We start from the raw sequence: 72,089 nt of genomic DNA on the forward strand, positions 1-72,089 counted from the left end.
TCTGTACCGTCTATATTGTATGTTGTGTAGTATACTGTAGTGTGTAGTATAAACACCAAAGCACGCTTTGGGTCTGTGGTCCATCTTGCTGACTATATATGTCAATAAAGACATATGCATTTGTGGTATGGGGTGTGATGCAAAGGGCAGATGAAATTACCCTAGGGGCAGATGGCATTAACCCCTTGTATTCATGACGCCAGGCCGTGGTTTATGCTCAATACCACCCAAAGGTATACCACTGGATCCTGGGCTAGGCACGGGGGCAATAATGACTCCGATGCCAAGTTACGGACAACGGTAGCTTTACTGAGGTTAGACAGGTGGAAAAGCCAACGGATGTGACCAATGACTTCAGAGACCTTAAACCGTTAACGGAATAAATAGCGATCAAAAAGTCCAATCAAAATAAAAGTGGTATGGATTAAAACTTCAGATCATGGCACAAAAAATGAGCCTTCATACCGTCCCGTACATGGAAAAGTAAAAAAGCTATAGTGGTCAGAATAATTTTAAATGTATTAATTTCCCTGCATGTAGTTATGATTTTTTCCAGAAGTACGGCAAAATAAAACCTATATAAGTAGGGTATAATTTTAATCATATGGACCTACAGAATAAAGATAAGGTGTCATTTTTTACCAAAAAATGTACTGCGTAGAAACGAAAGCCCCCAAAAGTTACAAAATGGCGTTTTTTGTCGCACAATGATTTTTGTCGCACAATGATTTTTTTTTCAGTTTCGCCATAGATTTTTGGGTAAAATGACTGATGTCACTGCAAATTAGAATTGGTGGCACAAAACATAAGCCTTCATATGGATTTTCAGGTGCAAAAAAAAGGTGAGGAGGAAAAAACGAAAGTGCAAAAACGGAAAAACACGTGGTCCTTAAGGGGTTAAAGGTGTTGTCCAGTAAAAGACAACTTATCCCCTATCCACAGGATATGAGATAAGTGTCTGATCAGTGGGGTCTGACTGCTGAGGCCCCCCTAGATCGCTGGAACAGGACCCTGACTCTCAGAGGAACTCATGCTGTGGCAGCTCGGGCTGCATTTCTTTTTATAGAGCCCACTCTATAAGCTAGGCTAGAGAACCACTATGCTCAGAATGTACACACATATCCATTTGTTTATGGGTCTGTTAAAATAGGAACAGAAGTCATATGGTCATACTAGGGGAAAAATGGAAGTCAATAGCATGTATAGGATTTACCAGTGTATAGGGGTTTAACTCTTTGCTTGACTATCTGTACTTTTCACTGAACAGGCAGATGGGCTGGAACTGCGGGTACATGTTTAAGCTGTTCTAGCCATGTGGATTCAATCAAAGGCTGAAAATAATGTTTGTAGTACTGTCCCCTTATCATTGCCACCCTAGGAACAGGCCCACAGATGCCTAATAGCAAATACAGCCCTGGTGATTAGGAGTTTCATCATCATAACCCCCTGAACATGATTCAAACCCCCTCACCCTCCCAGTCACAGCCCTGTAGTTTAGTATTCACACCCCTTTTGCAATAAGGTTACCACCCATCTGACTTTTTACTGAAAAGTACAGATAGTCAACCAAACAGGTCCTGTTTATTAAAGCCCCAAGTTACCCTATACTGGAGTTTGGGGGCCGTCTTGCCATACTCCCTTGCCTCCTCAATATTCCCCACTCTGCCCACCCCTGTGATTAATATGCTAATGTATTCAGAGCCTGCCGATGCCTGTGCTCTCCTGCGCTCTGTTCACATCCTAGTGACATGAGAGTGAACACATTAGCATATTCATCATGGGGACATACAGAGTGGGGAATATTGAGGAGGCAGGGGAGTATGGCAAGACGGCTCCTCGCCTCCATTGCACACAGCTGCGCAATAGAAATAGAAGAATAATGGGTCATAACTCTGAATAGTTGACCAATTAAAGTAAGTGACCCTTCACTGTAATGCTGTTCACCCGCACTATAATTAGTTGGGTTTAGTGCGGGTAAGCAGCCCGTCAGTTAGCATTTAAAAGAATAAACACAAAGGAAAAACCTGCATATAGCATTTTCAAAATGATAGAAGATGGTGTCAACTGTATATAGAAAAAATGACGCCAGCACTCACCCGTTCTGCATAGCAAACTTGTGGTTCTTTATTTCCAACACACGGCAGTACATGCATGGAAGCCAGGGAGAGGGAAAGAAGAGCCCAACCGAGCTCATGCAGCGACTGTGCCGTTTTGCCGTGGTCACACCTTACAGGTAAGTGGGCACAGCCATGTAATATAGCTACCATGGTGGCCGTGTCAATTAAACGCCAGGGCAAGCTTATGACGTCACACTCTGGATGCGAGAGGTGCATCTCGCTATGCCCATAAGTGCATGTAAGCCCGTAAGCCTGCATCAGCTTGTGATTGACATGGCCACCATGGTAACCATATTACCTGGCCATGCCCACTTACCTGTAAGGCGTGACAAAGCGGGTAGACCCTGCCTTCCATGTATGTACTGCCTCTCCCTGCCTTCCATGTATGTTCTGCCGTGTGTATGAAATAAAGAACAACAAGTTTTCTACGCAGAACAGACGAATGCTGGCTTCATTTTTTCTATATACAGTTAATGCATCCTACCCTGTCTTTTAGCATATTCACCCCCGTCCAGCAAGAGCAGTACAGCATTTAACTCTTTAACTGACAAGAATTGGGATAATATACTTCCAGTGCCGGGATCAGTTTTTTTCTCTGTACACATTTTTGCAATAGAAGAGGGTATGTTCAATGGTTTATCACAAAATCCAACTGATGTATTATTAAAAGCAATTTTTTTTTAAATGCGCCCTTTTTTTCTCACAGGTTCAGCAACAACTACTACCTACCTGTAAACACATGCCAATTTTTGGTGACAAGGAAAAGTGACTTAGGCCATGTTCACATGGCTGAAAATGTGGAGAATGTCCGCCTGGAAAACATGGTTGGACGTGCTGCACAGTTTAATGTTCTAGCAGGTGCTGGGACCACTTAGAAATGTCATAGACAGCAATATATTTCCGAGCAGAATCTACAGAAAGTATAGACATGTCTATTGTTTCTGCAGATGCCAGAATTAGGATTTTGGCAGCACAAACATCTGCTGCAGAAATTCTGCTGTGCTGCAGCAGAATCCAATTGAAATCAATAGAACTCTGCTGCTGCGGAATTTCCATACGGAATATTCACGCAGAATTTCTCTCGGAATAGGTAAACAAAATACGAAATATCTGTTCACTTCCTAAGCCTATTGTCAGGATCTGGACTGGTATGCAGCGAGGACACTGGTGGTGGATCCTCTGTGTCAGTGGGGTGATGACGTGGGCCGTACCAGGGGAACGGAGTCAGAGGGGTTACTGGTTTTCACCAGAGCCCGCCGCAAAGGGGGATGGACTTGCAGCGGCAGGTAACCCCCAGGTCGTTCCACCCGATAGCGAGTCAACCCCAGCTGACAGCTGAGACAGGCGCGGTACACAGGGACAAGGCAAGAGCAAGGTCGGACGTAGCAGAAGATCAGGGCAGGCAGCAAGAGTCGTAGTCAGGGGCAACAGCAGAAGGTCTGGAAACACTGGCTTGGGAACACACTAAACACTTTCACTGGGCACAAGGCAACAAGATCCGGCGATGACAGGAAGGGGAAGTGGGTTTATATGAGGAAGGCACAGGTGCAGGTACTGATTGGGCCAGGCGCCAATGAATGGCGCACTGGCCCTTTAAATCTCAGAGAGCCGGCGCGCGCGCCCTAGGGAGCGGGGCCGCGCGCCGGGACTGAGCGGACGGAGGATAGGGCAGGTGAGGAGATTGGAATGCGAGCAGCGAGCGGGCGCGTCCCGCTACGCGGATCGCATCCCCGCCGGTGACACTAGTGCAGCGCTCCCGGTCAGCGGGTCTGACCAGGGCGCTGCACGGAGGTGAACGCCGCGAGTGCTCCGGGGACCCGGAGACCCGGAGGGACCCGGAGCGCTCGGCGTAACACCTATTCATACCAAAACTACGAGGTGATGAATGAGACAGATATGGCATACAATGCATCTCAAGTGTTGTTGAAGGAGACCGTGTGTTGACATTCGAATCCCTAAAAACTACATTCGGGCTTCCCAATACATAAAACCAATTGTATGAACTTATTAACCCCTTAAGGACTAAAAATCTTCATTTTTGCACTTTCGTTTTTTCCTCCTCATCTTCTAAAAATCATAACACGTTCAATTTTGCCCCTACAGAGCCATATAAGGGCTTGTTTTTTGCATCACCAATTGTACTTTGTAATGACATCAGTTATTGTATAACATCATCTGCGGCGAAAAAAATGATTTGTGTCGTGAAATGAAAAGAAAAAATGCCATTTTGCACATTTTTAGGGCTTCCATTTCTATGCAGTGCACTTTTTGGTAAAAATTACACCTTATCTTTATTCTGTAGGTCCATACGGTTACAGGGATACCCAATTTATGTAGGTTTTATTTATTTTACTACTTTTTCCACGTATGGGGCTATATGAGGGCTTATTTTTTGTGTTGTAGTCTGTAGTTTTTATTGCTACCATTTTTGTTTTGATTGGACTTTTTGATCGCTTTTTATCAATATTTATATGGTATGTGAAGTGACCAAAAATTAAACATTTTGGACCTTGGTATTTTTTTACATGTACGCCATTGACCGTGCGGTTTAGCTAACCTTATATTTTAATAGTTTGGATGTTTACGCACACAGCAGTGCCACACATGATTATTTTTTTATTACATTATTTTATTTAAAAAAATAGGAAATGGGGGGTGATTTAAATTTTCATTGGGGGGGTGGGGCTTATTCATATTTATTCTCTTATTTTTTTTACCACTTTTTACTTTTTTTTTTTAGCCCCCTTAGGAGGTTATATCATGCAATATTTTGATTGCATACACTGTTCAATGCTATGCCATAGCATAGCATTGATCAGTGTTACCAACACTCTGCTGCTCTAGCCTGCTGAGCAGGCATGGAGCAGTAGATCGCCAATCAGATGACAAGGAGGCAGGTGAGGACCCTCCCGTTGTCCAGTAAGCTGATCGGGACATCGCGATTCTGTCGCAATAGTCCCGATCAGCTCCGCTGAGCTGCCGGGATAGTTTTACTTTCAGTTGTTGGATTCGTTGCTAAGCTAATTTTTCCTGAAATTCGTAATGAATTTGGATTTGTCAGATTCTATTCGCTCATTTCTAATGATGACCATTCGAGTGATGGAGAAGGTGTGGTATGCAGAGATCTTTATCGTACATTTTCTGGAGATGTCCCATGACTGGGAAAATTTTAAGGGGTACTTCAAATTAGTTTCATATCATGAAGTGCCAAAAAGTTAAACAGATTTGTATATTACTTCTATTTAAAAAATCTTAATCCTTCCAGTACTTAACAGCTGCTGTATGCTCCAGAGGAAGTTGTGTCGTTCTTTCCAGTCTGACCTCTCTGCTGACATCTCTTTCAAGAAAAAAGCAAATTCCCATAGCAAACCTCTCCTGCTCTGGACAGTTCCTGACACGGACAGAGGTGGCAGCAGAGAGCACAGCACCTGACATGTTCGCACGCTGGGACGTGTGCATACGTCCTGATGATCTCCTGCTCTGCTACGTGCAGCTCAGGAAATCGGCAATAGGACCCAGCTGTCAATCACAGCCGGGGTCCCGCCGCAGCGCCAGTCCTGGCAGCATTAACCACATAGATGCCGTGATCAATCCTGATCACGGCATCTATGGGGTTGATAGGGGGAGGGTGCTCCCCCTGTTCACCAAGGGCGGGGCCGCAATACGATCACGGGTCACTGTTGGTTACCTCCTGTCTGCCTGCTATGGAAGCCTGTGAGATCCAGTCAGAGGCTGGATTGCTCAGGCTGTAGTGTGTGCAGCTCATCAGGTCATACTGTGCTGCAGTACAAATGTATTGCAGCATAGTATAACCTGTAAAAAGTGAAAAAAATAATAATAAAAGGTTCTTCAATAAAAGTATAAAGTGTAAAAAAAATGCCCTTTTCCCAATAAATGCCCTTTATTATCATTAAAAAAAACACACAAATCATACAGTCATACAATCATACATACTAGGTATTGCCATGTTTGTAATGACGTGTACTATAAAGCTATAATGTAAATTCTCCCACACGGTGAAAAACTATTGGCAATTTTGGTGAAAATAGCACCATAAAATAAAAAAGATCAAAAGGTGGCATGTATTGCAAAAATGATATCAATAAAAATGCAGCTTCTCCCGCAAAAAATAAGCCCTCGCTCAATGGCGTCAGATGAAAAATAAAAAACGTATGGCTGTCAGAAAATTAGGAAAGGGAAAAAAAGATTTTTGCTCAGAAGAGGAAAAATAACATAAAATTCTATATAAAATGGTATCGCAATAATCATACCAACCCACAGAATGAATATAACATCACTTATACTGCATAGGGAACACCATAAAAAAAAAAATATTAATGCCAGAAATTTTCTAGTTAATCACAATATTTTGGAGTTTTTCACAGAAAATGCTGCATTTGTCAACAAAAATGCACCACTTATATAAAGTAAAATATGTCACGAAAAAAAACATTGTCAGAATCAGAAAAAGCGTTCTAAAGTTATTACCATTTAAAGAGACACATGTCAATTATTAAAAAAAAGAGCCTATTAAAGGGTTGCTCCTTCCCTAGACTTCTTATCCCCTATTCAAAGGTGATGTCTTATTGCGGGGGTCCTACCGCTGGGGACCACCACAATCTCGGTTGCGGCAACCCACTGTCATCACTGCACAGAGCAAACTTGCATCATGATGTCACGGCTCCACCCCCTAATGATGTCATGGCCAGCCCCCTTAATGCAAGTCTATAGGAGGGGGCGTGACAGCCACCACGCCCTCTCCCATAGACTTTTATTGAGGGGGGGAGCCGTGGCATCACGAGGGGGTGGAGCCATGACATCACGATGTTCCAGCCCCTGTATCACCCATCATTATGCACAGAGCGAGTTTTCTCTGTGCAGTGATGACAACGGGTTGCTGCAGCCGAGATCGTGGGGGTCCCCAGTGGCGGTACCCCGCAATCAGACATCTTATCCCCTATCCTTTGGATAGGGGATAAGATGTCTAGGGGCAGAGTACCTCTTTAAGGTAAAAAATAGATCTGTCCTTAAGGGGTTAAATACAAGACCACTGAAGACCAGAAATGATCTCAACAATAGTAAACAGTAAATTGAATTAATTATCTTGATTTGATAAATAATAATTGTAAACTAACCTAAACTTAAAATATAATGGACTTATTACTTAAAACCCAATTGGAGTGCAAAGCACCATTTTTTATCGGTGCGTCCCAAATTTCCCATGACATGCCCCAGACTAATAAATCAGGTTGGTAAACCCCCCCCCCCCCCCCCCCCCAAAAAAAAAAAAACACAACACAACAACAATCTGGGCCTCAGTTATGTTTAATTTAGGCCTGAGGACAGTACAGAAGAGCAAAAGGATCTCCTGTGCCATGCTCCGCCCCCGAGGTCCTGCACTAGACATCATCACTCATCCTGATTCACATACTTTCCATAAAAGCCACAACATGTTTCACGATTTCTGTCCTGGAAAGAAAATAAGAGCAACCCTTTGTGATTTTTTTAATAGTTTTTTTTTTGTTTGTTTGTTTGTTTGCAGTTTTATATGAGGAATTTTGATTACATTTAGTGTCACAGATTTTGGTTAGTTTAAGATTCTGTAAAACCTGTTGGAATCAAAGGGCAATAAAGAGATTGCAGAGGGTCCCAGTGGCAGAGTACCCCTTTAAAGTTAATAGCATACAGTGGCTCAAAGCAACACATCCTTCCATCTGCAGCCAATAATAGAGATGAACAGAAGCTGAAGTTTAAGCCTGAAATGTCATGGGCCAAGGTGTTTGGACAACAGCAGCTGCCACTCTGGCCCATAAAAGTGTCCGTACACCTTAGACTAAATTAGATGGGACCCGACCATACATACATTTTTTATCGCCCAACCCTATTGTTCTAGGAGATATAAATACAATAGAGAAAACAGTGATTGTTTGGCCATGCTGAATACATTTTGTGGAGGTCCTGTTGGCCAAATGAATATTCTGCCAATAGTCATTGAAGGTGTATGGTCACCTTTACTCATAGACTAGTCTATTTAGTTTTAGAAGCATAGTGAACACTGTGTTTCTTTGCTGCAAAAGTGTGGAGACTTTTAAAGGGGTAATCCGCCCCTAGACATCTTATCCCCTGGGGACGCCGCTGTGTGTCGGGTGCAGCATCGGAGGCTCGTGATGTCACGGCCACGCCACGCCCCCTCAATGCAAATCTATGGAAGGGGGCGAGATGGACGTCACGAGGGGGTGACGAGGGGGTGATGTCACGAGCCTCCTCCCCACATCGTCATCCGGCCCAGAGCGAAGTTCTTTTGGATAGGGGATAATATGTCAAGTGGTATGTTAAAGAGTACCCCTTTAAGCATATAGCCGACAGCAGTCCCTGGCCTTTCAGACTAGTATTCCCAGACTGGTACATGGCAGCTGTAGGGGCATAGAGACTGCCCTGGTCAAGCTGGGCTGGCAATAAAGACAAATAAATTGTCCACAAATGTGGCTCAAAATTCGGAATGTCAAGCAAGATCAGGAAAGGTGTGAGAAACTAGGGAAGTCATGGTCAAGAATTGTAAATAGTAAATGTGATGATCCACCGGTAAGGTCCAAGAAGTGATTGCTCCAAAGTTTATTTCTGTAAACCTATAGAACTGGATAATAAAATCATTATGGAATCAGGCAAATGTTGAGGTAGGATCAATGAGGGTCTTGTATAAAGACTGGTATATAAGGAAACAGTGTACTGTGCACTGTATTCTCCAATTTAGAATGAGTTTGTTTAGGGAATATAGTGGACCACACAACACCTGACCTCTCCTGCTGTTACCACCATTTTCAAAGGAAGAGAAATCAAAGAGGTATATTTAACCCCTTAAGGACCCAGCCATTTTACACCTTAGGACCCGGCCATTTTTTGCACATCTGACCACTGTCAATTTAAACATTAATAACTCTGGAATGCTTTTAGTTATCATTCTGATTCCGAGATTGTTTTTTCGTGACATATTCTACTTTAACATAGTGGTAAAAATTTTTGGAAACTTGCATCCTTTCTTGGTGAAAAATCCAAAAATTTGATGAAAAATTTGAAAAATTAGCATTTTTCTAACTTTGAAGCTCTCTGCTTGTAAGGAAAATGGATATTCCAAATAAATTTTTTTTATTCACATATACAATATGTCTACTTTATGTTTGCATCATAAAATTGACAAGTTTTTACTTTTGGAAGACACCAGAGGGCTTCAAAGTTCAGCAGCAATTTTCCAATTTTTCACAAAATTTCCAAAATCACAATTTTTCAGGGACCAGTTCAGGTTTGAAGTGGATTTGAAGGGTCTTCATCTTAGAAATACCCCACAAATGACCCTATTATAAAAACTGCACCCCAAAGTACTCAAAATGACATTCAGTCAGCATTTTAACCCTTTAGGTGTTTCACAGGAATAGCAGCAAAGTGAAGGAGAAAATTCACAATCTTAATTTTTTACACTCGCATGTTCTTGTAGACCCAATTTTTTAATTTTTACAAGGGGGGAGAAAAGGAGAAAATGTATACTTATATTTGTAGCCCCATTTCTCTCGAGAAAGCACATACCTCATATGTCTATGTAAAGTGTTCGGCGGGCACAGTAGAGGGCTCAGAAGGGAAGGAGCGACAAGGGGATTTTGGAGAGTACGTTTTTCTGAAATGGTTTTTGGGGGGCATGTTGCATTTAGGAAGCCCCTATAGTGCCAGAACAGGAAAAAAAAACACATGGCATACCATTTTGGAAGCTAGACCCCTTGAGGAACGTAACAAGGAATAAAGTGAGCCTTAATACCCCACAGGTGTTTCACGACTTTTGCATATGTAAAATAATTTCAATAAAATGTGTGTTTCCCCCCAAATTTCACATTTTTGCAAGGGTTAATAGCAGAAAATACCCCCAAAATTTGTAACCCCATCTCTTCTGAGTATGGAGGTACCCCTTAAGTTGACCTGAAGCGCACTACGGGCGAACTACAATGCTCAGAAGAGAAGGAGTCATATTTGGCTTTTTGAGAGCAAATTTTGCTCGGGGGCATGTCGCATTTAGGAAGCCCCTATGGTGCCAGGACAGCAAAAAATACCCACATGCCATACCATTTTGGAAACTAGACCCCTTGAGGAACGTAACAAGGAATAAAGTGAGCCTTAATACCCCACAGGGGTTTCACGACTTTTGCATACGTTAAAAAAAAAAATGGCACTAAAATGTGCGTTTCCCCCCCAAATTTCACATTTTTGCAAGGGTTAATAGCAGAAAATACTCCCCAAAATTTGTAACCCCATCTCTTCTGAGTATGGAGGTACCCCTTAAGTTGATCTGAAGCGCACTACGGGCGAACTACAATGCTCAGAAGAGAAGGAGTCATATTTGTCTTTTTGAGAGCAAATTTTGGTCGGGGGGCATGTCGCATTTAGGAAGCCCCTAGGGTGCCAGAATAGCAAAATAACCCCCACATGGCATACCATTTTGGAAACTAGACCCCTTGAGCAATGTAACAAGGGGTACAGTGAGGATTTACCCCCCCCCCACTGGTGTCTGTCAGATCTTTGGAACAGGGGGCTGTATAAAAAATTTTATTTGCACAGCCCACTGTTCCAAATATCTGTCAGACACCATTGGGGTGTAAATTCTCACTGCACCCCTCATTACATTCCTTAAGGGGTGTAATTTCTGAAATGGGGTCACATGTGGGGTTTTGTTTTTTTTGCGTTTGTCAAAACCGCTGTAACAATCAGCCACCCCTGTGCAAATCACCTCAAATGTATATGGTGCACTCTCCCTTCTGGGCCTTATTGTGCACCCCCAGAGCACTTTGCGCCCACATATGGGGTATCTCCGTAGTCGGGAGAAATTGCATTTCAAATTTTGGGGGGCTTTTTTCCCCTTTACCTCCTGTCAAAATGAAAAGTATAGGGCAACACCAGCATGTCAGTGTAAAAAATTTATTTTTTTACACTAACATGCTGGTGTAGACCCCAACTTCACCTTTTCATAAGGGGTGAAAGGAGAAAAAGCCCCCCAAAATTTGTTAGGCAATTTCTCCCGAGAACAGCGATACCCCATATGTGACCCTAAACTGTTGCCTTCAAATACGACAGGGCTCCAAAGTGAGAGCGCCATATGCATTTGAGGCCTGAATTAGGGATTTGCATAGGGGTGGACATAGGGGTGATTCCCAAACAGGGTGCCTCCAGCTGTTGCAAAACTCCCAGCATGCTTGGACAGTCAACGGCTGTCCGGCAATACTGGGAGTTGTTGTTTTGCAACAGCTGGAGGCTCCATTTTGAAAACAGTGGCGTACCAGACGTTTTTCATTTTTATTGGGGAGGGGAGGGGGGCTGTGTAGGGGTATGTGTATATGTAGTGTTTTTTACTTTTTATTTTATTTTGTGTTAGTGTAGTGTAGTGTTTTTAGGGTACAGTCACATGGGCGAGGGATTACAGCGATACTCACTGTAAGCCCCTGCCCATGTGAATGTGCCCTGTACATTTACAGGGGGGGGGGGACCTCCAGCTGTTGAAAAACTACAACTCCCAGCATGCACAGTCTATCAGTGCATGCTGGTAGTTATAGTTTTGCAACAGCTGGAGGCACACGGGTTGGGAAACACTGAGTTAGGAAACAGAGAATGTTTCCCAACCAGTGTGCCTCCAGTTGTTGCAAAACCACTACTCCCAAACATTCTCAGGCATGCTGGAAGTAGTAGTTCGGCAACATCTTTAGAGCCAGATGTTGCCAAACTACAACTCCCAGCATGCTTGGAGTTGTAGTTTGCAACATCTGGAGGACTACAGTTTGAAGACCACTAATACAGTGGTTCCCAATCTGTGCCCTTCCAGATGTTGCAAAACTACAACTCCCAGTATGCCAAAACTGTCCAGGCATGCTAGGAGTTGTAGTTCTGCAACATCTGAAAGGCCAGATGTTACAGAACTACAACTCCCAGCATGCCTGGACAGTAAGGGCATGCTGAGGATGTGTAGTTTTGCAACATCTGGAAGGGCACAGTGGTCCCAAAACTGCGGACCTCCAGATGTTGCAAAACTGCAACTCCCAGCATGTCCAGATGCCAAGGGCTGTCTGGGCATGCTGGGAGTTGTAGTATACAGGGTCCCAATACAGCAATGCATGTCAATTTACGGCGACGTGCATAGCTGTAAAGGGCCCGACCGCGGCTGAAGGTCCACTCACCTGTCGCCACCGCCGCCGTCTTCATCGCCGGGATCTGGGTCTTCAGGGACGAGGTAAGTACCGGGGCCGGGCCCCAGCACTCCCCCGTCCCCCGCCGCGTCCTCCGGTCTTCCTCCCGTCCTCTCCGGACTTCCAGGGGCCGGGCAGGGCGGGAGGAAGTAACCGCCCCCCCCCCCCCTGCGATTGGTCGGTTAACTAACCAACGGATCGCAGGGCATAGGAGGAGGTGGCAGGCTTGCCACCTCGCTCCTATACTTTAGCATGGTCCTGGCTGTCTGTGACCCCAGAGACCCGATCAGCCCGGTATCGCCGCAGATCGCAAAGGCGATTTTCCCTGCGATTTGCGGCGATCGCTACATGGCCCCCCTCAGCGTTTGCCCTGGATCCCTGATGAAGGATTTCAGCAGGGATCCGCTTCCGATCTCCGCCGGGTGAGCAGCGGAGACCAGGAAAAGACCATGACGTATGCATACGTCATGGGTCCTTAAGACCCAGGGTGTGATGACGTATGCATACGTCATGGGCCCTTAAGGGGTTAATCACTCCAAGTTAAAAGTAGCACTGTCATCTATTAAAAAAAATTGACATGTTGTAGAAACATATGAAAAGTTTTGATCAGTCAGGGCCTGAGCGTTTTGCTAGATAGAGTGGGAAGGAGCTAGAAAAATTAGCACAGACTACAATAAAAAAGCCAAATCCACACTATCCTTCTCCTTCTTTGTGGCAACCATTAGTCAGCTCCCATACATACATGGGAGGGGGGGTCATGGTTTTCACTTTTTTTTTATAGGTGACCTATCACCTACAGGGACAAAGGATCCGGTATGTTGAAACCAAACACTCCCAATCCCTCTTTGCTATCACAAGTTCCTCCTGCACATTACATCATTGGTTGATTTACCAAAATCAGGAAGTATGGACACATTTTATCAAAGCTTAAGGGTATGTTCACACGTACGCAGTGTGAGAAGGTGAAAGGTATCGTGGTGGATGGGCGATATGTATCACCAAGGCTCCTGGCTTTGGTGAAGTAAGACCCGGTATTCATTCAGTGTCTGTGCTGCGATGCAGTCTGAAACTATGGCCGTAGTATGGCTGGAAGGCCAATCCGGGACGACTCTTACTGGGAATGACCAAGTACAGGGTGGGGGTCATTCCCCACAATCCAGGCCGCCTTTTTGTTTGCCTTAAAGGCAACCTGTTACACCAGCTGAGGGGGATTTGCTAGTTGCAGCTCACACTGCCAGAGAGAGCTGTATGTGGAGTTCTTCCCTACGTTTGCTCCAAGGTTGGAAGCTGGTGAACAGTCTGCCTGGAGGCCTGAAAAAGACTTGCTTGATGTCGCATGGCATGGACTCAGGTGAGAACAAACACCTAAGGAATACAGGTGGAATTTTGTTACGTTTTTCTTTGTTCTGCATTTAAAGACTGTTTGCTGTGTGACAAGTGTGAATAAAACACTGAATTTTGATTTGGAAAATACTGCTTCCTTGCCTCTATACCGCAACCGCACCTATTTGCAAGAGCGAGTCATCACATTTGGTGGAGGATGCGGGCAATTCAGTGAGAGCCGCAGTTGAATTGCAGTACGCGGTTGCAAAGAAACAAGCCAGGGAGAACCCGCTGGAGTTGTTGCTAGGGGCAACGAACCACTGATAAGTGACTGTCCAGCATCTGCAGTGATCCAGTGTTTACAGTGTTTACAAGATGGAGGCCGTGGTGAAAGCACTCATGGAGGCCAACTTGTAACAGCGGGAGACCAACAGGCACCAGCAGGACGCCAACAAGCACCAGCAGGAGACCAACCAGCTACTATTATAGCAGGTGATGGCGCTTCAAGCCGCAGCGACGACCCGGACAACCCCTGATGCCCGGAAGGCTGTTCAAGATGGCGATGGCAAAGATGACCCCCGCGGATGATGTCGAGACCTACCTGGCGGTCTTTGAAAAGTGGCCATGAGGGAGAGGTTACCCCGGGACCATTGGGCTGAGGTCATCCCTCCTTTCCTGACATCCGGATCCCAGCAGGCATATTTTGACTTACTCGATGATCAGGCTGCGGATTATGACATTGTCAAGGGTGAGATCTTGACAAGACTGGGGGTAAATGTGTGGGTCTGTGCCCAGAGATTAAGGCAGTGGGAATATAAGCCGGCTGAGCCTGCCCAGACGCAATATTATGACTTGTTGCAGCGGCTGCAGAAGTGGCTACAGCCAGAGGTCCTGAGTCCCACTGCCATGCTGGACCGTCTCCTGGCCGATATGTTCTGGAGGGCTCTGCCTTACACCCTCAGGAGCTGGATTGGCCAGGCATCCCCTAGCAACGCACTGGGTATGGTTGACCGAGTAGAGAGGTTCGAGGCCACCGTAAAACTGCGGGAGGGGGCGGTTAAACCCAGGAGGTCCCATCCTTTGCCCAGGTGCCTGGAAAGCCCTAAAAGCCCCGCCCCATTGCTATGTTGGGACTGTCATGAACCGGGACATGTTAGGGCTAATTGTCCCCAGCAGCAAGAACCAATGGACACAAACTATGCACTCCGGCCGTCCCTGTATGCCCAGAGACTGTGTGCCACCAGTATTCCAAGGGCAAGACACTCGGGTCACCTCTGCCAGATGAAGGTGGGAGGTTGTGGAGGCGTTGTTGGAATTGGGGAGTATGGTGACCCTAGTGAGGTCCAACCTGTTGCCGCACACGGACTACAGGGGACGACAGGCTGGGTTATGGTGTATCCACAGTGACCTAATAGACTATCCCACCTCCCTAGTGACCGTGTCAACCCCAAACGGCTGATGAACTCATGAGGTGGCCGTGGCTACAAAGTTAACTGATTATTGGGAGAGACTTTCCAGGTTTTGTGTCTTTGTGGCCCCAGATAAGTGCTCCCCAGACCTGTAAGGCAGGGGTGTCCCCAATAGACTGGCCCTACTCAGGGGTGACCCCGGAACCCTGGGAACCTGAGTTGGAAGCAACCACAGTTGGGGTGACCATTCTATGGAGACGTCTCCACTGCATGTAATGGTAGGAGATGTGAACGAGCTGGAAGGCCAATCCGGGATGGCTCATACTGGGAATGACCAAGTGCAGAGTGGGGATCATTCCCCACAATCCAGGCCGCCTTTTTGTTGGCCTTAAAGGCAACCTGTTTCACCAGCTGAGGGGGATTTGCTAGTTGCAGCTCACACTGCTGTATGTGGAGTTCTTCCCTGCGTTTGCTCCAAAGTTGGAAGCTGGAGAGCAGCCTGCCTGGAGGCCTGGAAAAGACTTGCTTGATGCCGCACGGCATGGTCTTAGGTAGGTCTTAAAGACTGTTTGCTGTGTGACAAGTGTGAATAAAACACTGAATTTTGATTTGGAAAATACTAATTTCTTGCCTCTATACTGCAACCGCACCTATTTGCAAGAGCGAGTCATCACAGCAGATTTGATGCACAGGATTTTCTGCTGCAGATTTCAATGTAAACTAAGTGACTGAGCACAGCTTCTAATCTGCAGTTACAAATCCTGCGCATTAAATCTTCGCAGGATCCTGTATGTGTGAATGTACCCTAAAGGGGCCATCCCACCTTTACCACTTATAGATATGGTTATAGTGTATGTTTATGGGAGGTCTGATAGCTGAGATCCTTCATGATGTTCAGAACAAGAGCCATGAGCCAGTAAAAATGGATCAGGGGGTCACGTGTGCAATGCCACTCCATTTCCAATCTACAGGACTGCCAAAGAGAAGAGAATACAGAACATGGCTATTCGGTACTCCCCAGGAAAATGAATGAAGTGGTGGGGCACAAAAGTGACGGTCCATCAATTCTTCTAGAAAAGTAACAACCCCCTACTCAAGATTGTGGGAGATCCCAGCAGTCAGACCTCCTGTGATCATACACATATCCCATATGCTGTGGAAAAGGCGTAAGTCTTAAAGTGCATTTGTCGTTAACAAAAAACTTTTTATATAATGTAGATAATACCATTATATGTATATTTGTAATATACATTGGTGAAAAATTGTGTATATTTTTGGGTGAAAAAATGCTGTCCCTGCAGCTATTGTCTGTGTGTCTCTGTGAGGAGTCCAAATACAGGAAGTGAGGGTAGGACAAGGAGGGCTCTGTGCAGACTCCTGGCTTGTCAATCATCCTGATGTATGAGCCCGGAGCATCTTATAGAGCCTTAGTGCACACTGTCCTAATTTATCTGAGTGTACAGAGCCCTGCTTGTCCACCCTCTCTTCCTGTATTTGGACTCCTCATAGAGACACACATGCAGTAGCTGCAGGGACAAAAATATACACATTTTTTTGTAACAAATCTCCTCATGTAATCACCTTACTACTGGGATGACACACTGTAACAACCCTCCTTCTCATGTAATCTCCTTACTACTGGGGTGACACACTGTAACAAAACCCCTCCTCATGTAATCACCTTACTACTGAGGTGACACACTGTAACAAACTTCCTCCTCATGTAATCTCCTTCCTACTGGGGTGACACACTGTAACAAACATCCTCCTTATGCAATCACCTTACTACTGGGGTGACAGACTGTATCAAACCTCCTCCTCATGTAATCTCCTTACTACTGGGGTGACACACTGTAACAACCCTCCTCCTCATGTAATTACCTTACTACTGGGGTGATACACTGTAACAACCCCCCTCCTCATGTAATCACCTTACTACTGGGGAGACAGACTGTATCAAACCTCCTCCTCATGTAATCTCCTTACTACTGGGGTGACACACTGTAACAAACCTCCTCCTCATGTAATCTCCTCACTACTTGGGTAACACAATGTAACAAACCATCTCCTTATGTAGTCTCCTTACTACTGGGGTGACACACTGTAACAAACCCCCTCATTATGTAATTACCTTAACACTGGAGTGACACACTGTAACAAACCTCCTCCTCATGTAATCTCCTTACTACTGGGGTGACACACTGTAACAACCCTCCTCCTCATGTAATTACCTTACTACTGGGGTGATACACTGTAACAACCCCCCTCCTCATGTAATTACCTTACTACTGGGGAGACACACTGTAACAAACCTCCTCATGGAATCACCTTACTACTGGGGTGACACACTGTAACAACCCTCCTTCTCATGTAATCTCCTTACTACTGGGGTGACAGACTGTAACAAACCTCCTCCTCCTGTAATCTCCTTACTACTGGGGTGACACACTGTAACAAACTTCCTCCTGATGTAATCTCCTTACTACTGGGGTGACATACTGTAACAAACCCCCTCCTCATGTAATCTCCTTACTACTGGGGTGACACACTGTAACAAACCCCCTCCTCATGTAATCTCCTTACTACTGGGGTGACACACTGTGACAAACTTCCTCCTCATGTAATCTCCTTACTACTGGGGTGACACACTGTAACAAACCTCCTCCTCATGTAATCACATTACTACTGAGGTTATGTATATAGAAAGCAGGCGGGCTCAGCATCATACACAAAGGGGTGCTATTGAGCGTACCAAATAACAATAACTACACAAAAAGAAAGAGAGATACGCAATATAATGCACACCCACAATAACTGTAATCCAAAAAGTATATCTTTATTACATATAAATAGTACAAAAAGCAGACAATACAGTTAAAACCAATTAAAAAAGGCCCAATTGGGCCTTTTTTAATTGGTTGTAACTGTATTGTCTGCTTTTTGTACTATTTATATGTAATAAAGATATACTTTTTGGATTACAGTTATTGTGGGTGTGCATTATATTGCGTATCTCTCTTTCTTTTTGTGTAATTACTACTGAGGTGACACACTGTAACAAACTTCCTCCTCATGTAATCTCCTTCCTACTGAGGTGATACACTGTAACAAACATCCTCCTCATGTAATTACCTTACTACTGGGGTGACACACTGTAACAACCCTCCTCCTCATGTAATCCTCTTACTACTAGGGTGACACACTGTAACAACCCTCCTCCTCATGTAATCCTCTTACTACTGGGGTGACAGACTGTATCAAACCTCCTCCTCATGTAATCTCCTTACTACTGGGGTGACACACTGTAACAAACCTCCTCCTCATGTAATCTCCTTACTACTGGGGTTACACACTGTAACAAACCTCCTCCTCATGTAATCTCCTCACTACTGGGGTGACACAATGTAACAAACCCTCTCCTTATGTAATCTCCTTACTACTGGGGTGACACACTGTAACAAACTTCCTCCTCATTTAATCTCCTCACTACTTGGGTGACACAATGTAACAAACCTCCTCCTTATGTAATCTCCTTACTACTGGGGTGACACACTGTAACAAACCCCCCCTTGTGTAATTACCTTAACACTGGATTGACACACTGTAATAAACCTCCTCCTCATGTAATCTCCTTAATACTGGGGTGACACACTGTAACAACCCTCCTCCTCATGTAATTACCTTACTACTGGGGTGATACACTGTAACAACCCCCTCCTCATGTAATCACCTTACTACTGGGGTGACACACTGTAACAAACCTCCTCCTGATGTAATCTCCTTCCTACTGGGGTGACACACTGTAACAAACCTCCTCCTCATGTAATTACCTTACTACTGGGGTGACACACATCAAAGGGGGGAATTATGGTGGTGCTGCTGGCTGAGCTGGTTGTATGAGGATGCTGGCTGAATAACTTTCTTGTGGAGAGCAGAGCAGCGCCCCCTTCAAGAGGGCGCTCTAGGCAGCTGCCTATTTTGCCTATAGGCAGAGCTGGTCCTGGGTATATTACGACCATACACCATCACTTTATTACCCATGGGGGCCCAACTTCTAGGACCCCTTCCAACTATAAGATTTAAAGGGACACAGCCCTAGTATGGCACTTGGTTTTCTGGACCTTCTGTGCAAGTGAATGGGCCAGTTGGGCAGGAAAGAAGTGGTCAAAGCCCCTTCATCTTATAATTGGTGGGGGGTAACAGAGGACCCTCATCCATCTTAATGCGATGGTGCGTCTCTGTGATATGCCATTATTTAATTAAATGAAAATACCCCTTTGGATACATTGCCTTTAAATGCAATTTTTTTTTTTTGCTACAATGTATCAGTGCAGGAATAACGTATCAATTCACATAGGGCATTTTAGACTGGATACAATTCAGCTGCGAAAGTGTTAGATGTTTGTTTTTTGTTTTTGCTTTTTTTAAGCCTTTACATCAGTCTTTCCCATCCAGTGTGCCTTCAGCTGTTGCAAAACTACAACTCCCAGCATGCCCGGACAGCCGAAGGCTGTCCGGGCATGCTGAGAGTTGTAGTTTTGCAACAGCTGGAGGCACACTGGTTGGGAAACACTGCACCAGATATAAAATATTATAGACAAGTTTCAATTCACTGACAGCAAGCAAACACAGATGGTGACATGAGTCATACAAAGCTTTATAATATCAGATAGAATTGGTAACATGTAAATATCATGTAGACATGCAGAGCACCCTGTCCCTCAGTTAATCTTCCTGTCAGGATGCTCTTCCCCGACCACCTTGACTTGGGCAGTGGCCGCCGACCTCCCCAGCAGTGCCGGTCACCAGAGCACAGGGCGTGCACTAGGGGGCGTGCCCGCGCCGGTCTGAGGGGCTCCTCGCCCTCCCTGCTCCAGAGCCCGGGTGAGATGAGTGAAGAAGCGGAGGAGGCTCAGTCACTCACCGGAGCCCCGAGCACTCTCTGCCATGGATACCTACCGGAGCTCCCTGCCTGCCGCCCTCCTGCTCTGCTGCTTCCTCTGGGATATACCGTGCACCCAGCAGGCATCCATCCCTGCCAACCAGCAAGAGAGGGCGCTGAGGAGCCCGCACAGGGCGGTCACCCGGGAGCAGCCGCGGGCAGTGCCAGTGGTGCCCCACGAATACATGCTGTCCATTTACAAAACTTTCTCTACGGCTGAAAAACTTGGGATCAATGCCAGCTTCTTTCAGTCCTCCAAGTCTGCCAACACCATCACTAGCTTTGTGGACAGATACTGGGGTAAGCGATCTCCTGAGCTGTGCCAGCTGGGACTTGTAGTGTTACCAGGCAGTGATGCCATAGGACCTGCGGGGGAGATCTATGTGCATCCTAGAGAGGGGACCGAGGACTACCTGTAGTGGAACTAGAATTACCAGCAGATCTATCTATTTAGCTATCTATCATCTATTTATCTTTCTATCTCATATCTATCTATCTATCCATCTATCTCATATCTATCTATCTATCTATCTATCTATCTATCTATTATCTATCTATCATCTATTTATCTTTCTATCTCATATCTATCTATCTGTCTATCTATCTATCTCATATCTATTTATCTCATATCTATCTCATATCTATCTATCTATCTATCTCATATCTATCTCATATCTATCTATCTATCTCATATCTATCTATCTATCTCATATCTATCTATCTATCTCATATCTATCTATTTATCTATCTATCATCTATTTATCTATCTATCATCTATTTATCTTTCTATCTCATATCTATCTATCTGTCTATCTATCTATCTCATATCTATCTATCTCATATCTATCTATCTCATATCTATCTATCTATCTCATATCTATCTCATATCTATCTATCTATCTCATATCTATCTATCTCATATCTATCTATCTCATATCTATCTATCTATCTATCTCATATCTATCTATCTCATATCTATCTATCTATCTATCTCATATCTATATATCTCATATCTATATATCTCATATCTATCTATCTCATATCTATCTATCTATCTATCTATTATCTCATATCTATCTATCTCATATCTATCTAATTATCTTTTTTATATCGATCTATCTATTTCACACATCTGTCTAGTGTCTTTCTGTCATCTATCTATCTATCTATCTTATATCTATTTATCTCATATCTATCTCATATCTATCTATCTCATATCTATCTATCTCATATCTATCTCATATCTATCTATCTCATATCTATCTCATATCTATCTATCTATCGCATAACTATATATCTATCTACAGTATCTATCTATTTATATTTTATATCTATCTATTTCACACATCTGTCTAATGTCTTCTTTCTGTCGTCTATCTATCTACATTATCTATCTATTATCTATCTATCTATCTATCTATCTCATATCTATTATCTATCTATCTCATATCTATCTATCTATCCATGTATCTCTCATATCTATCTATCTATTATCTATCATCTATCTATCTAGTATCTATCTATCTATCTATCTCACATGTACACACCAAATAACTCTCTCCCATTAGTAGAACAACAGATCCCAGCCCATCCCGACTCCTTTCCTCTCCCAGTATATATATGTATACACCAGTTGCTCCAGTCCCTGCGCACAGAACATGCCGGGTCCCTATATTAGGGTACAGATAACACTACAATGAGTTTTGGGGGGAGGGACCGGCTGTTTGCTTTGTGTTTCTATCTTATCCATTTTAGGTTTATTTTTATCTAGTCCAGCTGTAAAGTCAATATAGAGTTCAATCTGAATATGGGCAAACATTGACCAAGCTGCCTGTATCTTATCAGCCCTGTCCCCTGCTAGAAGAGCAGCCATAAGAAGCAGCAGCCGTGCCGCCTGCACACTATCCGGAGCCCAGAAATCCGGGGGGTCCGATAAGGAACCGCATTCACCTGCCTTGTGATCACAACGCTGCTATATATTGTTAACCCTTTGTGGTACATCACATAAAGGATGAGCCTACATGTCACCACAATCGCTTACCCCCCCCCCCCCCCCCCCCCTCTTGTCCCCCCAGGCTATTGCTTTATACACATTCAGGCTTTCTTTATCCCCCCTCTGTGGGACTTAACTTCCCAAAGTGGTCGAGTATTGCAGTCTGGGGCTCACAGAGGAGAAGAAATGAATTCTGCCAGTGATTCCAATTTTATGTTCCCCTACGCCCAGCCATAAAACCTGATACTGTCCAATGATTTCTATGGATGGTCTTTCTCTTCTACCTCATTATAGACTGATTAATTAACAGAGTGTTGTAAATTCTTTCACAACCCCCCACTCCATACCCCCCCCCCCCTTCAGCACCACCATGGGAGCTGCCCCTGTCCAACCTGACTGTAGTAGGTGCCCAAGCTGAGCTGTGTCAGTGGGGTTCATTGGCTGCTGAAAGCTCTGGAGAGCAAATTAACTTACTATATTTTATGTTGATTTTAGCACAAAAAAAGCCCCATGGTCTCTTTGTAGTTATATGAGCTGGTTATTTAGTCTCAGTTTCCATTAAAAAAAAAAACCCTCACTTAAGAAGTGTTTGCCCATAGGGCTTGTTTTGTGATCTTTGCTACGAGACAGACATTATCTTGCTGAGGGAGTACAATAATGGGTATGATTCAAAGGGACTGGGGACTGCATGGAGCAGGGTTTCCCAACCAGGGTGCCTCCAGCTGTTGCAAAACTACAACTCCCAGCATGCCCAGACAGCCTTCGGCTGTCTGGGCATGCTGGGAGTTGTAGTTTTGCAACAGCTGGAGGCACCCTGGTTGGGAAACAGTGAGCTACGGCTGTCTGGGCATGCTGGGAGTTGTAGTTTTGCAACAGCTGGAGGCACCCTGGTTAGAAAACAGGGAGCTACATCTGTCTGGGCATGCTGGGAGTTGCAGTTTTGCAACAGCTGGAGGCACAATGGTTGGGAATCAGTGAGCTACGGCTGTCTGGGCATGCTAGGAGTTGTAGTTTTGCAACAGCTGGAGGCACAATGGTTGGGAATCAGTGAGCTACGGCTGTCTGGGCATGCTGGGTGTTGTAGTTTTGCAACAGCTGGAGGCACCCTGGTTAGGAAACAGGGAGCTACGGCTGTCTGGGCATGCTGGGAGTTGTAGTTTTGCAACAGCTGGAGGCACCTTGGTTGGGAAACAGTGAGCTACGGCTGTCTGGGCATGCTGGAAGTTGTAGTTTTCCAACAGCTGGAGGCACCCTGGTTAGGAAACAGTGAGCTACAGCTGTCTGGGCATGTTGGGAGTTGTCGTTTTGAAACAGCTGGAGGCACTCTGGTTGGGAAACAGTGAGCTACGGCTGTCTGAGCATGCTGGGAGTTCTAGTTTTGCAACAACTGGAGGCACCCTGGTTGGGAAACAGTGAGCTACGGCTGTTTGGGCATGCTGGAAGTTGTAGTTTTCCAACAGCTGGAGGCACCCTGGTTAGGAAACAGGGAGCTACGCTGTCTGGGCATGCTGAGAGTTGTAGTTTTGCAACAGCTGAAGGCAACCCGGTTGGGAAACAGTGAGCTACGGATGTCTGGGCATGCTGAAAGTTGTCGTTTTTCAACAGCTGGAGGCACCCTGGTTAGGAAACAGTGAGCTACAACTGTCTGGGCATGTTGGGAGTTGTAGTTTTGAAACAGCTGGATGCACTCTGGTTGAGAAACAGTGAGCTACAGCTGTCTGGGCATGCTGGGAATTCTAGTTTTGCAACAACTGGAGGCACCCTGGTTGGGAAACAGTGAGCTACGGCTGTCTGGGCATGCTGGGAGTTGTAGTTTTCCAACAGCTGGAGGCACCCTGGTTAGGAAACAGTGAGCTACGGCTGTCTGGGCATGTTGGGAGTTGTAGCTTTGAAACAGCTGGAGGCACCCTGGTTAGGAAACAGTGAGCTACAACTGTCTGGGCATGCTGGGAGTTGTAGTTTTGAAACAGCTGGAGGCACTCTGGTTGGGAAACAGTGAGTTACGGCTGTCTGGGCATGCTGGGAGTTGTAGTTTTCCAACAGCTGGAGGCACCCTGGTTGGGAAACGGTGAGCTATGGCTGTCTGGGCATGTGGGAGTTGTAGTTTTGAAACAGCTGGAGGCACCCTGGTTGGGAAACAGTGAGCTAAGGAGCCACAGCATAGGGGTCACTGCCCTCAGGTATGCTCACACATGGCAGATACACTTCAGATTTTCTGCAGATTTGTTGCAGATCTCCCCAATTAATTTCTATTGGAAAAGTCATTAATAAATCTGCAGCAGATCCGCAACTAATTTACAGAAAATCTGCAGAATGTAAAAATACTTAAATCGGGTCCAACCATGATAGACAACATGGATAAAATGATTCAGTGAATTCAAAGCCAAGCCCCATGCTGGGAGTTGTAGTTTAGCAACAGCTGGAGGCACCCTGGTTGGGAAACACTGGCATGGAGGTTAGTGTGCTTTTTGGAGTATTCCCACCTTTAAGATGGTGCAAAACCCTTGAGAATTGTGGGGGCTACATGGATAGACATTCCATGCACTGCATGGCAGCTTTTCTTTTCCTTTTTTTTTTCTCTCTGCTCTTAAGGAGTCCCCCTTGGACTGGTCCCTTAAGCCAAAGCCTCACTTGATTCTGATGTGATGTGTCACAGGCTGTGACCTTGTCCTGGACCTTCTTAGCATCAAGCCAGTGATTGGACTATTTGAACTCATGATCTAATTGAGTGTACATGTCATAACATATCAAATATTGTCTTGTCTCCCATAATGAAGGGGGGCACCAGCCTATGGCACATCCCCAAGAACTTCAAGAGGACTTCCGCCCCTGTGATGTCCCCCACCTCCCAGCTAATTGGTGCCTCCTCTCTAGATGAGGGTCTCACACAGAAAGGTTCCTGTCAATCCATATGTAGACAGATTAGCTTCCAAAAACGACTCAGTTAGATACGTTTCAGGGGGAGATAAAAGACTTTACTGCCTGAAAGAACATTCTTTTCTGTATGGATGGAAATGGGTCAGATGGATGTGAAAGTTATCTAATTGACAAAAAAACAATGTGTGTCCTAAGGTTCTTAAGCGTCCATTAACCTTGGCCACACATTGGGGACATTTATATTTGGTTTTACACCAATTCAATGTTCTAAATGTCCTTGCAAATGTTTTTTATTTATTTCTTTTTTTGCTCAATTTTTGGTAGAACATCTTTCAAAGTTGTCTACTGTTTGGTGCACCTTACATTATTTGCTATTTATTATTTGAGCAAATTAAATTTAGAAGTGTTTTTTTGTTTGCGCAAAGCCTACTTTTTTTTGCGCAAACCTACACCACCTAATAGGACACGTACAAAAGCGTCAGATGCCAGAGCATAAATCATAAAGGGGTTATCCAGGAAAAACCTTTATATATATATATATATAAACAACTGGCTCAACTGGCTCCAGAAAGTTAAACAGATTTGTAAATTACTTCTTTAAAAAAAAAAAAAATCTTAATCCTTTCAGTAGTTATGAGCTTCTGAAGTTAAGGTTGTTCTTTTCTTGTCTAAGTGCTCTCTGATGACACCTGTCTCGGGAAACGCCCAGTTTAGAAGAGGTTTGCTATGGGGATTTGCTTCTAAACTGGGCGTTTCCCGAGACACGTGTCATCAGAGAGCACTTAGACAGAAAAGAACAACCTTAACTTCAGAAGCTCATAAGTACTGAAAGGATTAAGATTTTTTTAATAGAAGTCATTTACAAATCTGTTTAACTTTCTGGAGCCAGTTGATATATAAAAAAAAAGTTTTTTTCATGGATAACCCCTTTAAATTTAGAATTTTATTTTACTTTATTTTATTTTAGCGCAAAGCCTACTTTTTTTTTTTGCGCAAACCTACACCACCTCATAGGACACGTACAAAAGTGTCAGATGCCAGAGCATTAATCTAAAACCAATCTCTGCAGCTCACTGGTTTCTATAATTGCGCAAAATTCATCAAGTCCTTTTTACCTTTTTGGTAAATTTTGAGCAACTGTGCAAACAAAACACCAAGCAAATGGGTTAAAATCTATTCTACCTTACACCAATATTGATTAACGTCCCCCATTCTGTCTAAAATAGCATATGCTTGGATTTGTAGTTCTTTGGGGTATGTTCACACCTTGCATAGATGCTGCTGATTTTACACTGTGACAATGTATCCTGCAGATGCTATGTTGCAGATTTTATGTTGCAAATTTTGTACTGTGAATTTTATACTGCAGATTTTATGCTGTGGATTTTATACTGCAGATTTTATGCTGTGGGTTTTACACTGCAGATTTTATACTGTGGATTTTATACTGCAGATTTTATACTGTGGATTTTATACTGCAGATTTGATACAGATTTTCTTCTGCAGATTTTATGTTGTGGATTTTCTACTGCAGACACTATACTGTGTTATACTGTAGGTTTTTCTACTGCAGATTTTAGGATACATATTTTATACTGTGTTCACTTATTGAGTACAGTATATTGAATTATCATACTATAACAAAATATAGCCTATATCTACAGCATAAAATCTGCAGAATAAAACGCACTTCAATTCACTAAAATCCACAGCACTGGGTACAGGCTTAATGCAGAGAAAAATCGCAGATTACACGCTGTTTGTTTCCTTGGGTGAAATCTGTCGTTTATATGCTGTGTGTGAACATATCCTTAGGGCAGTGCCCCCCAACCTGTGGATCTCCTGTTGCTGCTAAACTACAACTCTCATTATGATGTTTTCCAACCAGGGTGCCTCCAGCTGTTGCAAAACTACAACTCCCAGCATGGCTGTCGGGGCATGCTGGAAGTTGTAGTTTTGCAACAGCTGGAGGCACCCTAGTTGGGAAACAGTGAGCTAAGGAGCCACATGATAGAAGGCACTGCCCTGGGGTATGTTCAAACATGGCAGATACACTTCAGAATTGCTGCAGATTTGTTGCAGATCTTCCCAATTATTTTCTATTGGAAAATCAAAATGTTCAATAAATCTGCAGCAGTTCTGCAACGAATGTATAGCAAATCTGCAGCATGTAAAAATACTTAGATCAAGTGGATAAAATGGATAAAATGATTCAGTGAATTCTAAGCCAAACCCCCATAGCCTGAGAGATCTGGATCCACACCCCACCTATTACTCCCACTCAGCTTTGTAGAGTAGTGTTTCCCAAGCAGGGTGCCTCCAGCGGTTGCAAAACTACAACTCCCAGCATGCCCTATCCGGGCATGCTGGGAGTTGTAGTTTTGCAACCGCTGGAGGCACCCTGCTTGGGAAACACTGTTGTTTGTAGAGACCTTTGTGAAGCCACTTCGTGCAGATCCTAATGAGATCATTTTAGGGCACAATTTGGGGAAGAATTGTTGTGCATTTTAAGACTCATAAGAAAGGAGGGAGGGAAGGGGAGGTCAGTCATGTTTGTACATTAAAGTTTGTGTTTCTAGTCGCAAGATCAGACAGGACTTGGCTTATTGTAGGAAAATTACTGTTGGCACATGAAGTAACTCATTAAAAGCGCAGATGGTGTTTTCTGGCCCCAGGACCCCCAGCAATGGGGACTGCTCTGCCGGACAATTAGAGCAGCGGTCTTCAAACTGTGGCCCTCCAGATGTTGCAAAACTACAACTCCCAGCATGCCCGGACAGCCAACGGCTGTCCGGGCATGCTGGGAATTGTAGTTTTGCAACATCTGGAGGGCCACAGTTTGAAGACCACTGAATTAGAGGCTGCAAGGAGAAGGGGACACTCACCCCTATAAAAGGGCAGCCCCCCCAACCCTATAATCTATTTAATCCATATCCTTTACTACTAGAAATAAATGAAATATAAATATTATGTAGTGATAATAATAATAATACTATAAATATATATATTTTTGCTGCTACAAATATCAATACATTTTTAAACTATTTGTTTGTTTTTGTTTCTTTTCTTTCTTTTTTATGATCTTTTGAGTGTATTATTTGCGTTGCAGTTGAATTAGATCGCAGTTGTTTATTTTCAGAGAAGGATTTAGGAAGATTTGGCTTGATGTGTTGACTTGGCATGCTGGGAGTTGTAGTTTGGCCACAGAACAGGGGTGGGGGGGGGGGGAATAATGATGTAGGTAAAATGTGTGCGGAGGGATAATTGCAGTGCGGGAGGGGGGCAGCTCTGCAGCAGGGTCTGGACAGTAGTGGTGCCCCCAGAATTGTTGTGGTTGGCAGAGAAAGAATGAACTGTGTGAGGGAAGGATTTTTAATGGGCACGAAGGGAATAGTCTACTGTTAATTATTCGGTGACCTTGGATTCGGTTTGTTTGAGCCTTTATAGAAAGACTAATGCAGAACAGGCGAGAGAAGTGGAGAAATACACTGGAGGATATATATATATATATATATATATATATATACACAAGGGTACTGCAGGGTATATACATTGTAGATTAATGCATCAGAGATGTGAGATGGATGGATGGGTAATAGATAAATTATAGATATATAAATAAATAAATACATAAATAAATAAAACGATAAATAATAGATAGATAGAAAATAGATAGATAGATACATACATACTAGATAGAAAAATAGATAAAAGATAGATGATAGATAAACAAATACATAAATAAATAAATACAAGAAAGGTAAATTATAGTTAGGTAGATGGAGCAATAAATACATTTATAGAAAGATAGATAGATGAATAAATAATAGATAGATAGATATTAGATAGATAGATATGAGATAGATAGATATGAGATAGATACATAGATAGATAGATATGAGATAGATAGATAGATATGAGATAGATAGATAATTAAATAGATAGATATGAGATAGATAGATATGAGATAGATAAATAGATATGAGATAGATAGATATAAGATAGATAGATAGATATGAGATAGATAGATGAATAGACAGATAGATATGAGATAGATAGATAGATGTGAGATAGATAGATAGATATAAGATAGATAGATAGATATGAGATAGATAGATAGATGTGAGATAGATAGATAGATAGATAGATATAAGATAGATAGATAGATGTGAGATAGATAGATAGATAGATAGATATGAGATAGATAGATAGAGTTTCATGTTTTATCTTTGTTATGAAAGCGGGGCTGAACTTTGTCAGTTAAAATGTTGAACGTTTTTCTCCGTTTATTGTTCCGTTACATTGTAGCTGCAATTTAAATTCAAAATAAAAACTGTCAAATACAAAACACCTGATGGGACATATTTCAGTCTAGAAAAAAAAAGATACCACCACTACTACTACTACTAATTATTGTTATTATTATTTTTATAATTATTAATGATGCTGCTGCTAATAATAATATTAATAATACTACATTGAATAAACTCTCAGCCCCCCCTGACCTGGGAGAGCCCCCCGATTTTATGGACTCCTACTCCCATTGTTGTAAATGTGATTGACAGCTGTGACTGACAGCAGTACAGTAGCTCCCCACAGGTAATCTCTTTCTTATGCAGACTTAGTAAATGAGTCTGAATGGTGTCAAGGATTTAGCTACATATTTCCTCGGCTTGCAAGTACCCATGCCAGCCGCAGAGGTGTCTTGCCAAAATATGTCACCCATGCAGAGTAAAGACCCTGCGCTTCATTAGCTAATCATTGCCTGGTTATTTATGTGCAGAGGAAATACGAGGTTTTACCCAAAAGACTGCCTATTTATAATGTGTCAGTGTTACCAAACCGTGACTCTAATTGAGTGTTTCCCAACCAGGGTGCCTCCAGCTGTTGCCAAACTACAACTCCCAGCATGCCCGGACAGCCAAAGGCTGTCCGGGCATGCTGGGAGTTGTAGTTTGGCAACAGCTGGAGGCACCCTGGTTGGAAAACATTACTCTACAAAGCTGAGTGGGAGTAATAGGTTAGGCAACAGCTGGAGGCACCCTGGTTGGGAAACACCTTTTTTTTTTTTTTTTATAGCTGTTGCAAAGCTGTAACACCCAATTGTGCTGGGATTTGTGCTATTAATGGGTAGCCAGTGTTCTCTTGGGTGTCTGATAGCAGTTTCCTGATATATAAGGTGTCTAATAGCAGTGTCCTTATATGTTCTGATATTCTGTATTAGATCCTCATGGTCTTCTTGGTCATGGAGATGGTTGTGACTGATTTCCTTGGGAGTATTAAAGGGTTATTCCAGGAAAAAATATTTTTTTTTATATCAACTGGCTCCAGAAAATTAAACAGATTTGTAAATGACTTCTATTAAAAAATCTTAATCCTTTCAATAATTATCAGCTGCTGAAGTTGAGTTGTTCTTTTCTGTCTGGCAACAGTGCTCTCTGCTGACATCTCTGCTTGTCTCGGGAACTGCACAGAGTAGAAGAGGTTTGCTATGGGGATTTGCTTCTACTCTGGACGGTTCCCGAGACACGTGTCATCAGAGAGCACTTAGACAGAAAAGAACAACTCAACTTCAGCAGCTCATAAGTACTGAAAGGATTAAGATTTTTTTTTAATAGAAATAATATACAAATTTGTTTAACTTTCTGGAGCCAGTTGATATATATATATATATAAAAAAAGTTTTCCCCTGGATAACCCCTTTAAGTCTAGTGTTGGGCTCACTATGATTATAGGAAGGGTTCACATTCTCTGTTAACACCATTTTCCTGCTCCAGTCCTTTACATGTGGTTGGGAACAGCTTCCCCTCCTGGCACATTACTCCTCAGAGTGCGGTTTTGGAATAATGTGAGTGTAAGATTGAAGCAGTGATGAGTTGGCTGGGAGCCCGGTACCTGATCTCTGCAGCCTCCATCCATCCATCCATCCATCCCTGCGGCTTCTATACAAGACGCATGTGATCTCAGCCCTGTGCACACCACAAAACATACACAGACAGATGGATCATTAGATGGTAGATGAGTGGGGGCCTCCAGTTGTTGCAAAACCACAATTCCCAGCAGGCTGTCCGGGCAACAGCTGGAGGCACACTGGGATATATTAGATAGATTAAGTTTTGCAGTTTGAGGCAGGATGATCAGGAAAACATTGTATTAGATAGATGAGAAATGATTGAATAGATCTGTGCTCCCATCCTGTAGTGTAGCCGAAGGCTGTCAGGGCATGCTGGGGTTTTTTGTTTTGCAACAGCTGGAGGGCCACACACTGGAATATATTAGATAGATTAGGTTTATAAATCAATTATAAATACATAAATACATTGATAGATAATAGAAAGATATATATATCTATGAAATAAAAGACCACATAGATGATCGATAGATAGATAGATATGGGATAGATAGATATAGAAAGATATAGATAGATATGGGATATATATGGGATAGATATTGGATAGATAGATAGATAGAGATAGATATAGATAAATATATAGATATGAAATAGATAGATAAATAGATATATATATGACAGAAAATACCACATAGATAATAGATAAATAAATAAATAGATAGATAGATATGAGAAAGATAGATATTAATAGATGGATAGATAGATAAATAGATATGAGATAGATGGATAGATAGATATGAGATAGATATGAGATAGATATGAGATAGATAGATATGGAATAGATAGATAGATAAATAAATAGATATGAGATAGATAGATAGTTATGGAATAGATAGATAAATAAATAGACATGCGATAGATAGATAGATAGATAGATAGATAGATATGGAATAGATAGATAATAAAGGACACTATTTGCACTTTAAAACGGTGTTGCTGCTGCTTATCTGTTTGTAGATAGATAGATAAATATGAGATAGATAAATATGAGATGGATAGATATGAGATAGATATGAGATAGATAGATATGAGATAGATAGATAGATATGAGGTAGATAGATAACAACAGGAGAATACAGCAGCACACTGCTAGCAGAAAGATAGACATGGAATAGATAGATAGATAAATAGATATGAGATAGATAGATAGATATGGGATAGATAGATAGATAGATAGATAGATAGATAGATAGATATGAGATAGATAGGTATGAAATAGATAGATATGAGATAGAAAGACAGATAGATAGATAGATATGAGATAGATAGATATGAGATAGATATGAAATAGATAGATAGATATGAGATAGATAGATATGAGATAGATAGATAGATATGAGATAGATATGAGATAGATAGATATGAAATAGATAAATAGATATGAGATAGATAGATATGAGATAGATATGAGATAGATAGATAGATAGATAGATAGATATGAGATAGATAGATAGATAGATATGAGATAGATAGATAGATATGAGATAGATATGAGATAGATAGATATGAAATAGATAGATAGATATGAGATAGATAGATAGATAGATATGAGATAGACAGATAGATAGATAGATAGATATGAAATAGATAGATAGATATGAGATAGATAGATAGATCTGATATCGATAGGTAGATTCCATTTCGAAGTTAATAGACTGTATTTACTATAAATTGATACTAACCGGATCATATAAACAAACAATAACTTGTATAACATGTATCCTGGACATTGATGAGAAAGAAACATCCGTATATTTGATCCGGAAAGAGTTAAACTGTATGTTATTCCTTATGCCATGTAATCCGTTGTGAAACTACAAGTCCCAGCATGCTCTCACCGCCTGAGAACTTCTGCTGTAATGTTACTATTCTGATTGTTCTACACAATGTATCCAGAATTGATTGAGTCCCTTGTTCGGTTTTGTTTCTTTCCCCCCTGAAGGGATTCATTGGATTAGGGATTTACATTCATGTCCTTTCTCCAGCCTTTTTTTGTGAGGTGGTAGGTAGAAGCCTTGTGTAAACTGTTACCAATAGGGAATAATCTTTCTAGATGAATATGGAAGGTCACATTTAGGAAAATAAATGTTTCATAAAATTCCAATAATCTTCAAAAGTTTTCTTTTGCTGGAACAGAAGTCTGGTGCAAATCTGATCTTTCTGAGGTGCCCAGCAGGCATGGAGGAGGCTGTGGGCACCCTGTCCTACGTGTCTTCACCCCCAGCAGGTGCTGTGTACTCTGATGGCTGCTGCTTTACTGCTGTCCAGATGGGGGCACTATATACAAATCACTTCCATCATTACTGGCATTGTAGGGACAAGGAAGGCTCCAGTGATGGGCAGCTCCTCAGGGTGGCATCAGGGCAGGGGGCTCAGCCATCACCATATTCTGCTGGGTGCTGGATAACACTCTCATGCCCAGGTCAGAAATGAGGGGGCATTTGGCAGTTGTAGCTGATATCAGTACTGTGCCCCTACCCTAGGGCATGTGGGGGAAGAGAAATCATCATCACCATCATCATCATCATCATCCTGATAATATTATAAAACAGTATTCTCCAAACTGTGGCTCTTCGACTGTCAGGGCATGATGGGAGTTTTATTTTTTGCAACAAGTGAGAAGCCACAAGTTGGGGAACACTGGTATGATGATGAGGATGATGATGATGAGTAGGATGTGATGATGATGATGAGGATGATGATGATGAGGATGATGATGATGATGAGTAGGAGGATGAGGATGATGATGATGATATGATGATGAGGAGGAGGATGATGATGATGATGAGGATGATGATGTGAGGATGATGATAATGAGGATGATGATGAGGATGATGATGATGATGATGATGAGTAGGAGGAGGATGATGATGATGATGATGAGTAGGAGGAGGATGATGATGATGATGACTAATAACTATTATTATTATTATCATCATCATCATCATCATAATAATATAGAAAAAAAGTATAAACTACAACTCTCATTATTATTATACTAATGTTTACCATCCATTTGCTCTACACCTGTTTTAAAACTACAAATTCTAAAATCCCCTGACAGCCAAAGGCTGTCAGGGCATTTTAGAAGTTGTAGCTTTAAAACAGGTGGAGAGCAAGTGGATGGGAAATATTGTTATAATAATAATAAAAATAATAATAATCATAATAATAATGTATTATTATTATAAAAGCGTTGTAATAATGTATTATTATTATAATAATAACAACAATAATATCAATAAAATATAATATACAAAAAAAACACAATAGTTATAATAACAGAAATCAATATAAGTAAGATAGAAAGAATGATAAAGTATAATAATAAAAATGGTTAATATTAACAACAAAAATACTGCTACCAAAATAATAATAATAATAAAAATAATAATAGTAAATAATAATCATCATAAGAATAATATCAATAAAAAAACTAATAAAAAAAAACAATAGTTATAATAACAGAAATCCATATTAGTAGGATATAAAGAATGATAAAGTATAATAATATAAAATGGTAATATTAACACCAATTATACTGCTACCAAAATAATAATAATAAAAATAATAATCATCATAAAAATAATAATAACAATAATATCAATAAAATATGCAAATAAAAAAAACTATAATTGTAATAACAAATCAATATTAGTAGGATATAAAGAATGATAAAGTATATTAATAAAAATTGTTAATATTAAAAAACAATAATACTGCTACCAAAATAATAATAATAAAATATATAATAATCATAATAATAATAATAACAATGATATAAATAAAATATATAATAATCATAATAATAATATCAATAAAATATAAAAATAAAAAAGCAATAGTCATAATAACAGAAATCCATATTAGTAGGATATAAAGAATGATAAAGTATACTAATAAAAATTGTTAATATTAAAAACAGTAATACTACTACCAAAATAATAAGTAATAATAAATAATAATCATGATAATAAGAACAATATCAATAAAATATACAAATAAAAAAACAATAGTTATAATAACAGAAATCAATATTGGTAGGATATAAAGAATGATAAAGTATAATAATAAAAAAAATGGTAATATTAACAAAAGAATAATAATAAAACAATAATCATAATAATAATAACAATAATATCAATAAAATAGACAAATAAAAAAACAATAATTATAATAACAGAAATCAATATTAGTATGATATAAAGAATGATAAAGTATAATAATAATAATAATGGTAATATTAACAACAATAATACTGTCAACAAAATAATAATAATAATTATTATTATTAATAATAATAATAATAATAATAATAATAATAATAATCATCATCATCATCCTCATCATCATAATAGTAAGTAGTAGAAAAGTACTCTTAGTTTTAAGGCAGTGCACCAGGTAGCACTACAAGTCCCAGCATGCTCTCTCCTCTAACACAACACTGTTGATGTTGATCTTTAATCACGATCTGTTTTTGGGGAAATAATACACATTTTGGGTATTGTTGATGGCAGTGGTGAAGCTCTTTGCATCTGGCTTTGGTTACACAGACTCTTGTAGACTTTAGTCTGAATCTGACTAAACATAAAGCGACTTTCCCACCCACCTCCCCAGACTGTGCAGGCGGCGATCAGCAGGGACCACAATGACCTGAGCTTTACAGGAGCCCCCACTAAATCAGTAGTAGGGGGCTTGTCAGAATAGAGGAGATGTAGTTTTTGTTATACTTATGTTTATTTTTCTATATTTTATGATGATTTAGTTTCAATGTATATGTGTTTGTAAATTACTTTTATGTTTCTATTTCATTTCCTTCTGTGTTTATTGATGTATTTGGTTATTTTGTATTAATGTCTGACTCGATTTGATTCCATGTTTGTTCATATTGTTGTGGGATTGTTCTGGTGGTTTTCTTGTGTTTTGCTCCCCTGTGTTTCCTTTATGACTTTGCTTCTTTTTGGGGATCCCACAATAACTGTCTCCCATTGCCCGGTAATAAAATACATTTCAATACAATTATCCGGGTTTATTTATTACAGTTTCCTGTGGCCAAATAGGTTCAACCTATAAAAATGTATTTTATGATTTCCCCCTCAGAAGAGTTGAGAGCTGTCTCGCTAGATGTAGAATGTATATGTATGTATGTATATAGAATACATGTAAATTTAACGAGATCTGAGGGAGCAGAAGTAAAAGCGCCAAACATTGGTCTTAGGGTTTTTTTTTCTTTCTTTTTTTTTCCTTTTCTTTTTTTGCCTTTTCTGTCACGTGTTTTCTGGTGCCGCTGCAGGGGGGGCACAAAGGATTTATAATCACATTCCATGTACAGTCTGAGGGCAATGCGGCTGCCTGGGGCTCTACAAAAAAAATTATAATAATATTAATTGTGATAATCAACATTATCATTATTAGCATTATTTTTATCTCTGTAATAATAATAATAATCATAATAATATATTATAATTATTATTACTATTATTAACAACAACAATAATAATTATGATTACATAACAAATTATAATCATTGTATATCATAATTTATAATATTTATTATAATAAAAAATAACATTAATAATAATACAAACAACAAATAAGAGCAATATAGTATTAGGGTTATCAACCACAATAAATCTTTTTAATAAGAATATTATTACTATTTTCATTATTATTGTTATAATTATTAGTAGTCATAGTACTTGCAAATAAACCTAACTAATGACTATATTAATACAAATTAGGAATTATTAATAAGAGCAATAAGAACAATTGTTGCAATAACAGTTTGCTATTAATACAAATAATAATAATAATAATAATAATAATAATAATAATATCAAATGGTACCATATAGTAACTCACTATATTTTGGATGTACATCAATAGAAGTAGTAGTAGTAGTAGTAGTAGTAGTAGTAGTAGTAGTACTCATCTCTCTACTACAATAATAATAATAATAATAAACACTAGTAATAATATTTCTAATTAGTAGTAGTAGTACTCTCCCTCTACTACTACTACTACAATAATAATAATAATAATAATAATAAATTAACACTAATAATAATATTGCTAACTAGTAGTAGTAGTACTCTCTCTCTACTACTACAATAATAATAATAATAATAATAATAATAATAATAATAAAAAACAAACACTAATAATAATATTGCTAATTAGTAGTAGTAGTACTCTACTATAATAATAATAAACAAACATAAATAATAATATTGCTAATTAGTAGTAGTAGTACTCTCTCTACTATAATAATAATAATAAACACTAATAATAATATTGCTAATTAGTAGTAGTAGTACTCTCTCTCTACTATAATAATAGTAATAATAATAATAATAAAAATAAACACTAATAATAATATTGCTAATTAGTAGTAGTAGTAGTAGTACTCTCTCTACTACTACTATAATAATAATAAAAACAAACAAACACTAATAATAATATTGCTAATTAGTAGTAGTACTCTCTCTCTACTATAATAATAATAATAAACACTAATAATATTATTGCTAATTAGTAGTAGTAGTACTCTCTCTCTACTATAATAATAATAAACACTAATAATAATATTGCTAATTAGTAGTAGTAGTACTCTCTCTACTACTACTATAATAATAATAATAAAAACAAACAAACACTAGTAATATTGCTAATTAGTAGTAGTAGTAGTAGTACTCTCTCTACTACTACTATAATAATAATAAAAACAAACAAACACTAGTAATGTTGCTAATTAGTAGTAGTAGTACTCTCTCTCTACTATAATAATAATAATAAACACTAATAATAATATTGCTAATTAGTAGTAGTAGTACTCTCTCTACTACTACTATAATAATAATAATAATAAAAACAAACACTAATAATAATATTGCTAATTAGTAGTAGTAGTACTCTCTCTACTACTACTACTATAATAATAATAATAATAATAATAATAATAAAAACAAACAAACAAACACTAGTAATATTGCTAATTAGTAGTAGTAGTAGTACTAGCCTTAACTACATGGTTAATTATTGCAACAATAACCAACCATTCCCTTTTCTTATTGTATTAGCCCAACAATAATGATAATAATAATGACAATATTTACTGAATAATATGGTGTATATACTGTATATAAATATAAGGAATGTTATCTGTATATATCAGCATCCAGTCTCTTGTGTCTTCTCCATTTTTTTTTTGCTCCTAAAACCCATCAGTCTCCTCAGTGACATATACATAGGAGCTTTCCTTAACCCTTTGTCTGCCAGAGGGCATTTGCTGCTGCTGCTCCTCCTCCAGGAATGGTTAACTCTCAGTTTGCCCCTCACATTCATTCATCTTAGTTGACGTCCTGTAGACTCAGACACATTCTTGGGAGAGGAATTGTGCTCCATGTTTACTATCTCTTCTTCCATAGACTTGGGTTATGTGAAAGCATTCTGCTGCTGCTTATAGATTACAGCATTGTTTCCCAACCAGGGTACCTCCAGCTGTTGCAAAACTACAACTCCCAGCATGCCCGGACAGCCAACGGCTGTCCGGGCATGCTGGGAGTTGTAGTTTTGCAACAGCTGGAGGCACCCTGGTTGGGAAACACTGTATTACAGTATGTTGTTTTTTTTTTTTTATATTGTGAAATGTAAATATCTCACTGCTTGGAGACCCTCTTATAGACCCCTCCATAGAACCCCCCCCTCCCCCACCCTTTCCCCATTGGGAATAGTGTGTGTGCTTTAGTGTGTCAGGACTGAGCTGCACTCTGTCCACTCTGCAGAGACCATTTTCTGTGCCCTAAATATTTAATAGCACAAAGGGACCATGTGCTGAGAGGCGTACAGTGTCAATAAAGGTGAAAATGCAGTAAAGGTTTATGGTGTGAACTAAGGACAAGTTGCTTCTTTTTATTTATTTTTTGAGCTTTGGAAATGTCTTCCCTAAATAGTAACAGGTTTCGTACAGTTCTGCAGAACTACAATCACCAGCATAAACCATGTAGAAATATATTACGAAGTTCGTTGTACAGTGATCCCTCAACTTACAATGGCCTCAACATACAATAGTTTCAACATACAATGTTTATTTCTGGACCATTGTAACTTGAAACCAGACTCAACATACAATGTCCAGACAGTTCAGATCTATGATAGACAGGTCAATGGCTGGAAGAACTGACCAATCAGAATGGGCATTTTACTGGTAAAACCCCTGTATTACTGAAGTGTATGCACTGACTGACTGTCTGGTAGCGCCCCCTACAGTACAGGGAGGAACTACAAGTTCTGTACTACTCCTTACCCGTGCCAGGGTTAGCTGCTCCTTTGGACACCAAGTAAGGGCGGCTCCATTTGGGACACTGTGTGTACTGTATAGGACCCTGAAGAAGCTCCTGTCCTCTACATAAACCATTGTTTCCAAACCAGGGTGCCTCCAGCTGTTGCAAAACTACAACTCCCAGCATGCCCGGACAGCCGTTGGCTGTCTGGGCATGCTGGAAGTTGTAGTTTTGCAACAGCTGGAGGCACCCTGGTTGGGAAACACTGACATAGACAGTGATTACAGCTCCCAGCAGATCTTTATTACTTTCATATCTAAGATTTTGTTTTATCTCTATTAGTTATCTACTTATTATTCTTTAATCATCACCTTTTCCTATTTTCGGATGATATTTTGGAGGATTCAGAACCAATTACCAGGTTTCCATAGAGTTCTGGTCTCAACATACAATGGTTTCAACATACAATGGTCGTCCTGGAACCAATTAATATTGTAACTTGAGGGACCACTGTACACAGTGCATTTTTATTTGGTGTAAATATTTTTTATTTCTAGATATTTTGTACTTTAGTAAATGTATCTGCACAAATCTACTTCTAGACCAGGGTTTCCCAACCAGGGTGCCTCCAGCTGTTGCAAAAGCACAACTCCCAGCATTTGCATTTGTTTGATTTTTCTTTGGTGTAAATATTTTTTTATTTCTAGATATTTTGTACTTTAGTAAATGTATCTGCACAAATCTACTTCTAGACCAGCAGTGTTTCCCAACCAGGGTGCCTCCAGCTGTTGCAAAAGTACAACTCCCAGCATTTGCATTTGTTTGATTTTTCTTTGGTGTAAATATTTTTTTATTTCTAGATAATATTTTGTACTTTAGTAAATGTATCTGCACAAATCTACTTCTAGACTAGTGTTTCCCAACCAAGGTGCCTCCAGCTGTTGCAAAAGCACAACTCCCAGCATTTGCATTTTTTAGATTTTTCTTTGGTGTAAATATTTTTTATTTCTAGATATTTTGTACTTTAGTAAATGTATCTGCACAAATCTACTTCTAGACTAGTGTTTCCCAACCAAGGTGCCTCCAGCTGTTGCAAAAGCACAACTCCCAGCATTTGCATTTGTTTGATTTTTCTTTGGCGTAAATATTTTTTATTTTTAGATAATATTTTGTACTTTAGTAAATGTATCTGCACAAATCTATTTCTAGACCAGTGTTTCCCAATTAGGGTGCCTCCAGCTGTTGCAAAAGTACAACTCCCAGCATTTGCAGTTGTTTGATTTTTCTTTGGTGTAAATATTTTGTTTCTAGATATTTTGTACATTAGTAAATGTATCTGCACAAATCTACTTCTAGACCAGTGTTTCTCAACCAGGGTGCCTCCCGCTGTTGCAAAAGTACAACTTCCAGCATGCCCGGACAGCCGGAGGCTGTCCGGGCATGCTGGGGGTTGTACTTTTGCAACAGCGGGAGGCACCCTGGTTGGGAAACACTGTTCTAGACATACAATAACAAGAGGAGTCTGATCTGTGCATCTGTAGTTCCCTTCTTCACATCAGGTAGACAGGATATTTTCCAGTCTGCTACAGTATAAGTGAAATTGACAGCAATTTTTCTTTTATCTTGCAGACGATCTCTCTCACTCTCCTTCTAGAAGACAGAGGTATTTGTTTGATGTGTCCACCCTGTCTGACAAAGAAGAGCTGGTGGGAGCTGAGCTAAGGATCTTTAGGAATTCTCCTATGGAGTTATCCAAAGCCCCTTTGGGGTTGCACCACCTGCAGGTGTTATCCTGCACCTCCCGAACTCCATTGGATTCCAGGACTCTGGATCTAAGGGACGTGACAGTTCCAGGATGGGAAGTGTTTGATGTATGGAAAAGCCTGAAAAGTATCAGTAAACCCAGAAAGCAAATTTGTTTGGAGTTAAGAGCCACCTCCGTCACCTCTGGCATGGAGGTGAGTCTAAGAAGTCTAGGCATGTCCAGAAAACCCAAATCTCACCAGGAGAAGGCTCTCCTAGTGGCTTTTACCAAATCCAAGAAGAAGAACCTCTACAATGAGTTGAAGGAACAAGTTCACTCAGCCAAAGGGCTGGAGAAAGAAGCCAGGTTGCAATTTAAGACTAAGAGGAAGAGAAGGACGACGTTTAATAGTCGGCACGGCAAACGACACGGTAGGAAATCCCGTCTACGGTGCAGCAAGAAGCCACTCCATGTGAACTTTAAGGAGCTAGGATGGGATGACTGGATCATTGCTCCCTTAGAATATGAAGCCTATCATTGTGAGGGAGTATGTGACTTTCCTCTCAGGTCTCACCTAGAGCCAACCAACCACGCCATTATCCAGACCTTGATGAACTCCATGGATCCAGGGTCTACTCCCCCAAGTTGTTGTGTCCCTACAAAATTGACTCCTATCAGTATTTTGTACATTGATGCAGGTAATAATGTGGTATACAAACAGTATGAAGACATGGTGGTAGAGTCTTGCGGCTGCAGGTAGCAGTTGCTTTGGATCAGTTCTCTGTATCATCGTAGCTGATATGAAGGGATATAAAGACAACTCATGGACAAGAGAGGGCTGGCCCAGGACGGAGTTCCTTCTATCCAACTTCCATAAGTGAAGGGATTGTGGTTTCAATCTGTCTGGTGCACCCCTAATTCTTGCACCATGCAAAACAGGCGCAGGTCAGTGGTGGCTTTGTGTGGACAAATTATAGGCAAAGCCAAATCTACGTGCCAACTGGGTTAGCAATAAAATCTGCATTCGTCTTATGGTAGGTCATTGAGTTCCACCGAAAGATCGTGGTATTAGTTGACCCTCCATATTGGATTGGATTGGAAAGACCAGAGAACTTGTCCAGTGCCTATAGTACAATGGATCTGGTTAGAACTCCGACCCAGATTCATGTGAGTACAATGTTCCAGAACTGGTCAGGACGACTGCACAAGAGGAGGAGAAGGTGGAGGAAGGGTGTATTAAGGTGGCACTTTGTTCACCCCCTTCCCCCTCCCTTCTTCTTCAAATCTGATGAAACTAGCGCCATCCAGACCCAGTGGAGGGGGAGTCACGTCTGGATAGCAGAGGATTATGTTGCTGTTGATTTTTGGAGTGTACACAAGTTGCTGTGACAGGCACCTGTTCAAACTGAGTCCATTTAAGATTACAGGAAAGCAATAGTCTGTTCTTTTCATGGGCTGGCATGCGAAGAGTAATAGAAGTAGGGGGCTCATAAAGTTCTTTTCTCTATCATTTTAACTACCTGTCTTATCACCTTGAGCTATCTGACCACCTGAATTGCTCCAATAACGTTGCACAATAACAACACCCAAAAGGAAAAAAAAAAATACTAAAGAAAGGGAGAGGTGGGGAGAATGAGAGAAGGAATGGAAGGTGGTCAATGAAATATCCAAAGTGGAATGGAAAGCTGAGAGAAGGCGACGATTTCCTGGGATCTTCCTATATTGTAGACATTGCGTTCACTGTGCTCTCTTATTTTAGCGGTCCCTCAAGTTACAATATTATTTGGTTCCAGGACGGCCATTGTATGTTGAAACCATTGTATGTTGAGACCAGAACTCTATGGAAACCTGGTAATTGGTTCTGAAGCCCCAAAATGTCATCCAAAAATAGGAAAAAGGGAGGATTAAAGAATAATAGGTAGATAACTAATAGAGATAAAACAAATCCTTATATATGAAAGTAAGAAAGATCTGCTGGGAGCTGTAAATCACTGTCTATGTCAGTGTTTCCCAACCAGGGTGCCTCCAGCTGTTGCAAAACTACAACTCCCAGCATGCCCAGACAGCCGAAGGCTGTCTGGGCATGCTGGGAGTTGTAGTTTTGCAACAGCTGGAGGCACCCTGGTTGGGAAACACTGCTCCATGCAGTCCCCAGTCCCCAGTCCTTTTGAATCATACCCTGGTTGGGAAACAATGGTTTATGTAGAGGACAGGAGCTTCTTCAGGGTCCTATACAGTACACACAGTGTCCTAAATGGAGTCACCCTTACTTGGTGTCCAAAGGAGCAACTAACCCTGGCACATGTAAGGAGTAGTACAAAACTTGTAGTTCCTCCCTGTACTGTAGGGGGCGCTACCAGACAGTCAGTCAGTGCATACACTTCAGTAATACAGATGTTTTACCAGTAAAATGCCCATTCTGATTGGTCAGTTCTTCCAGCCATTGACCTGTCTATCACAGATCTGGACTGTCTGTAGCATTGTATGTTGAGTCTGGTTTCAAGTTACAATGGTCCAGAAATAAACATTGTATGTTGAAACTATTGTATGTTAAGGCCATTGTAAGTTGAGGGATCACTGTATTAGATGTATTCACAACCCACATTCACTTATGCAATGTCTTGATATAATCTCTAATTGGAAGAGCCTTTGCTTTGAAGGTAAAAATTGTTAAAATAACATCACAATATAGCATAAAACCCTAATCACATATACATGCAATTGTACGGCTGAAAACAGACACAGCATTTTTTTGGGGGGGAGAAAAAAATGCCTTCAAAAATGCCATACTCTTTGCACAATGTTTTTTGGGGGGCCAAAAATGCCAACCAATAAGGAAATAAGAAACGCTGAACCCACGTGGCATTTGGGGGGCATTTTTTCCACACTTTATTGGCGGTAGATTCAGCGACATCCTGTGGTCCTGGCTTAAAGGGGTACTCCACTTGAAAACATGTTTTTTTTTTTTTTTTTACTCAACTGGTGCCAGGAAGTTAAACAGATTTGTAAATCACTTTTATTAAAAAATCTTAATCCTTTCAGTACTTATCAGCTGCTGTATGATCCACAGGAAGTTATTTTCTTTTTACATTTCCTTTCTGCCTGACCACAGTGCTCTCTGCTGACACCTCTGTCCATTTTAGGAACTGTCCAGAGTAGGATAGGTTTTCTATAGGGATTTGCTCCTACTGGTCTGGACAGTTCCTAAAATGGAACAGAGGTGTCAGTAGAGAGCACTGTGGTCAGGCGGAAAGGAAATGTAAAAAGAAAATAACTTCCTGTGGATCATATACCAGCTGATAAGTACTGGAAGGATTAAGATTTTAAATTTTTTTTATAGAAGTAATTTACAAATCTGTTTAACTTTCTGACGCCAGTTGATTTTAAAAAAATATATTTTCCAGTGGAGTACCCCTTTAAAATAAACATATAATGAAATATAAGAGGACATTGGGATTAACACGGATTATATATATATATATATATTCATTCTTTAGTTACATCAGTTTCCATGTTGTGTGTCGCGCGTACGATGCTTCCACATTCAGTGTAGGACATTTGTCACCCAATTCCTATTCAGTGGATTTTAGTGTGAACTATGTACTACTTGAGTTCTCCTCTGGGGGAGCTGTGGGGGAATTGAACACTTACTGTACAGATTTCGGGTGATCACTTTGGGTCAAAGCAGCTGGATAATCTGTGATCAGCCCAACATTATGGCACCCTAATAAAAAGGGATTGTACAGAACAGACAACCCACAGTGGCCATACAGTAGATGCAGTGAATATTGTAACTAGTTCACTGTAAATGATACATGAAGCGTTTCCTTTATGTTCTGCATTCATCATCATCATTGTATATGTCAGTGTTTCCCAACCAGAGTGCCTCCAGCTGTTGCAAAACTACAACTCCCAGCCTGCCCGGACAGCCAAAGGCTGTCCGGGCAGGCTGGGAGTTGTAGTTTTGCAACAGCTGGAGGCACCCTGGTTGGGAAACGCTGGTATATGTAGTCAGGGGAGCTTCTTCATTTCTTCACTTCTGCCTGTTATGTCCTGATCACTCTGACTACCCTGCAGCTCTATGAGTCATTGTAGAAAACAGGGATCTGTCTCATCCAATGTGTCTGGCTTCCAGCTGACTATATTCTAAGAGAAAAGAGGAGACTACAGGAATCATCCAAAATTGGATTTCAGGGCTTCTAGATAAACTATATGAACACACCAAACTGAATGGTAATTTTATTTTTTTTTTGTCGTAAAAGGGTATTCCAAATCCCTATGAAAAAAAACAACAACAAAAAAAAAACCCCTATACTTCCTCGCTCCCCCCTCCCAATGCCACCGTTCTTCCGGAGTTGGTCCTGTTGCACAGCACTTCTTCTGTTTGGGGTCGGTGCTTGGGTGCTTATATTTCCCACCAATCAATGGTTGAGGTGGATTCACACATTGACTCCAAACACAAGAAGCATTGGGCAACAGGAACAGGTCCAGGACCAGCAGGAACAGGGAAGGTAAGTGTAGTTTTATATATATATATATATATATATATATATATATTTTTTTTTTTTTTTTAATTTTTTTTTCTAGAAATACAAGAACTTTTTTTTTTTTAAACTTGGAATATCCATTTAAAGGGATTGTCCAGGAATAAAAAACATCTCTCCCCTCTTTTCCACAAATAGCACCATTCTTGTCCATGGGCTGTAATAGCAGACATAGGCCATATCCCCTTTAGGTCTAAAAACAACATTACCCTTCCGATTCCAATGAATTAATGACGAAGAATGGGTAGATAAAGATGGGGAATTATGTAGAGCGCTCCTGCTGTCAAAGGACAGACTCAAAAACGCCACGGTTGCACAGGACAATTTATTGGAATGTTTTTAAAGGATAACGCGTTTCAGCGCTCACATGCTCCTTCATCAGGTCCACAAGAGAATAATCACAATGCGTCCTGAGGTGCCGGCTGTGCTTGAATGGCTATGCCTTGGCATAGCCACTCAAGCACAGCCGGCACCTCAGGACGCATTGTGATTATTCTCTTGTGGACCTGATGAAGACGCATGTGAGCGACGAAACGTGTTATCGTTTAAAAACATTCAAATAAATTGTCCTGTGCAACCATGGCGTTTTTGAGTACATCCTTTGACAGCAGGAGCGCTCTACACAATTCCCCATCTTTATCTACCCATTCTTCGTCTATCATTCCGTACCCTAAGGGCCACGGATAGGCTTACACTGTTGCATCCCCTCTGCAGGTCGGTAAAGCACATTAGGTGAGGTGGTGGGTTCCCCCTCCCCCTTTTTTTCCCCCACAAACACACTACGAGAGAGCGCCCCATTGTTTCTTCTTTCTTCTGTCTTCTACCAATGAATTAATGACGTACATTCTGGCAGGACTGCAGCATATGTGACCGAAAACAGTGAGGAGGTGCAATATAGAAACCAAAGTTATGTAGAAGGAGAAGAAGAAGGAGCATAACATGGATAACAGAACGAGTCTCCAGCTTTCCCAACATTCCTCTAAGATTATCAGTCTGAAGCAACCTGGGGCATAGAAAAGATGATAATTACCAGTTAGGGGGATCCTAAAAAAAAATCTTCAAACAAAGCAATGTATCATATAGATTGAACTAGCTGTAAATACCATGGAACGCTTCACAGCAGATTAGTAACTATGTAAAGCTAAGTGGCTTGTCTACCGTTATTGACCCTACAGCTGCCAGCAGGTTCTGCTGCAGTGAAGTTGAGCACAAAGAAGATGTTTCAACATTATATTGTTACTTTATATCAAACTTGTCTCTTTACATGTAGCAAATAAGAAAAACCCATCAAAGAGCCCCCTGTCTTTGGTTAGATAGTCTTCTCCTACCATGGCCTCCTTGACTTAGTCAATCCATAGCACTTCAGCTGAGCTCAGCTCTTTCATTACATTCACTTGGACTCTAACGCTAGTGATCTAGTCGTGATTCTGTTTTCTATAGGTGGATCGGCGGCTATTGTCATGATCAAAGATGAAATATTTCTGCGGGTTTCTCTAAGATTTATAACTTTTCCTACATGAAGGTCCATTTCTTTCAATCCTGGTATGTTTTCCTATGGCAGACAAGTACAGACAGCAGCACTTCATGCCTGCTATGCCAAATCTCTACTGTGGCCAACTGGGATAACCTGGTTGGGTTGGATTGTTTGACTTCTTTGCTCCTTTGTTAGGATTGACCTGTAAATGTTTGTCTAAAACAATTGGTTCATTGGTCGTGTGACGACATCCACCATGGGTCTGTGTATTGAAGGCATCACTTTACCCCAGCTTAGACAGGTTGAGCTCACATACCAAAATTAAGGTCAGTTTTTACATATTTTTTTCTTCTCAATAGAACAGCGGGGTGTGAACAAATCTGCCAAGTTTCGAGTTTTAGTAAATCAATAGCTTTGTGTGGAAACTGCTGAACTTTCACTCCTGCCTTTCTCCATAGTGTTATGTCCGACTTAATCTAGGCTATATTTATTTGATTCCTTTGTTGTTCCCACCTTGTTATGGACTGTTTAGTACATTGACTTGGAATTAGGATAATTTTATGAATTTATATATGAGAGAGAAACATCAGTTAAAGGGGTATTCCCATGTCAAGATATTATCCCCACCCCCCAACAAGCTGATCGGTAGGGCTCCCATCCCAAAAATGAGGACATACTTATCCTCAGTATGAATGGAAGGCATTGCATGTGCTTGGCCAATGCTTCATTCATTCTCTATGGTGTCGCCTAACGTTGTTGAACAAGGCAATTTACAGCAAGCCCATAGGGAGTGAACGGAGACCTGTCCATGCATGCACCGAGGCACACTATTCATTCTGGGGATAATTTTGTCTCTATTTTCAGGATCAGTGGGGGTCCTAGCGGTTGGATCCAAACTAATAAGTGTTTTATATCCTATCCTGTGGACAGTGGATGACAACTTTAGAAGTGAATATGCCTTTAAGACTTCAAGAAAAACGTATTATACCTAGCGTAGGGCCTGGTATTTTTTGAGTCATGCCCCACCTTTTTAATAGAGTATTCCCACAATTTAAAGCTTTTTCCTATCTATAGAATATGAGATAACAAGGCCATTGGCTTGAACTCCCACCAATAACCAGAGGAGGAAGAAATATTCCTGCTAATGCTTGTTCGGCCATAGCTCCATTCATTGTCTATTGAGTAGCACTTGGCAATGTTCTGATGTCGTACTGATGATCGGCTGGAGTTTCAGTGGTCAGACCCCCACCGATCATATAGTTATCCCCTATCCTATTCATAACTTTAAATTGTAGGAATTCCACTTTATGCCCTGCTCCAAGCATAACACGGCATATCAAATTTTCTTCTGTTAAGTTTACATTAAAGCTATGTTACGGAGCAGTAAATATTGGTCAGACCAAACACAATCCCTCCCTGACTCCCATGAAGTGCACTTGTGAATAAAGCTGGAAATAGACATTAGAATTTAATCGGCCAAAACAATGACTTTAGTCAGGATCAACCATATAATGGGTAACATTTTTCACACAAGAGAAAGCATATGAAAAGGAGGAGTGGATCAGGCAGGATGGATTTGAAGTCCATTTCTTGACCATGATGGGATGTTACCAGACTTGGTAGAAATAGCAATGGAACCATTTATGTATCTTTACCATATTGCGGTCACATCCCATCCTGTTTTTTCCAGGTCACTTGTCCATGTATCAAATACCAAAGTGATCATTGGCCAATGGACAGTCAGCTGTCCTCTATGTCTACGACCAGCTTTACTATATCTTCAAATTCCAACTACTATGTCTGTTTTGTACATCGGCCAAATCAAACCAATGTACATGTTTGGGTTTATATGGTATAAAATTGACTTTCATAGTATATGAATGGTAAAGGCAATAATGTAAATGCACATATTTCTATTAATGCACTGTTGTTCTTTGCAAAGTTGTAAATATTTGTTTATTTAAATAAATCCTTTAGGTGAAGTGGAAACAAACATCAGCGTTCCATGGAAAGGAAACCTTGGTGACTGCCCCTGTACGACTCGATGGGGTCCCAGTCAGCTAAAGGGCTAATGTAAATTTATTATAGTTATAAATAATAATATTAATATGCACTCAAACTGTTAAAATTTGTAATATTTTTTTTTGAAAAATTATATTTGAAATGTACAGGGTTAAGCATTATTTCTTAGTGTTATGTTTTCAGTAAATAATATAACTTTTATGTTTCCTGTGCCACTTTGGGATTCAAGTGTAACTGTCTACCTCAATATACTGTATGTCAAGTATCTACAAGATGAAAGGATTTCTGAGGTTCATATTCAAAACCATTTTACGACGCATTTTACTGGATGCTACTCAAATTATTACCATATTATTAAAGTCTTCTTTGATGTAAAAGAGTTTTCCTATCACTTTTTTCTTTTCTTTTCATTTTTGTCATCTTGAGTGTTTTATACTGTGTGCTGTTCGGGGAGCAGTATAGGTATTACCTTGTCAGGCTCCCTGGGGCTCCACTTCTGGCTCAGTCTTGTCTTGGAAGAATACCTTCAGTGATGGCTAAGTTGGGTACCATATTGTGCTATGCAGGCAGGCAAGTCCATGCCCACATATGGTGGCCAGTATTTGCACCGACAACATGTAGTCATTGGCTACAGCATACTGGAGTTTACCCAGTTACAGTCATGGCCGTAAATGTTGGCACCCCTGAAATTTTTCAAGAAAATGAAGTATTTCTCACAGAAAAGGATTGCAGTAACACATGTTTTGCTATACACATGTTTATTCCCTTTGTGTGTATTGGAACTAAACCAAAAAAGGGAGGAAAAAAGGCAAATTGGACATAATGTCACACCAAACTCCAAAAATGGGCTGGACAAAATTATTGGCACCCTTAACTTAATATTTAGTTGCACACCCTTTGGAAAAAATAACTGAAATCAGTCACTTCCTATAACCATCAATAAGCTTCTTACACCTCTCAGCCGGAATGTTGGACCACTCTTCCTTTGCAAACTGCTCCAGGTCTCTCTTATTGGAAGGCACCTTTTCCCAACAGCAATTTTCAGATCTCTCCACAGGTGTTCAATGGGATTTAGATCTGGACTCATTGCTGGCCACTTCAGAACTTTCTATCGCTTTGTTGCCATCCATTTCTGGGTGCTTTTCGACATATGTTTGGGGTCATTGTCCTGCTGGAAGACCCAAATTTTCGGACCCAAACCCAGCTTTCTGACACTGTGCTGTACAGTGCGACCCAAAATCCATTGGTAATCCTCAGATTTCATGATTCCTCGTATACATTCAAGGCACCCAGTGCCAGAGGCAGCAAAACAACCCCAAAACATCATTGAACCTCCACCATATTTCACTGTAGGTACTGTGTTCTTTTCTTTGTAGGCCTCATTCCGTTTTCGGTAAACAATAGAATGATGTGCTTTACCAAAAAGCTCCATCTTGGTCTCATCTGTCCACAAGACATTTTCCCAGAAGGATTTTGGCTTACTCAAGTTCATTTTGGCAAAATGTAGTCTTGCTTTTTTATGTTTCTGTGTCAACAGTGGGTCCTCCTGGGTCTCCTGACATAGCGTTTCATTTCATTTAAATGTCGACCGATAGTTCACGCTGACACTGATGCTCCCTGAACCTGCAGGACAGCTTGAATATCTTTGGAACTTGTTTGGGGCTGCTTATCCACCATCTGAACTGTCCTACTGTTACGCCGAGCGCTCCGGGTCCCCGTTCCTCCCCGGAGCGCTCGCCTCATCCTCGTTACTGCAGCGCCCCGGTCAGATCCACTGACCGGGTGCGCTGCGGTACCGCCTCCAGCCGGGATGCGATTCGCGATGCGGGTGGCGCCCGCTCGCGATGCGCACCCCGGCTCCCGTACCTGACTCGCTCTCCGTCGGTCCTGTCCCGGCGCGCGCGGCCCCGCTCCCTAGGGCGCGCGCGCGCCGAGTCTCTGCGATTTAAAGGGCCACTGCGCCGCTGATTGGCGCAGTGGTTCTAATTAGTGTGTTTACCTGTGCACTCCATATATATACCTCACTTCCCCTGCACTCCCTCCCGGATCTTGTTGCCCTTGTGCCTAGTGAAAGCGTTCCCTTGTGTGTTCCTAGCCTGTGTTCCAGACCTCCTGCCGTTGCCCCTGACTACGATCCTTGCTGCCTGCCCCGACCTTCTGCTACGTCCGACCTTGCTTCTGTCTACTCCCTTGTACCGCGCCTATCTTCAGCAGTCAGAGAGGTTGAGCCGTTGCTAGTGGATATGACCTGGTCACTACCGCCGCAGCAAGACCATCCCGCTTTGCGGCGGGCTCTGGTGAATACCAGTAGTGACTTAGAACCGGTCCACTAGCACGGTCCACGCCAATCCCTCTCTGGCACAGAGGATCCACCTCCTGCCAGCCGGCATCGTGACAGTAGATCCGGCCATGGATTCCGCTGAGGTGCCGCTGTCAAGTCTTGCCGACATTTCCACGATGATCACCCAACGAAATCACCAGCTGGCATACTTGACCACCGTGACACAGCAACTGAAGTCACAGATACAGCAGCTGCTGTCACAGACACAGCAGCTGCAACTGGAACAACCATCTCCTCCGCCGGCTCCTGCAACTCCTCCCCAGCGTCCGTCCGCTCCTAACCCCTGCTTGTCCCTGCCGGACAAATTTGATGGGGACTCTAGACTCTGCCGTGGTCTCCTTTCTGGAAAGGCCTTGTCTTGGGCCACACCGCTCTGGGACCGCAATGATCCTGCCACAGCCACAGTCCAGTCCTTCTTCGCTGAGGTCCGTGGTGTCTTCGAGGAGCCTGCCCGAGCTTCTTCTGCCGAGACTGCCCTGCTGAACCTGGCCCAGGGTGTTTCTTCCGTTGGCGAGTACGCCATTCAGTTCCGTGCTCTTGCTTCCGAGTTGTCCTGGAATAGTGAGGTCCTCTGCGCGACCTTTAAAAGAGGCCTATCCAGCAACATTAAAGATGTTCTGCCCGCACGAGAAACTCCTGCTAACCTACATGAACTCATTCATCTTGCCACTCGCATTGACATGCGTTCTTCCGGATGGCGTCTGGAGCTCCGCCTGGATATGGAATTTGTTCGCACGAGGCGTTTTTTCCCCCCCGGCTCCTCTCTCCTCTGGTCCTCTGCAATCCGTTCCTGTGCCTCCCGCCGTGGAGGCTATGCAAGTTGACCGGTCTCGCTTGACACCTCAAGAGAGGACACGACGCCGCATGGAGAATCTTTGCCTGTACTATGCCGGTACCGAACATTTCCTGAAGGATTGTCCTATCCGTCCTCCCCGCCTGGAAAGACGTACGCTGACTCCGCACAAAGGTGACACAGTTCTTGATGTCAACTCTGCTTCTCCACGCCTTACTGTGCCTGTGCGGATATCTGCCTCTACCTTCTCCTTCTCTACTATGGCCTTCTTGGATTCCGGATCTGCAGGAAATTTTTTTTGGCCTCTCTTATCAACAGGTTCAACGTCCCTGTGACCAGTCTTGCCAGACCCCTCTACATCAATTGTGTTAACAATGAAAGATTGGACTGTGCCGTGCGTTACCGCACGGAACCCCTCCTAATGTGCATCGGACCTCATCACGGAAAAATTGAGTTTTTGGTCCTCAGGTTCTTTGGCCCCAAGAAGAGGGGGAGACCCAAGGGGGGGGTACTGTTACGCCGAGCGCTCCGGGTCCCCGTTCCTCCCCGGAGCGCTCGCCTCATCCTCGTTACTGCAGCGCCCCGGTCAGATCCACTGACCGGGTGCGCTGCGGTACCGCCTCCAGCCGGGATGCGATTCGCGATGCGGGTGGCGCCCGCTCGCGATGCGCACCCCGGCTCCCGTACCTGACTCGCTCTCCGTCGGTCCTGTCCCGGCGCGCGCGGCCCCGCTCCCTAGGGCGCGCGCGCGCCGGGTCTCTGCGATTTAAAGGGCCACTGCGCCGCTGATTGGCGCAGTGGTTCTAATTAGTGTGTTCACCTGTGCACTCCATATATATACCTCACTTCCCCTGCACTCCCTCGCCGGATCTTGTTGCCCTTGTGCCTAGTGAAAGCGTTCCCTTGTGTGTTCCTAGCCTGTGTTCCAGACCTCCTGCCGTTGCCCCTGACTACGATCCTTGCTGCCTGCCCCGACCTTCTGCTACGTCCGACCTTGCTTCTGTCTACTCCCTTGTACCGCGCCTATCTTCAGCAGTCAGAGAGGTTGAGCCGTTGCTAGTGGATACGACCTGGTCACTACCGCCGCAGCAAGACCATCCCGCTTTGCGGCGGGCTCTGGTGAATACCAGTAGTGACTTAGAACCGGTCCACTAGCACGGTCCACGCCAATCCCTCTCTGGCACAGAGGATCCACCTCCTGCCAGCCGGCATCGTGACACCTACATTGAGACCTTTATCTATTTTTCTCTTCCGTCCAAGCCCAGGGAGATTAGCTACAGCGCCATGGGTTGCAAACTTCTTAAAAAATGTTGCGCACTGTGGAAAAAGGCAAATTTAGATCTTTGAAGATGGACTTGAGAACCAAAATTGTTGAAAAATATCAACAATCTCAAGGGTACAAGTCAAATACTTCATTTTCTAGAAAAATTTCAGGGGTGCCAACATTTACGGCCATGACTGTAATCACAATATGGTATCTGCCCCCTCCTGTCTCTGTAGGTATACTTCCAAGATGAGACTAGTCCAGAAGTGGCTTGCCAGTGAGCAAGAAAAGGTAATACCTTCTCTTCTCCCCAGACAACCCCTTTAACCATCAGATGATGCTGTATAAACCCAATGAATGGTCATTGCCTGAATTAGTAAAAGACAATGGGGGAAATTTACTACAACTGGCATTTCATACACCAGTCTTAAAGTGTACTGGTCATGAGATTAAAAAAATAAAATTAAATAAAATAAAAAAGCTCCAGGCTTACTAATTTTAACTGGTGATAATCCTGTCATTGTACTTATATCTTGTTTTTCATCCTTTTATGGCTCCTAATTTCCTTGTTTATGCTGCTCATGCTGCATGCAGTTCAATGAGGAGGAGGGGGTCCCTAGGAAATCATGACACTTCCCCCCTCACTCAGGGGTCTGACAATTGACTGCTCTGTGTACTGAGACTCTGTGGCACACCCCAGGCTTACAGAACAGTCTGGGGAGAATTCACAGAGTTTTTACAAAGGAAGTTGACAGCCGGTTTAACTACACTCAACCCAATACACAGGGTCATAATGCAAGTAAAATGATGTATTACTCACTCTGATCTGCAGTCCCGTTGTAGACTTGGAGCCTCTGTTGCTTATATGCGAATATGCTCCTTTGTACAATAGAGGCGGGAACTGGCACTCTGAGCTTCCCTGCCCCCATCTCCTCTGCTGCCATATACCCCCCCCCATCTTTTAATATGCATATCCTCTTCAGAGAAGACACGTGGGCATAGGTTCCCACATTATAATGGATGTGACAGCTCTGAAGAGGATATGCATATTCAGTGGTGGGTGGGCGTATGGCACCAGAGGGGACGGAGGCAGGGAAGCTCGGAAATATAGGCATTTTCAGAGAGAAATCATAAGTGGTGTAACATATGCCATGCTCTTATCCTGAAAGGGTATTAGTGCATCCCGCAAATCTTAACATACCAGAAACCAACACTTTAGACTTTACCAAACCTCAAGGGTTCTCCAATGCCCAGAGACTTCACCAAATTTCTAGACTTCAGAAGACTCTGGATAACAAATATCTCCCGACCTTCCCATACACATGAATGTTTAGCACAGTCCATGTGCTTATGTAATCTCAATGCAGAGGGGTATTCCAGGCCAAAACTTTTTTTTATATATCAACTGGCTCCGGAAAGTTAAACAGATTTGTAAATTACTTATATTAAAAAGTCGTAATTCTTCCAATAGTTATTAGCTTCTGAAGTTGAGTTGTTGTTTTCTGTCTAACTGCTCAATGATGATGTCACGTCCCGGGAGCTGTGCAGTTCCTATGGGTATATTCTCCCATCATGCACAGCTCCCGGGACGTGACATCATCATTGAGCAGTTAGACAGAAAACTCAAGAAGCTAATAACTATTGGAAGGATTAAGATTTTTTAATAGAAGTAATTTACAAATCTGTTTAACTTTCCGGAGCCAGTTGATATATATATAAAAAAAGGTTTTTCCTGGAATACCCCTTTAACCCCTTAACGACGCAGGACGTATATTTACGTCCTGCGCCGACTCCCGCGATATGAAGCGGGGTCGCACTGTGACCCCGCATCACATCGCGTCGGTCCTGGCGCTCATCAATGGCCGGGACCCGCGGCTAATACCACACATCGCCGATCGCAGCAATGTGCGGTATTAACCCTTTAGAAGCGGCGGTCACAGCTGACCGCCGCTTCTAAAGTGAAATGAAACTATCCCGGCCAGTCAGTCGGGCTGTTCGGGACCGCCGCGGTGAAATCACAGCGTCCCTAACAGCTTACAGGACACCGGGAGGGCCCTTACCTGCCTCCTCGGTGTCCGATCGAGGAATGACTGCTCCGTGCCTGAGATCCAGGCAGGAGCAGTCAAGCGCCGATAACACTGATCACAGGCGTGTTAATACACGCCAGTGATTAGCATGAGAGATCAGTATGTGCAGTGTTATAGGTCCCTATGGGACCTATTACACTGCAAAAAAAAAGTTAAAAAAAAAGTGTTAATAAAGGTCATTTAACCCCTTCCCTAATAAAAGTTTGAATCACCCCCCTTTTCCCATAAAAAAAATAAAACAGTGTAAATAAAAAAATAAATAAACACATGTGGTATCGCCGCGTGCGTAAATGTCCGAACTATAAAAATATATAGTTAATTAAACCGCACGGTCAATGGCGTATGCGCAAAAAAATTCCAAAGTCCAAAAAAGCATATTTTTGGTCACTTTTTATACCATTAAAAAATGAATAAAAAGGAATCAAAAAGTCCAATCAAAACAAACATTATACCGATAAAAACTTCAGATCACAGCGCAAAAAATGAGTCCTCATACCGCCCTGTACGTGGAAAAATAAAAAAGTTATAGGGGTCAGAAGATGACATTTTTAAACGTATAAATTTTCCTGCATGTAGTTATGATTTTTTCCAGAAGTGCGACAAAATCAAACCTATATAAGTAGGGTATCATTTTAACCGTATGGACCTACAGAATAAAGATAAGGTGTAATTTTTACCGAAATATGCACTGCGTAGAAACGGAAGCCCCCAAAACTTACAAAAGGGTGTTTTTTCTTCGATTTTGTTGCACAATGATTTTTTGTTCCCGTTTCGCCGTGAATTTTTGGGTAAAATGACTGATGTCACTGCAAAGTAGAATTGGTGACCCAAAAAATAAGCCATAATATGGATTTTTTGGTGGAAAATTGAAAGGGTTATGATTTTTAAAAGGTGAGGAGGAAAAAACGAAAGTGCAAAAACTGAAAAACCCTGAGTCCTAAAGGGGTTAATCTCTCTTAACAATAGGGTTGGGTAACTAAAATCCAACATATATAGGCACCATTAGACTTCAGTATTCCCTGGCCATGCACCGCAGAACAAACTCAAGCCGAGAGCTTCCCTGACATCCGTCTCCCTTCTGAGTCTATAATACAGACTTATCAGTGTGTAGTCGAAGGTTCAGAAATTGCAGCTATAATATGGACATTAAAATGCAAATGTGATATACACAGCTGTCATTGGCGACTTGAATCAAAACCATATGAACCCCTCCAGAGTGTTTATTTTTGCAGCTACTATGTATCTTTTACTCAGTCTCTGTTTTTGTACTATTGTCTGAAAAGTCCTTGGTGGAAGAAGAAAAAGAAGAAGGAAAAGAAAAGGTCTTTGGAATTTGTACAACATGGTGGCCATTGTGACTTCCTGAAAAGAACTATTTAGGATCTTCCTTGTAGTTTGTATACAGATAAATGACATCATTGTCGGATTCATTGACACTAATTGACTCCATTCAAAGGGCATAATCCTAAGTCACTGTTTGCATCAATATAACATGCAAGTGCTATGTACAACTCCATTCACGTCTTCAATGCTTGGAACCCATAGAGGTCCCTCAGCTTCTACAAACAGCAGGAACCTTTTAGGTACCCAGAGCGCTGTAAAATGTTCTTTATTAACCTCATAATTAACCATGTTAGAAAAAAAACAACAACTATCTGTAAAGAGCAATAAGCTTTAAAGGGATACAATGCATTCTTGAGACCAGCAACTAACAAGAGCACTTTGGGTAGGTAGAACCGCCAAAGTAACAAAGGCCCTTAAAGGGGTACTCAGGTAAAAAACTTTTTTTTTTTTAAATCAACTGGTGCCAAAAAGTTAAACAGATTAGTAAATTACTTCTATTAAAAAATCTTAAAGGGTTACTCCGCTCCCCAGCGTCCGCAAAATTCCACCTCACACCTGAACATTGAGTTCCTGGACGGTGTGTGCGGGGCTTCCGTGTTCACGCCCGCCCCCTCGTTACGTCACGCCCCATCATATGACGTCACGCCCCACCCCCTCAATGTAAGTCTATGGGAGGGGGCGTGACGGCCGTCGCGCCCCCTTCCCAAAGACCTTCATTGATGGGACAGGCCGTGATGTCACGAGGGGGCGGGCCTGAACATGGAAGCCCACACACAGCGTCCAGGAACTCAATGTTCCAGTGTGAGGGGGAATTTTGCGGAGATTTTTTTGTAGAAGTAATTTACAAATCTGTTTAACTTTCTGGCACCAGTTGATTTAAAAAAAAGTTTTTCACCGGAGTACCCCTTTAAGGACCTTTGTTACTTTGGCGGTTTTACCTACCCAAAGTGCTCTTGTTAGCTGCTGGTCTCAAGAATGCATTGTATCCCTTTAAAGCTTATTGCTCTTTACAGCGGAGTAACCCTTTAATCCTTCCTGTACTTATTAGCTGCTGAATACTACAGAGGAAATTATTTTCTTTCTGGAACACAGAGCTCTCTGCTTAATCACGAGCACAGTGCTCTCTGCTGACATCTCTGTCCATTTTAGGAACTGTCCAGGGCAGCATATGTTTGCTATGGGGATTTTCTCCTACTCTGGACAGTTCTTAAAATGGACAAAGATGTCAGCAGAGAGCACTGTGCTCGTGATGTCAGCAGACAGCACTGTGTTCCAAAAATAAAATAAAAATTCTTCTGTAGTATTCAGCAGCTAATAAGTACTGGAAGGATTAAGATTTGTTTTAATAGAAGTAATTTACAAATTTTCTGGCACCAGTTAATAAAAATAATAAAAAATAAAGTTTTTCACCGGAGTACCCCTTTAAAAGCTCTGGAAAACCTCTTTACACTTTCTATTTTAACTCTATTAATATCATTGAATTTTCTTGTCAGTAATAACATGATAAGACAAGAGCTTTGTGGATAGTAGTAGTAGATAGTAGTAGTGGATAGTAGCAGTAGTAAAAAATGCTAAAAAGTGTAAGAAGATTGGGGGAGAATGATCGATACCTGTCCAGAGGAAAAGTTTCCCAGTTGTCCATAGCAACCAATCAGATCGCTTCTTTCATTTTGCAGAGGCCTTATCAAAAATGAAAGAAGTGATCTGATTGGTTGCCATGGGCAACTGGGAAACGTTTCCTCTGCACAGGTTTTGATAAATCTCCCGACCCCCCCCCCCCCCCCGACCTGTATTGGACTGTTTACCTCCACTTTGATTTATAGTTTACAAACCTAAAGCATTTTGAAGAATTTTACCTGATTTTATTTATTTAAATAAAAAAATCACTTAATTTTAATAAGGGAATATGGTGCATTTATCAGTGCATTTCTATCAGGGCCTTCACATTTTTTTAGTGCATCCTTTCCTAAATTGGGACTGGACTGAAAAATTTGGAGAAGAATAAAGGATCATGAATTGTAGGCAATCCATGGATAGCTGTATAGTGGCTATATAAAGCAGTGTAGAGTAGTGTTTCCCAACCAGAGTGCCTCCAGCTGTTGAAAAACAACAACTCCCAGCATGCCCGGACAGCTTACAGCTGCACTGCATTAGAGGCATGTGGATGTCATAGTATGTCTCTGTCAAACTTGAAGCTCAGCAGTCTGTTCCAACAGGGGTTAAAGGGGTATTCGAGGAAAAAACTTATATATATATATATATATATATATATATATATATATATATAAAATATATTTTATATATATAAAAATATACATACAGTGGTCCCTCAACATACAATGGTAATTCGTTCCAAACGAGCCATCGTTTGTCGAATCCATCGTATGTTGAGGGATTCGTGCAATGTAAAGTATAGGAAGCTGTACTCAACTGTCCCCTCTGAGAGGCCATCGTATGTCGATTTGATCATATGTCGGGGCCATCGTAGGTCGGGGGGTCACTGTATATCAACTGGCTCCAGAAAGTTAAACAGATTTGTAAATTACTTCTATAAAAAAATCTTAATCCTTTCAATAATTATCAGCTGCTGAAGTTGAGTTGCTCTTTCCTGTCTGACAACATTGCTCTCTGCTGACATCTCTGCTTGTCTCGGGAACTGCACAGAGTAGAAGAGGTTTGCTATGGGGATTTGCTTCTAAACTGGGCGGTTCCCGAGACACGTGTCATCAGAGAGCACTTAGACAGAAAAGAACAACTCAACTTCAGAAGCTCATAAGTACTGAAAGGATTAAGATTTTTTTTAATAGAAGTAATTTACAAATCTGTTTAACTTTCTGGAGCCAGTTGATATATATATATATATATATATATATATATATATATATATATATATAAAAGTTTTTTCCTGGATAATCTCTTTGAGGATAGCAGGATTCTTTCTGTTATTCTGCTTCTTCCATCTATTAGTCCGTTAAGATCTAACTTTATATCAGCTAATCTTGATTGCCAGGCTTGGATTATACAGAGTGGGAGCTTCTGATTGGTCAGCCTGCTTTTAATAAATAAATAAATCCATGGTTTGTGCAGTTCTATGCGGATTATAATGTTACCTCTGTGTTGTTTCTGAGCTCTTTATCCTTCTAGCGTCATGTTCTAGTCTAGGTTTTTTTCTTTTTCTTGCTAAATGACCTCCTGAGCGTTGATTACTTGTCTTGTCCTAGTTACTCCATTCGATTTTTGGTTTTAAAGTTTTAATAAAAAAAAAAAAAAAAGTTTAAAATTGAAAAAAGTTTGGAAATTAAAGTTTATAATTTCAGTTTTTTTTAAACTGCTGTCACAAATCTCTGTTGTCTGTTTATTTAGCTATTGTATTTGTTTTTGTTCTTCCTTGCTTTTGTCTCTGGGTCCTAGTGCTTTTTTTTCTGCTAGGGGAAGTTAGTCCATAGATTCCATAGGGATGTTTGCAGGGACAGTGAGGCTTAATGGTGTCTGGTGTTGGGCTAAGTTTCCACTTGTTTTTTTTTTTGGGCAGTTTTTGGAAAACGGCCACTGCAGTTTTTGAGCCAAAGTCAGAAGTGGATCCATAAGGGAGGAGAAGTGTAAGTCCTTCCTTTAAATGTTCTATACCTTTTGAATACACTTCTGGCTTTGGCTCAAAAACTGAAGTGGCAGAATTCCAAAAACTGCCAGAAAAAAAACAAGTGGAAACTTAGCCTAAGGGTGGAGTTTAGGGAGAGATTTGAGACACATCGGCCCTCAATCGTTAAGAGTGGAGTGAAGTTTTCTTTGTGGGTTTTTGTTTCAGAGTTCAAATCCACCACATTTTGTGTGGAAACATGAATACATTTGTAGGTTTCTTTAAAAAATGTAGGTTTTTTGGAGACACCACCACCCTCTATCCTGATGAACACGCCCATTTGTAGAGTTCTCTGTGTAAAGTGGAGTTAGTAGCGTTTTTTTGGAATTCTGACGCACAACACATGCAACACACACACATCCCAAAAAAAACCCTACAAAATCTACATGGAAAAGCCTTAGTAAAGGAGGCCCATCATCTCTCGTAACTGTTCTCTATTGGTGACTTGTTATTCTTGTTTTTGTTATCTGTCATTACTTGCCATACTGTTTGGCTCTACTTTAAAGGGGTACTCTGCCCCTAGCATCTTATCCCCTATCCAAAGGATAGGGGATAAGATGTCAGATTGCTGGGGTCCCACTGCTGGGGACCCCCGGGATCTCTGCTTCAGTACCCCACTTTCATTACTGCACAGAGCAAACTCGCTCTGTGTGTAATGACCGGTGATACAGGGGCCGTAGCATCATGATGTCACTGCTCCGCCCCCTCGTGATGTCACGGCCAGCCCCTTAATGCAAGTCTATGGGAGGGGGCATGATGGCCGCCAAGCCCCCTCCCGTAGACTTGTATTGAGGAAGCGGGCAGTGACGTCACGAGGGGCGGAGCCATGATGTCACGATGCTCCGGCCCCTGTATTGCCCGTCATTACGCACAGAGCGAGTTTGCTCTGTGCAGTAATGATAACGGGGAGCTGCAGCCGAGATCCCGGGGGTCCCCAGCAGTGGGACCCCGGCGATCTGACATCTTATCCCCTATCCTTTGGATAGGAGATAAGATGCTAGGGGCGGAGTACCCCTTTAAGTCCTGGGGATATCCGAGTACTGGGAGCCACAATTAAGAATCGGGAAAAGTAACTGCTTTAGATGAACACCAGATCTGCCGTCAACCAGCCAACCTTGCTCCAGATGGTCATGTGAACATCATCCCGCCATTATGTGAATCTCCTTCTTTACAAGCAACAAAATCCAACTTAACCTGTCAGCACTGCTAGAAACCACAAGCTGACTGTATGATCAGAGACATATCCCATCACTGTATTCCTGCTCCAGACGATCAGCCTGGGAGTATGGAGATAATTACAAGGCAATGATACAATCAGTCACATATAGACATACTCGCTTCCTCTCTCCTATATATAGTTAAATGGAACAATTCAGCTGTCAGCTTTGTAGAAAACACTCATTACATCGGCCTTTAATCTAAGTGGAGAAGTTACTGAATGCGATGACATCTCCCGCAACAATTCCTTCTAATTATATTTATCACAGGGTTCCAGTTATTTATTGGGTCGTCAGAAAAAACATACAGTCAACCACCAGTCAACAACAGGTCGACCCGCCAGTACTATCGACTCAATGGATGTCTGATCTCCATTAGGCTGGGTTCACAGATATCAGTTGTCCGGCATAGAAACTGATGCTAGAACTGATCCCATTAATTTGAATGGGACAGTTCACAATCATCCAGCGTCTTTGAGCCGGATGGTTGGACACTCTGGAGGGCACCGGGCAGCGTCCATTGTTTCTGGAGGGCGGACAGGGGAACGCAGCTAGCTGCGTTCCCCTGTCCGCCGTCCAGAAACAATGGACGCAGAATGCCCTACAACTGATGACAACTTGTCATCAGTTGTGGCATCAGTTGCGTCCAGATCTAGGCTGATGCAGGACATATGTGAACCCAGCCTTATAGGTAGTGTATATGTTGCAGTACTAGTTCTAGTACACAAAGTTGAGAAAAAGACTCCATCAAGTTCAACCTATATCCCCGTTGTGTCCCTACTATGTTGATCCAGAGAAAGGCAAAAAAACATTAAAGGGGTACTTTAAAGGGACCTCCACGATCTCCGGCGGGCCGGAAGCAGTGGCGTCCGGAATACGGAAACTTGCAGGAACACGCCCCCTCCATTCATGTCTATGGGAGGGGGAGTGGCGGCTAGTACATAGCCATCACGCACCCTCCCATAGACGTGAACGGAGGGGGGCGTGGCGGCTTGCATCGCCAGTCATCGGGCACAGAGTGGAGTTCGCTCCATGCACCAAATGACAGGGGTGCCGCAGTGGAGATCACGGGGGTCCCTAGCGGCAAAAGCCCCGCAATCTAACATCTTATTCCCTATCCTATGAACATTCTGCTGCAGCAGAGTCCTATTGATTTTAAAGGAGAAATCCAGAATATAAAAATTGTCCCCCATACTGCCGGCAGTAAAAAAATAAAGATGTACCTACCTTCCCTCGCCCCCCGGGGCCTACGGCTACCGTCTCCGCTTTCCGCCGCGATCCTCTTCCTGGTTGCTGGAGGTCGGCAAGTCATACTGTGCTCAGCCAATCACCGGCCGCAGCGAAGTTCCGATTCGGCCGGCGATAGGCTGAGCGGCAGTGTGGCGTTTTTGGCCCCGGCAGCAGGTGCTGGTGTAGTGAAGGATTTTGTGTCCTGAAGCGTTCTCACACTGCCGCTCAGCCTATCACCGGCCGGTAATGTATTGCCATCTATGATGGTCCTAGCGCCCTCTGGATTATTCAAAAGCACGGAATGTCCTCCCGGCCTTACATTCCGCACATTTTACGCCGTGTGAACATGGTCGGAGGCGGAGGATAAGCTGCTTCACCATCTAAAAACTCATCGGATTGTGGACCCCTCTCAGAATGATCACAGTCGTCTTATTGTCACAACTGATCAGATACGTTTCCCATCTATCCGAGCTAAAGGCTACGTAAAACCAAAACAGGCCCTTGCGCGGTTCACAGGTGTGCTATGAAAACGGAGAGCGGAAAACAAAATTTATATCGATCAAAATCTAACGTTTTCCAAGTGAGTCCTAAAATGTATGATTCTTACTGGAAATATTTATTTTTGGCAAATATTGGAAAGTTTTTGTTATGTGCGTAAGATGTTTATTGGTGAACTTGACCTTGCCTGGGGGATGAGAAAATACTGATCTGTCAGCTTTTGAATCATATAGCTGATAGAATGCGATATTCTTTTTTTTTTTTTTAGTATATTTTGGTATTATATATCCCCAGAATATTTGACTCTCTGGGGTACACTTAAAAAGTTGTAACTCTTGTAGGCAAATCATCTTGGTCAGTTGAGCGCAGGCTAAACAGATGTTCCAACACAACTGCAACGTATCTGTCCAGGCACCTGAATTGTGACCTGTTGCTGTATTCAGTGCGCAGATATATATATATATATATATATATATATATATATATATATATATATATATATATATATATTTTTTTTTTTTTAAACTGACTAAATTCTGCCAGATGGGCTGATCTGTGCCAGAGCCTATTACAACTTCAGGGAACCACACCCTGCAGCTTTCCTCTAGTCTACACATTTCTTCAGGGATGTTTGCAGATGGCTTCAATATTTCGAGCTGCTCGATGACACTGCGCGCTTTGTTCGCTTCTGATCAGTCCATCTCCATATTGGGTCATTTCGAAATTAGGGAACTTGAATTTAAGCCCCTGGTTTACATAGGTATAGCTATTATAACATAGAGTTGGAATTATTATATTTATAATCAATATTTCAGTTTTAAATCCACAGGAGCAAACTATTAACAATGTCGGGGGGAATCATTTATAATCTGGAGTAAATTATATATATATAAACCTGTTTTTCGGCCTGCACTGGCTTTAGTTTTATATCCTCGGGGGCTTGTTAGTCTTTTTTTTAATTTTTTTATTTACGATAATGAAATGCATAATTCCTGGAATTGTATGACATTTGGGGAAATTTAAAGGGATACTCCGCCCCTAGACATTTTATCCCCCTATGCCAGTGTTTCCCAACCAGGGTGCCTCCAGATGTTGCAAAACTACAACTCCCAGCATGCCTGGACAGCCTTCGGCTGTCCAGGCATGCTGGGAGTTGTAGTTTTGCAACACCTGGAGGCACCCTGGTTGGGAAACACTGCCCTATGCAAAGGATAAGGGGATAAGATTTCTGAATTGCAGGGGTCCCACAGTTGAGACCCCCTCCAATCCCTGTGGAGCCGCCATACCCCCTCCCATAGAGTTGCATTGAGGGGGCGTAGCCATAACTTCACGACCCCCGCCGCCCGCTCCAAGCGTTCGGAACAAAATGTTCCGAAAGCTTGGGCAGCGGAGTATCCCTTTAAAGGGGTACTCCCATGGAAAACTTTTTTTTTTTAAATCAACTGGTGCCAGAAAGTTAAACAGATTTGTAAATTACTTCTATTAAAAAATCTTAATCCTTCCAGTACTTTTAGCTGCTGAATACTACAGAGGAAATTATTTTATTTTCGGAACACAGAGCTCTCTGCTGACATCACGAGCACAGTGCTCTCTGCTGACATCTCTGTCCATTTTAAGAACTGTCCAGAGTAGGAGAAAATCCCCATAGCAAACATATGCTGCTCTGGACAGTTCCTAAAATGGAAAGAGATGTCAGCAGAGAGCACTGTGGTCATGATGTCAGCAGAGAGCTCTGTGTTCCAAAAAGAAAACCATATCCTCTGCAGTATTTTTTTTTTAATAGAAGTAATTTACAAATCTGTTTAACTTTCTTGCACCGGTTGATTAAAAAAAAATAATAATAATTTCACGGGAGTACCCCTTTAAGTTTCTTGTCTGGGGCAATCCTCGTGGTCAGGTGTGTCTTGACTTCACATACACCGTGACATTCAGGTAGTGGTCCTGCAATGATCCTTGTATCAAACATTTTTGGAACAATATACACTTACTGACAAAAGAAATAGTGCACACAGACAGAAATAAAGCAATTGCTGCAATACTCAGCATGCAGTTATGTCTCAGGTATATGATTATATATGTATATGATTACAGGTGAGGTCTAGTTAGGCACAAGATCTTGAAACAGGGAGGTGTAGGAGGGCTTCTCCTGTGGTCCGAACAGCAAAAAAATCAACTGGTGCCAGAAAGTTAAACAGATTTGTAAATTACTTCTATTAAAAAAATATTAATCCTTCTAGTACTTATTAGCTGCTGAATACTACAGAGGAAATTACTCTCTTTTTGGAACACAGAGCTCTCTGCTGACATCATGACCACAGTGCTCTCTGCTGACATCATCACCACAGTGCTCTCTGCTGACATCTCTGTCCATTTTAGGAACTGTCCAGAGCAGCATATGTTTACTATGGGGATTTTCTCCTACTCTGGACAGTTCTTAAAATGGACAGAAGTGTCAGCAGAGAGCACTGTGGTCATGATGTCAGCAGAGAGTTCTGTGTTCCAAAAAGAAAATAATTTCCTCTGTAGTATTCAGCAGCTAATAAGTACTAGAAAGATTAAGATTTTTTAATAGAAGTAATTTACAAATTTGTTTATCTTTCTGGCACCAGTTGATAAAAAAATAAATAAAAAAAAATAAAAAGTTTTCCACCGGAGTACCCCTTTAAAGACATTTAGAATTTTTTGTTTGGGGGGCATGCACACAAAGCGAAAAGACTCCAGACAAACCAGACACACCAGAAGTACAGAGAATTGTATGCACAAGTAGCTTCTACTGTTTCACTTTCTACCATCCAGTCACAGGTGGCACCGTCATTTTACACCACTGTCTCTGCCCGGACAATTTCCGGACACTTAGCAGTAGGAAGTTTTCGGTGGAAACAAGTAGAAAACAAATGTTTTCAAATCATTTGTAAATTACTTCTATTAAAAAATCCTAATCCTTCCTGTACTTAGTAGCTGCTGTATAAAACAGAGAAATGTGTGACTTTCTTTTCTGATGCCTCTGTCTGTGTCAGGAACTGTGCAAATTAGAATCAAATCCCCATAGAAAACCTCTCCTGCTCTGGACAGTTCCTGACACGGACAGAGGTGTCAGCAGAGAGCACTGTTGTCAGACAGAAAGGAACCACACAACTTCCTCTGTAGTATATCTGTAGTATACAGCAGCTGATAAGTACTGGAAGGGTTAAGATTTTTAAATAGAAGTGAATTAGAAACCTGTTTAACTTTGTTGCACCAGTTGATTTGAAAAAAATTTCCCCCACCGGAGTACCCCTTTAAAAAAGGTTGTATTCATAAAGCTTCCTGAGCATGTTTAGGCTTTCACTGTCAATAGATAATGCTGACAAGTCCAAGGTCGGACATAGACCTACAAAATCAAACAGAAGCTGTTCATATTTGAAGCAGTCTATCTATTTAAAGGGGTATTCCAGTAAAAAGAAACATTTTTTTCATATCAACTGGCTCCAGAAAGTTAAACAGATTTATAAATTACTTCTATTAAAAATTCTTAATCCTTCTAGTACTTATCAGCTGCTGAAGTTGAGTTGTTCTTTTCTGTCTGACAACAGTGCTCTCTGCTGACCCCTCTGTCTGTCTCAGGAACTGTCCAGAGCATGGGAGGTTTGCTATAGGGATTTTCTCCTACTCTGGACAGTTCCTGAGACAGACAGAGGTGTCAGCAGAGAGCACTGTTGTCAGACAGAAAAAAAAACTCAACTTCAGCAGCTGATAAGTACTGAAAGGATTAAGATTTTTAATAGAAGTAATTTACAAATCTGTTAAACTTTCTGGAGCCAGTTGATAATAAATTTTTTTTTGGAATACCCCTTTAAGGGGTTGGCCCTGCGTGCTGCTAATAAAAAAAAAAAAAAAAAAAGGTGTACTCACCCATCATGCTCTCCCGCTGCTGCAGTCCTCTTGGCTCCTGGTACGTGGTCTTCTCAGCTTTGTCCTGAATCTTGTGACATCTCAACCATGCAGGAATTGCTCCATTGGACCAATCAATGGACACAACAGTGTCCTGGCCTCAGTCAGTGATTGGCTGAGTGGGGCACTTCATTTATTATCACAATGTCACAGTAACCAGAAATAAGCCTTGACAGACGGACCACTGGGAACGTCAGTGCAGTAGCTGTGGGGGCTTGGGTTAGGTAAGTATAACTTGTTTGTTATTTTTAAACCACCCCCAACCATGGAGTATTTTTTCCTGCCAGTTTTGGTGTTACCATACCGTGATCTAATATATTTTCGGGGAACTCGGCTTTGCAATAATTTCTCCTTTTAGAAGAAAGAATCAGACATATTATATTTCATGTTTTTTGACTCTTTGATCCCCAAGTCAGTGTCAAAAATGTTGCTGACTTACACTGACAATACAGAGAAGAAAAAGTCAACTGGACCTGCAGATTTTGGAGGGATTAGCTGAATATATAATACACATGAGTGTCTCCCAACTCTCCATGAATGGCAGATATTGGGGAAAAGAAAGACAGACATGTTGGACTGTTCTCCCCATGGTTTTGTGTCAGACATGAACATTTATGGTGCAACTGGGAGGAATAGCTTTTGGCTGAATAAGCGTTTGGTTAATAGTTATCTCACGTGTATGGCCAACCATTACGTTCTCCTTTTTTCAGTAAATATGCATGGTTAGGGAATAGGGAGAACGAGCTGTGACAGCAATCTGATATGTATGGTTAACTTAGGATGGGAACTGCATCAAGCCTAAATTCTCCATTGTAACCAGTTCCAAGTAAACCAGATTATTTGGCTTTATATTTTATCATAAGCCTTGAAGAATATCAACACATGCAGGCCTACACTTATGAAACTATCTGATTTCACATCTGGGTTTCTGTTTCCTTATTGTCAAAATAACTAATGGTAGAAATATGCAAAATACATAACTGTGGAGTGAATAATGGACCACGTGATAGAACAAGTGTGCACGAATAAGAGGGTGACAGTGTAAATGTTAGACATTGGTGCCTTGGTGTTGAGGGATGCTTTTTGGGGGCTCTTCCTAAGTTTTGCCCTGTAGGCTCTTATGGTTCTATGTCAGGTTCAGATGGAAAATCCAGAAATCTTAAAGAGAAACTGAAAGCCTGTTCACCTGCACTAAACCCAATATACTGGGTTATCGTGCAGGTGAACAGCTTTACAAAGAGGGGTTACTTACATTAATAAATGTAGTAGGTGCTGAGTTATGTCTGTTTATTCACTTATTCCTATTGTGCTGCTGTGCACAATGGAGACAGGGAGCCGGTTCATCAAGCTCCTCTGCCTCCTCAATATTCACTGTCTGGCCCTCCCCTGTGATGAATATGCTAATGTATTCACTCTCAAATCACTAGGACATGAGAGCCTGCCGGGGGTGAGCAATGAGCTGCACCTGGAAGGCAGCGGCGCCTGCGCTTGGCAAAGAGAGCAGAGCACTCACCCCCGGCAGGCATATTAAGACTTTTGCATATTTATTACAGGGTCGGGCTGGGCGGGGAATATTAAAGGGGTATTCCAGGATTTATTTTATTTGCCTATGCTACAGGGGCTGTAAAGTTAGTGTAGTTCATAATATAGTGTCTGTACCTGTGTGTGACAGTTTTCTCGCAATTCCTAAGTGATTTTCACCCTAATTGTAATTTTTAAAAGCATACAAAATGACTGCTGTCCCAGATTTTTCCCAGGTTGCAATGCAGCCAAGACCAGACATCACTTGTCAGCTGATGACAGGGAGCCTTGTAATATAATAAAGGAGGTCCCAGCACTCACCGATGCAAGCAAATGGTATTTATTGTATATCTAAAGTCACAGGACGCGTTTCGGCACTTAGCCTTCCTCTGCTGTCAACTGGTTCGCTCGCAGGCGCCAGTTATATGCACGAGGAGGCGCCCTAAAATGACGTCACTTCCACTGGCCGGCACGCTGGGAGTGACGTCACGTAGTCATAGTAACATATCAACAAGGCATCAAAATGTAAACACAAAGCGTTACATGTACAGTATCATGTAACAGTGTAATTCAGACATAGTAACAAGAAGAAAGAAGAAGCAGTGCGCCTCTTCCCCTCAGGAGCCACAGCGGGGAAAGAAACATCAGGTAATGTAACTGTTCACTGCTGGACGGACGCGGTGCGCGCTCCCCCTGCAGGGGGGAGTTGGCGCAGCTAGCTGTCCGAGGACGTATAACGAACGCCTATGGCGGTAAGGTACTGTGACCCCAAGAGCCGCTCACGTCTGGCAGTGGACAGTGGCGCAATAAAAAATCTGTCATTTGAGGGGGGAGCGCAGCCGCGCATCCAGCCGAAGCTGGTCACCCACTGAGTGACAGTCAGGGAGGACCCACCAGAGCCTATTTGCTCATGGGACAGATTTTTTATTGCGCCACTGTCCACTGCCAGACGTGAGCGGCTCTTGGGGTCACAGTACCTTACCGCCTTACCGTACCTTACCGTACCTTAAAAAAAAAAAAAAAAAAAAAAAATATATATATATATATATATATATATATATTTTGGAAAAATTAAAAAAACACTTGAAAATTTAGGCTTTTGTTGCAACTCTCAAAAGGAGAATCACCAGTCCACCACCTTCTGCTGTATGCTGACTACTACAGATTCCACCAGGCGACCAATTCGACCAGAACAGAACATTTTACGAATATTCAGTAAGCCTGGCAAATCAAACTTTGTAAAAGTTCGCTCATCTCTAGTAAGGATGACTACTTGGGTACAAAGAGACTACGGAGGAGATGTATAAAAACTGTACAGTTCTAGGACGTTTTAGCTTAGGCTAATCTGTCTAACAGTGTGCCAGTTTTTTACAGCTTAAATTCTAACTATCTAGTCTGAGTTTTAGAAAGCTTTTAAATTTGGCTTACTTTTAAGACATACATTTGCGGACAGTAGCACATAGAAAAGCCATCCTTACCCCCTGCTATGCCCTGTCCCTCCTTTCAAGTGTGGTGCACACCTCTATTCTTTTTGTCTAATTTTGCCAAACATCTGGTGCACACACTCTTATTTAGTGTACTTCTGAGGTCTTCTTAAGATAAGACTCTGTTGTGTAATACGGCTCTATGTATTGCCAAAACAGTTCAAAAGGTACCTGTCATGATGATCCAGTTGCAGGATACTCGTAGCCTGAGACTTGGCCCGGCATGACGTGATTAGGAGGCAGAAGCCAAGTCGGGCCAAGTCTCAGGCTATGAGTATCCTGCAACTGGATCATCATGACAGGTATCTTTTGAACTGTTTTGGCAATACATAGAGCCATATTACACAACAGAGTCTTATCTTAAGAAGACCTTAGAAGTACACTAAATAAGAGTATTTGCACCAGAAGTTTGGTAATAAAGGGGATTAACACAGTAAAGGAGGAGAGTATATTTAAAAGAAGTAAAACTACCACAAGAGGACATAGTTTTAAATTAGAGGGGCAAAGGTTTAAAATTAATATCAGAAAGTGTTACTATACTGAGATAGTAGTGGATGCATGGAATAGCCTTCCTGCAGAAGTGGTCTCTGCAAAAACAGTGAAGGAGTTTAAGCATGCACAGGATAAGCATAAGACTATCCTTCATATAAGATAGGGATAGGCATAAGGCTATCCTTCATATAAGATAGGGATAGGTATAAGGCTATCCTTCATATAAGATAGAGATAGGCATAAGGCTATCCTTCATATAAGATAGGGATAGGCATAAGTCTATCCTTCATATAAGATAGGGATAGGTATAAGGCTATTCGTCATTAAAGATAGGGGTAGGTATAAGGCTATCCTTCATATAAGATAGGGATAGGCATAAGGCTATCCTTCATATAAGATAGGGATATGTATAAGGCTATCCTTCATATAAGATAGGAATAGACATAAGGCTATGCTTCATATAAGATAGGGATAGACAAAAGGCCATGCCAATACTATGGACCAGTACAGGGGGAGGAGGAGCACCTCCCTCCCCATTGCCTTCCTCCTCACCCCTCTACCCTCCATACTTAACCCCTTAAGGACACAGCCCATTTTCACCTCTAGGACGCAGCCCTTTTTTGCACATCTGACCACTGTCACTTTAAACATTAATAACTCTGGAATGCTTTTACTTATCAATCTGATTCCGAGATTGTTTTTTCGTGACATATTCTACTTTAACATAGTGGTAAATTTTTGTGGTAACTTGCATCCTTTCTTGGTGAAAAATCCCAAAATTTGATGAAAAAATTGAAAATTTTGCATTTTTCTAACTTTGAAGCTCTCTGTTTGTAAGGAAAATGGATATTCCAAATATTTTTTTTTTGGATTCACATATACAATATGTCTACTTTATATTTTCATCATAAAATTTATGAGTTTTTACTTTTGGAAGACACCAGAGGGCTTCAAAGTTCAGCAGCAATTTTACAATTTTTCACAAAATTTTCAAACTCGCTATTTTTCATGGACCAGTTCAGGTTTGAAGTGGATTTGAAGGGTCTTCATATTAGAAATACCCCATAAAAGACCCCATTATAAAAACTACACCCCCCAAAGTATTCAAAATGACATTCAGTAAGCGTTTTAACCCTTTAGGTGTTTCACAGGAAAAGCAGCAAAGTGAAGGAGAAAATTCAAAATCTTCATTTTTTACACTTGCATGTTCTTGTAGACCCAATTTTTGAATTTTTACAAGGGGTAAAAGGATAAAATTTATACTTGAATTTGTAGCCCAATTTCTCTCAAGTAAGCAGATACCTCATATGTCTATGTAAATTGTTCAGCGGGCGCAGTAGAGGGCTCAGAAGCGAAGGGGCGACAAGGGGATTTTGGAGAGTACGTTTTTCTGAAATGT

The 72,089-nt window shown here is 41.7% G+C and overlaps 1 protein-coding gene across 1 annotated transcript; it reads left to right on the forward strand.

The window, feature by feature from the left end:
- The first annotated feature begins 20,010 nt into the window (after positions 1–20,010).
- GDF6 (growth differentiation factor 6) lies at positions 20,011–41,874 on the forward strand. The gene is made up of 2 exons (XM_056518619.1): positions 20,011–20,305; positions 40,698–41,874. Exons 1-2 carry the CDS (start codon positions 20,011–20,013, stop codon positions 41,570–41,572), a joined length of 1,170 nt encoding a protein of 389 aa, XP_056374594.1. The 3' UTR covers positions 41,573–41,874.
- Positions 41,875–72,089: the final 30,215 nt, after the last annotated feature.

This window comes from Hyla sarda, chromosome 5, assembly GCF_029499605.1.
Source record: "Hyla sarda isolate aHylSar1 chromosome 5, aHylSar1.hap1, whole genome shotgun sequence".
Taxonomy (NCBI): domain Eukaryota; kingdom Metazoa; phylum Chordata; class Amphibia; order Anura; family Hylidae; genus Hyla; species Hyla sarda.

What these genes read in the sequence shown, in the direction of transcription:
- GDF6 (XM_056518619.1), top strand. Translation starts at nt 20,011, where the DNA reads ATGGATACCTACCGGAGCTCCCTGCCTGCCGCCCTCCTGCTCTGCTGC. An exon ending in CTTTGTGGACAGATACTGGG is followed by an intron (nt 20,306 to 40,697) that starts GTAAGCGATCTC and finishes TTTATCTTGCAG; the next exon opens with ACGATCTCTCTCACTCTCCT.